Source organism: Gasterosteus aculeatus, chromosome 3 (assembly GCF_964276395.1).
Source record: "Gasterosteus aculeatus chromosome 3, fGasAcu3.hap1.1, whole genome shotgun sequence".
In the NCBI taxonomy this organism is placed as follows: domain Eukaryota; kingdom Metazoa; phylum Chordata; class Actinopteri; order Perciformes; family Gasterosteidae; genus Gasterosteus; species Gasterosteus aculeatus.
In genome coordinates, this window is record NC_135690.1 from 10,987,036 (window position 1) to 11,053,535 (window position 66,500).

The 66,500-nt window shown below is 45.7% G+C and overlaps 6 protein-coding genes across 10 annotated transcripts; 3 read left to right on the forward strand and 3 right to left on the reverse strand.

Annotated features, from left to right (window-relative positions):
• Positions 1-324: 324 nt before the first annotated feature.
• LOC120815715 (transcription factor Jun) lies at positions 325-2,491 on the reverse strand. Its single transcript, XM_078099246.1, has 2 exons — positions 2,250-2,491; positions 325-2,099 (listed from the first exon to the last, which is right to left on the reverse strand). Exons 1-2 carry the CDS (start codon positions 2,300-2,302, stop codon positions 1,100-1,102), a joined length of 1,053 nt encoding a protein of 350 aa, XP_077955372.1. The 5' UTR covers positions 2,303-2,491; the 3' UTR covers positions 325-1,099.
• A 2,847-nt stretch (positions 2,492-5,338) lies between these two features.
• Positions 5,339-14,709, forward strand: fggy (FGGY carbohydrate kinase domain containing). Of its 2 annotated transcripts, none has more exons than XM_040170616.2 (16): positions 5,339-5,509; positions 5,749-5,942; positions 6,569-6,680; positions 7,152-7,303; positions 7,874-7,962; positions 8,281-8,396; positions 8,566-8,694; positions 9,780-9,883; positions 10,309-10,416; positions 10,696-10,757; positions 11,318-11,480; positions 11,894-11,968; positions 12,431-12,551; positions 12,771-12,865; positions 13,961-14,022; positions 14,259-14,709. In XM_040170616.2, exons 2-16 carry the CDS (start codon positions 5,760-5,762, stop codon positions 14,338-14,340), a joined length of 1,653 nt encoding a protein of 550 aa, XP_040026550.1. In that variant the 5' UTR covers positions 5,339-5,509; positions 5,749-5,759; the 3' UTR covers positions 14,341-14,709. The 2 variants fall into 2 exon arrangements, with proteins under 2 accessions (XP_040026550.1, XP_040026551.2); XM_040170617.2 differs by having other exon boundaries at positions 5,389-5,509; positions 12,771-12,830.
• Positions 14,710-14,949: 240 nt separating this feature from the next.
• LOC120815717 (peroxiredoxin-6) lies at positions 14,950-17,310 on the reverse strand. The gene is made up of 5 exons (XM_040170624.2): positions 16,701-17,310; positions 16,157-16,313; positions 15,666-15,815; positions 15,426-15,572; positions 14,950-15,288 (listed from the first exon to the last, which is right to left on the reverse strand). The coding sequence occupies exons 1-5, from the start codon at positions 16,790-16,792 to the stop codon at positions 15,160-15,162; spliced, it is 675 nt and encodes a 224-aa protein (XP_040026558.2). The 5' UTR covers positions 16,793-17,310; the 3' UTR covers positions 14,950-15,159.
• A 1,042-nt stretch (positions 17,311-18,352) lies between these two features.
• Positions 18,353-20,856, reverse strand: myoc (myocilin). Its single transcript, XM_040170620.2, has 3 exons — positions 20,166-20,856; positions 19,595-19,696; positions 18,353-19,472 (listed from the first exon to the last, which is right to left on the reverse strand). Exons 1-3 carry the CDS (start codon positions 20,641-20,643, stop codon positions 18,670-18,672), a joined length of 1,383 nt encoding a protein of 460 aa, XP_040026554.2. The 5' UTR covers positions 20,644-20,856; the 3' UTR covers positions 18,353-18,669.
• Positions 20,857-25,657: 4,801 nt separating this feature from the next.
• dnm3b (dynamin 3b) lies at positions 25,658-43,803 on the forward strand. Its single transcript, XM_040170614.2, has 21 exons — positions 25,658-26,156; positions 26,603-26,958; positions 28,890-28,963; positions 29,169-29,318; positions 29,596-29,799; positions 30,633-30,731; positions 30,916-31,076; positions 31,431-31,573; positions 31,760-31,895; positions 32,505-32,572; positions 33,014-33,152; positions 33,325-33,411; positions 33,834-33,904; positions 34,025-34,079; positions 35,597-35,710; positions 39,484-39,593; positions 40,238-40,352; positions 40,697-40,861; positions 40,994-41,229; positions 41,329-41,502; positions 42,133-43,803. Exons 2-21 carry the CDS (start codon positions 26,798-26,800, stop codon positions 42,173-42,175), a joined length of 2,505 nt encoding a protein of 834 aa, XP_040026548.1. The 5' UTR covers positions 25,658-26,156; positions 26,603-26,797; the 3' UTR covers positions 42,176-43,803.
• Positions 43,804-44,816: 1,013 nt separating this feature from the next.
• Positions 44,817-57,161, forward strand: LOC120815710 (SUN domain-containing ossification factor). Of its 4 annotated transcripts, XR_013467124.1 has the most exons (25): positions 44,817-45,202; positions 47,825-47,939; positions 48,152-48,277; positions 48,467-48,699; positions 48,898-48,993; positions 49,174-49,312; positions 49,398-49,515; positions 49,611-49,735; positions 49,845-49,912; positions 50,029-50,136; positions 50,417-50,522; positions 50,820-50,840; positions 51,779-51,834; positions 51,940-52,022; positions 52,139-52,204; positions 52,302-52,367; positions 52,564-52,654; positions 53,204-54,493; positions 54,573-54,660; positions 55,005-55,109; positions 55,424-55,470; positions 55,541-55,698; positions 56,002-56,081; positions 56,163-56,218; positions 56,328-57,161. XR_013467124.1 is itself a non-coding variant. In XM_040170613.2 (24 exons), exons 1-24 carry the CDS (start codon positions 45,138-45,140, stop codon positions 56,781-56,783), a joined length of 3,915 nt encoding a protein of 1,304 aa, XP_040026547.2. In that variant the 5' UTR covers positions 44,817-45,137; the 3' UTR covers positions 56,784-57,161. The 4 variants fall into 4 exon arrangements, 2 of the variants coding, with proteins under 2 accessions (XP_040026547.2, XP_077955374.1); XR_013467125.1 differs by lacking the exon at positions 50,820-50,840; XM_040170613.2 differs by lacking the exon at positions 55,424-55,470.
• Positions 57,162-66,500: the final 9,339 nt, after the last annotated feature.

Consider the following 66,500-nt stretch of genomic DNA (forward strand, 5'->3'; position numbering starts at 1 on the left):
AACAGATCTGCTGGCGGCTCGCAGGTTTCCCCTGTAGGTTGTCACCAGCTGTAGTGGGAGGACCGTGACTCACGCGCCGTCCCAGTGCGCACTGTGGACCTCGCGCCATATTTGGCCGCCTGCTGCTCACTTCCGACACCTCGCCGTCCAATCAGCGGCCGCGCGGATCCAGCGACCATTACGAGCGCGACACACGTCCACTGGTGACTCACCATCCCGCCCGCCTCCCAGTCCCTCAATAACAAACCCGTGAGCGCTACACGACCGTGTTCGACGATCGATTATTCAGGAGAGAGAAGAGAAAAATAAATACGTACACACAACGCGTGTCCAACATTTTTATTTGATCATATTTACAGTTCGGAAGTGCTCAAAAGACATACAAATATTAAAAAGTGTTACTTCGGGTCTATATCAAAGTTGTATGAACAAAAAGGGGGTTAAGAAAGTAAGGCAGGTTATGTCAGGGAACGCTACGCGCGCGCGCGCACACACACACACCAATAAGAGTCCTCGCGTAAAGGTGTGATTCGTGTTGTTAGTGTCAGTCTGGTCATGCTGTGTAGTCGCTGGTGGGATACTCAGTGCTTGAAGTATTTATGCATAATTGCTACTTGACAACGGGGGGGTGTTGCAGGGAAACGCCTCGTTCACTGTGGTTTTTTTTTGTCAATTTGCAATCTGATCACACACATGCGCTGTCACACAGCAAGGCTTCCTGGGACGACATATTAGCTTTAGGTATAAACACCATGCTACATTTTTTTGAATGAATGCATGTTGTAGTTTTTAGTGGAGGGGGAGGAACATTAAGAACAAAAAGAAATCTTAAGCCACACCAGAGGGGTATATGAAGCGAATGCGGCCCCTGTGCTTTGTCCGTCCGTCGGGTGGCCTCTGCTCTGTAATAATTCATCGCACTGAGCAATTACAAGTATCTCATCAGTGTCCATTCTTGCTATTTGTCTGCAGAAACTTAGTGGATTTCAGTCTGGGCGGACCGTTTGGTGGATAATGTCACAGAGACGCAGGGGCTCCCCTGCATGGCTCAATTTGGTCCACAAGAAATGTCCCTTGTTGTTTGTATACCCATGTTGGTCTAATAAGGTTGGAGCTGCTGCGTCAAAATGAGCTGGCAGCCGCTGTTAACGTGGTCCATGACCTTCTGCTTGAGCAGCGCCAGCTCGTCCCGCAGGACGTTGGCGGAGGAAACCAACTCCGTGTTTTGGCATTTCAGGTTTTTCACCCGGTCCTCCAGCCGGGAGATCCTCTCCAGCTTCCTTTTCCGGCACTTCGACGCGGCCACCCTGTTCCTCATGCGCTTCCTCTCCGCTTTGATTCGCTCCTGCTTCTCCATGTTGATGGGGGAGAGCGGCGGGGTGTCGCCGGACATCTCGGGCACCGTCTGCGGCTCCTCTTTCAGCGCGTGTAGCCGCGAGTGCTGCGCCGCCGCCGCCGCCAGGTGGTCCATGTTGCTGTGGGGCGGCTGCGGGCCGGACGCGTAGCCCATCGGCGGGTTCCTCTCGCCGGCCGGTGCGCACGCGGAACCCGCGGCGCGGCCAAAAGCGCCCAGGTTGGTGTACGCCGGCGGGTCGGTGCGCGCCGTGCAGCTGAAGGGAATCCCGTCGCTCTCGGACGCGGCGGGGCCGGATCCCATGCCGCCGCTCGCGCCCGTCTGTGCGTCACCGTGGGCGGCGGCGGAGGAGGAGGAGGAAGAGGCGGAGGCGGCGGAGGGGGGCTGCTGGTGGTAGTGGAGCTCCGCCAGGGCCCTCACGAAGCCTTCCGCGAAGCCCTCCTGCTCGTCGGTGATGTTCTTGGGGCAGACGAACTGGGTCGGGGTGGGAGTCGTCAGCCCGGTGCAGGACTGGATGATCAGTCGCTCGAGTTCGGGCGAGGCGAGCTTCAGCAAGCCGACGTCTGGGGACGTGAGGATGTCCAGGGCCTTGGCGCTCAGCTGGGGCTTGAAGTGTTTCGGGTCGTTGAGGTTGAGCGTCATGGTCTGCTTGAGGGTTTTGGGGTTGAACCCATACACCGTCGGCCCGTCGTGCTGAGAGCCGGAGCCGTTCACGGCTTCGTCGTAAAACGTCGCTTCCATTTTTCTGGACATAAAAGTTTTTAAATCACCTTGAATGAGCTCTGTTCTCCTTTTCTGTTATTGCGACAAACCAACAAAAACACATGTGCTCTGCGCCTCCCTGGATCGCGACTGTCTTGTGATAGAATCCGCCTATTGTTGAAGTTCAACTCACTTGACAACTTCGCGTCCCGAGAAAACTTTTCTTTTGGTTTGCGGCGTGATCATCAACGAAAACCGCCTTTTCTTCGCCCTTCGCCGGTTCCTCGGTGTTTTTCACGCTTAAAGTTTCCGCTTCGACGGATCCTCCTTCACCCCCCCCAAAAAAAAATCCGAATCCGGGTCCGAACGGGGATAATACTTTCTATCACTTCCAACGTGGAGACGAACTTTATCCACCTCTAAGCTGCAGCTCTACTGAAAATAACAATGATGTCATTTCTACGGCCTCCGATTGGCCGCGAGCGACGAAGTGGGTGGAGTGTGTTAAATGACATGCAGGTTGCCCTGACAACTTGCCATGTCCCCGCCTCCCCGCGATGGCTTCTGGGATTAGGTAATGCAGACGGTGGAGCAATGTACGCCGGGATTACGTAGTGTTTTTGAATATTTAGTTACCCGCTCAATTATTAGTTACCCGTCCTAAAGCCAGGGCTGCTCCAGATGGTCCGAGGGGTTTAACCTTGATCGACACACACGGGGGAAATCAGTGCTCTCTCAGTATGACGTTTTTTAATCAGGAACATGTATAAAAGTACACATAAGAGCACGTTGAAATGATTACTTCCCCATCCAAACGTAGTGTTGGTCAGACCAACAGTGTCTGGTATCGTACGAGCTTGTGTTTCGTCATTCGGGCCACACGTTCGCACAGCGAGTGCCAATTGACAGGTGATGAAGTTAAGGGTTCAAGATATGAGAAGGTAAATTAGGTCACACCTGCATCAGGCATTCTTTAGTTGTAGGAAAGCCACTCTACAAGTGTACATGTTTGAGTCTGCGTTCTAACCACTTTTAGACAGGGAGGGGAGATATCTACTCTGAGAAACCCAATCAACTTTAGTGGCTGAATATGATGGGAAACATAGAAGATATATGACTGGTTTTTGTTAGTTCTCAACAATGTCAAATGTCATTTGTCACATTTATATAACTTAACCAGGTCATATATGTAATAAGGATACACATTGGAACGGAACCAACACATGGAATTAAATTGAATACAAGGATAAATTAACAAGGGAAATCATATCTCATATTTCAAATTTATATCACAAATTTGCCTCATTGGGCTTTAGAATCTGTACACACGCGACGCCTTCTGTCCTGGGATCCCTCACATCAGAATACTTCAGCCGTATAAGTACTTTACACTTATAATTTGCCCCCTTGATCTTTGCTCGTGCACTTAAATAAGTTGCGGGATAATGCAGGAAAAGTATTCATCACATTCTGGGGTCAACTCATAATCCATGCTGGTGACTGCAGGCTCTGCACAGCTGCAGTCCAGTCTGTCTGGCCTCCCCCATTGTATTATTCAACGTGTTCTCCTCAAGTCAACTATAAATAAGTGAACAGCCCCAGACAGCCTGGGAGAACCAGAGCTGCCTCCGGTCAACACTCTTGAGATGACACGTTGTCCTCACAACAACGGCTGTGCAACACCCATTTGGAAGTATGTGACACCCTGGAGTAGAAATGCAGCGCTGGAATGCTTCAGAAACACGTGTGTCTAATACCACTGTGCTAATGAAGTTAAACAAAACCAGTTATTCTTTCATTGTTCGTCCTCTCCTAACATAATATCAGCACTTCCGATGAAACAGCCGCTTTCCCGTCTACTTAACTCTCCTCCGTGTCCCTCTTTGAAACACCTGTGTGAAGCCCCAGCGCGGAGCAGCCTATTTTCCTATCAAAGTACCGCTGTGTCCCCGCCGTGCTTCCTGTTTCTCTGTCAGCTCTTCCCCCTCCGCCGGCCCGATGGGTTCCAATAGATAACAGCGCTTTACTTCTCCCCGGGCCAGGGCCAGCTGTTTCCACTGCATGCAGTTTTTATAAATCAGGAGCTGGTCCCAAAAAGCCTGCTTTTGTTGTACAGAGGAGGGACGGTCCAGGGCCCCGTGGAAACACTTCCCCCACTCATGCGAGCAAAACTCAGAGAAAGACTATATATGTATGTGTTGATGTATCAACAGAGCAGAGTTTTGATTACCGTCAGGGGACCAGGGGGATACACACACATACACACACAAGCTCGACACACAAACACACACACACCAAGCAGGGAGAGAGACGGATGAGATTTCAAACACTGGCCACGTTGTGTTTGTTGAAGCACATCTGTTTCTTCCTGTCCTGCTGCTTGGTTTTTAGCTGTACTTCACCTACGCTCGAACCCGCTGACCACGGCCTGCCCTGTTTCCTTCAGGCATCTGTTGATGTCCTTTGAGAAAAGAACCCATTAGAGGAAAAGGGACCAGGTGGGACGCCGACTACAGCGTTTTGGGACGGCAGGTTATTTGTGACCTTTTGCCAAGCCAACGCTACCCGATTATTATCGGTCGGAGTAAACCATGTCCTTCTGCTTACATAAGACTGCTTCATAGCTAATGTGCACTGTCTTTGCTCACAGCTTTTCACAGACCTTTTAAACGGGAGATGTTTTGAGTGAAATGCACAGGTGGGCATCATCACTGCACAATGCATGTAGCATCTAGTTTAACTCATCGCAGAGCCCTTGCATTGTGCGATCTCGGCACGTTGTCATCCTTTGTCAGGAACCTTGGCATCACTTTCTGAGACACTGGGATACCATGTTAGGTAGTGGGGTAAGTACTTAAAACGTGAACAATGTATAGAAAACCCAGAATTAACGCAACTTAAAATGAATGCAAACCCCGGCCTCCTGTTTGATATTCCTGTTGGTTTGACCCATCTACCTCTACGTCCTCCCTGTGAGTTGGCGTAATAATACATACTAAAATAACACAGCTCCTAAACCTAGATTTCCACACAACTCAGTTTGATAAATACAATATTTTCCATTCAGCCTATTTATAGTTGTTATTATAGTTAGACTGGACTACTTAGAATAGTCAGTGTCATATTCTTCTAATATTTGGCTCCTTTCCATCTCACACTTTCAGCCACTAGGTTTGGAAATTTAGGTCTGTTTTGGACACAATCTTCTTTTAAATATCTGCATAGTACAAAACAAGACGATAACCGACACAGAGAGGGATAATTCATTGCAACAGGTTACCTGCCTTCCTTTCAACCACTCAGAGGGGAAAGAGAAAATAAAATCGACTTACACTTTTTGTCCCTTCTCGCGTTCCGTCGCGGGCACAAAGTCCGTTCGTTCAGCACAAAGTGCGCTCATAAGAAAACTCAAAAGTGATGCTTTGTGCACTGAAATAAGGCTTTGATCAGCTGGTAAGTTCGTGTGTGTTGTCGTAACTTCCGTACACGTGTCTCCTGTGTTTAATAACGCCACTTGTGGAGGGTCACGCGCAGGACGTAGCGTTTGCATTCTGTCCATTTCAATGTGACATGCGCCAACACACATCCGTCCATTACGTGCTTTTGAAAGCGCACCCTGGTTAGTCTTCATGACCCCCCCCCCCCTCTTCCTCTTCCTCCTCCTGCTGCTCCTGCTCCTCCTCTGCATTCAGCGCGTGTCCGCATGGCGGAGGTTTACTACGTCGGGGTGGACGTGGGCTCCGCCAGCGTGCGGGCGGCGCTGGTGACCCGGGCGGGCCTTCTGGAGACCGCAGCGGAGGAGCCCATCAGCATCTGGGAACCGCAGTCCGACCACTATGTCCAGTCCTCCGCTGAGATCTGGGACAAGTGCTGCACGGTGGTGAAGGTGAGGTGGCGTGGTGGGTCGGTTCCAAGTCCAATGCCCCATTATGAACTTAACTCCACATGTTGTGTTCCTAATGTGTTCATTTCAGAGCATTTTTAAGTTTCAGTAGTTTTATCACAACTGGATATTGTTACGTTTTTTTTTCTTCATAAAATTAACTATTGTTTGCTTTTGGTCATGTTTGCATTCCCAAGAGGAGAGGTAAATGCTGCTTGGCCTTAGATAAACATCTGTAATGAAATTTTATATTACTTTTAGCTAAGCTGTTAACAATTTAACAGTTCATTCATTGCCTATAGCTAATGTTCATATATTTGTTGTACCTAAATCATTTAAGCTATTTATGCATTATTTTCACTCTTATCAACAAGTGACTTTTATCCAATTCTTTTCATTTTGTTTTTTTCTCACCGGCAACACGTTGCTCTGAAGTTTTAACCATCTGAAGCTGTTTGGAGGTTTTGAAATAAATCACGGCTCATTCCAATTGTTGTAAATATTTAACTGCAACTCACACTAACTATATTGCAGTGCCTGATTCTAAAGACCTGCTTATAATCTCCCCACAGATCTTACTTATGTATACAAGCATTGATCTGACAACTCGTATGTTACATCTGTTCCAGAGAGTGACCCAAAATGTGGAGAAGAGCCGTGTAAGAGGCATCGGCTTTGATGCTACCTGCTCGCTAGTGGTTTTGGACCAAGACTTCCAACCTGTGCCAGTCAGTCAGGATGGTAAGTGAAATGTTTACACACAGCCTGACCTTTGCACGCTGGGAAAGCGCAATTTACACACACCTAATTATAGTACACTATCAGTTATTGTAGGTGGAATCAGTTGTGATTTTATAAAGCTGATTGTAACATTTGAAAAGAATAGATTTATGTCCATATTGTTTTGGCAGGAATACTTTGAGTTTTTAAAGTGTAGCTTGGATCTAGTCTTTGCTCATTGGATCTAGTCTTAAGCAAAGGCATACGGAACCTTTGGAGTTGGTTGGGCTTCGTTTATGTTATTTTCAATGTAGACAACAGTCAGAACCGGATTAAATGGCTGATAATATGCTCCCTAGATATTACATAAACATCACACTCTTTTTTTAGTTTTATTTATCATCTCCTGGATCGATTCCTGAGCTATTTGGTATATTTACACGTTGCTCTCACCATATCCTGATCTTCCCCTTCTTCTCCTGTCTTTCCCAGGTGACAAACAGAGGAACACGGTGATGTGGATGGACCACCGTGCTGAAGAACAGGCTGCTCGTATAACCAACACCGGCCACAGGGTCTTGAGCAGGGTGGGAGGGGTCATGTCACCAGAGATGCAACCCCCTAAGCTGCTTTGGCTTAAAGAGGTGAGAGGTGACCGAGGTCAACACAGGGCCACTGATCTCTGTGCGTTTTATTGTCGCGCTCTGTTTTGGCTGATGGTCAACATGTGTGCGGCGTTGTTTTTAGTTTTTTCATCCTCATCCACCTTCTCAGAAGGCATCCGATAGATAAAAGCAGTTCAATCCAATAGTAACTATTCAGAATTTCCCTCTTGCCTGTATTGCTATTCATCAGCAAGGGTTGCTTTGGTCTAAGTTGCCACGTTTGAGAGCTAGCGGCCTGAGAGATGTCTGTCTTTGCTCCAGTATAATGGGACTATATGGCAAAAAGTCAACAACAATATGTCTGTCAATAAATCACGAGCCATTAACTCAAGATAACAACAATAATAAATAATAACTGATTTGTCTCAGAACTCTAATTCTTTTGCAGACATCTCTATGGCTGATAGTTTGTATAAAAAATCCAGATGTGTGAATAAGTTTTATTTTGGTGTGAACTGTCTCTTTTAAGGTCTGCCAATACGTGCATGTGCTGTTATTACTCCCCGTTCGTTGGTTCAGTAGCACACATGTCTCTGGTTTTAAAATCAGAATCTGAGAGAAAGCTGCTGGGACAAAGCTGCTCACTTCTTCGACCTTCCCGACTTCCTTTCGTGGAAGGCGACGGGCTCTTTGACACGGTGAGCTGTTTACGAATGATTGGATGATGTTTCAAGCTTCCTCTTTCCCATGATTTACATGTTCATCGTGTGCTTGAGTTATGAATTCCAGGGCTGGATTAAAGGAGTTCACCATTTCAAGTGACCCAGTCGACTACGGTTTCATTATGATAACATGAAGCTCAGCTGCTGAAATAGTATCCTCGTATCAAATGTCTGTTTAGGGTAGAATTGGGTCGTCCTCTGAGGCATGTGTCTTTTATCATGGAACGTATGGGGTTTTTTTTTAATACTTTGGTCTTCACCAGATACTGTTGATCTGTTGGAAACGTTTCACAGGTCTTTATGTACTCTGGTGTGTAAATGGACTTACTGCCCTCCAGATGGATGGGATGCCGGTTTTTGGTCCAGCATCGGACTAGAGGATCTCCTGGAAAACAACTTTTCCAAAATAGGTAAAGACACTAACAAACAATCTTATTATTACGTTCTAAGAGAATTCAGAGAATTCAGAAAATATTTACTTTGTGTTGTGATCTTTTCAAAACACGTCATCTACACGAGAGTGCTTATTTCATTATTTAAGCTGTGCCGTGCTGTGCCGTGCTGTGCCGTGTTTTCCAGGCAGTGCGACTTGTTCCCCTGGCAGCCCGTTGGGAGGCGGCCTCACGCAGGACGCAGCGGCGGATTTGAGTCTGGAGGCGGGAACCGCTGTCGGTGCTTCTCTCATTGATGCTCATGCCGGAGGCCTCGGTATATTATATTAACCTTAGTGTATAAATTAAACTGTAAACCCTTAAAATACAAGATGTATCATCAGTAAGTTGCACAGGGATGATTCATGTTTACCAAACTTCAGAAGACAGGCAGAATATTTCATGTTTATGTCCAAAGATGAAGCTGGGAAGCATAAATACACTTAACTTCATGAATGGTTCAAATGTTTATATTTCCCCTGCGCAATATAAAGGTTAACCTAATTGTGGTGAGGTCAGGGCCTTGTCAGCACTAGAGTTCAGTCTCAGGGGAATGCAAATATTCCCCTGTACGCTCTTGGAATAGTTCTTTGTATCTTGCGGACGAGGTTGAAAAATTTGACCTGGTTTCTAAGCAAAGCCAGTGAAGTGTTCCAGAAGCAAAGAGTTTATCGTCTGTGATAGATAACCGTGCATTTCAAAGGGTTACCGTGCACAAATGTGAATGTTGGCCTGCTGGTGGTGCTAGATGAAAGGCCAGGAGCATTATTATCAAATCGAGTGCTCAGGGCACTCTGAGCCATTGGTTGTAGTAGTGATGAAGCCTTGAAAATAATAATAATGAGTTGGGATTTTTACACAACTGCTTCGGTGCCTCAGTACTGTGTCTGTGAGCACTCTCTAGTTTCAGGGCAGCAGTCGACCACTCCTCCGGTTCACAAATCCCCACCATCTGGTTTTGCTCCGGGAGATAAACTGCTCGTGAACTCTGCCCTCTGACCCCCGGCCGTGACCTCTGCCTATCACGCATTGTCGTACCAGTCAGAGGCTAAAACACTCTGCACTTTTAGTAATCACGCATTTCACAGTGATGTAAAGCCCCCCCCACAAAGATGAACCTTCCACCGTAAACTCGAACCAGCTTGGCAAACATTGTTCCAGCAGTTACTGTCAGGGCGGAATTCCATGTGAAGGTTAAAGAAGTGCTTCAAAGGGTTGAAAGCGTTTCCTCTGCAAATAATTGGGTTTATTCCCTGACTTGGAGTTTTGCAAACCTTTTTTATTAGGGAACTCCAAAAAATGCAAATTATAATTTCTGATTCTTGGAAAAGCTGATTTAAAATGTAATTTTGCTCTTTCCAGGTATGATCGGTGCAGATATAAAAGGCTTTCAGTTGCCCTGTGAGGACCAGCCGATCTCCTCACGCATGGTGATGATCTGTGGAACGTCAACCTGTCACATGGCGGTGAGCTGCGTGCTACTACGTCTCTACCCTTGTGTCACTTAAAAATAATTTAGTGTACGTAAGGTAGGAACTCCATGATGCTTTCACGCCTTTTTATTAATTTGTGGTGTAAAACTAAGCTGATGCTAATATGCAGTTATGCAATCATCGTAGGTATAACAAAATGTAACCTAAAATGGAAACATTCTAGGTTTTACTGTTTTTGTGTTTGCATTAACTGCATCTATACATTCACGTACATATATATTTCTATTTTGTTTTAAAGGGATTGTGTATAGTTCAAAACATAAATGTCACCATTTAATACACCGTAGCAGAGTTTCGCTTTAAGCTAATTTGCATCCTGTATCTTTATATCTCCATAGGGGGTCAGTGTGACACACTATGCAAACTAAAACCTAACGTTTTGTATTCACCTGCGTTAGATCAGCGAGCAGCCTCTGTTCGTGCCCGGAGTGTGGGGGCCCTGCCTGTCTGCCATGGTGCCCGGCATGTGGCTCAACGAGGGAGGACAGAGTGCCACAGGAAGGCTGGTCAGTCCTGGTCCGATTTCATTAACCCGCTTCATGCTGTGCAGCAACAGAAAACTGTTTTCAAGCTCCAGTGACTCAAGGGAATTTTTTTTAAACTGACACTTTGTAGATGAATAGTCTAACAAAAGATTAAAATGAACTGATCACCAGTTCATTATTATTTTAATTAAAGTAATATATCTTTTTTCGTTATAAGCCTGTGGGCCACAGCTGCTGTGTCATCAGCCGTGTCATCATTTAATCCTCTTTGTTAAACTGTTTTTCTCTCTTCCCCCTCAGATCGACCACATGGTGAAGGGCCACGGCGCCTACGCTCAGCTCCAGGAACAGGCCCGCCAGAGGTCAGCTGATGCACCCCCCACTCCCCCCAAACCTCCCCCTCCAAAAAGACCTACTAGCACAGCTGTCGTCCCTGTTTAGCTGACGTACAATAATGTTTAGTCAGCTCTGGGGCGGTTAGAAGCTTAGTAAGGTGGTGTACTCTATACACGCTATTCCCAACTACACCCGAGCGCCATCCTGAGGGCGGAGGGTGTACTGCCAAATGGTTAGATTAAATACAAAACTAATTTACAGTGAATATTTTTTATTTTTAACTATCATAAAAGAAGTTACAAAATGAGAAGGTTAACCCTGATTTATAAAACTCGCAGAAGTTGCCAATTGCATTATTCAATATGTACTTCTATGAGTGTCTTAACATTGACACACTGACAGGCCTTACTGGAACCCTTAATGAGCCTTCATTAATGTCATTACACTCTAAGGTAACAACTACACTTTCCTGGTATTTGAGGTCAAATTGTCTTCAGGCCTCTGGGCCGATTGATAATCGTCCACACAACAACATATTTAATGTTCTCTCTTCTAGCTCTTCATTCCCCTGCTTTTGTTTTTCCAGATTTCCCCACACTGGCGAGAACATCTACAGCTACCTGAACAACCACCTGAGTTTGATGGCTGCTTCTGGTCCTACCGTGGACCTGCTTGGCTCCAGTCTTCACGTGTGGCCTGACTTCCACGGGAACAGGTCCCCCGTGGCGGACCCCACCCTGAAGGGCATGGTGAGGGGACATGGGTCCAGAAATGTGATTGTACCGCACTCGCCTGCGGAGATGGAGAGGCTATTGAAGACCCTGCGACATTTTGTCTTAAGTATGCTTAAGTGAGAAAAGAAATGTTTGGATTCTCCAGGTGACTTTGGTGCGAGCGTAGTGTCAATGTTCTCATACACGTCTGAGCAACTGTTCTTTTACCAATTCTCCAAAACAAATCAATTGATAACACTGTTAGCGATCAGCTAGCTGAAGCAGTTGCCTTTACAAAGCATCAGTCACACTTCGGGTGAATCCAAATAGCAAAACATCTATATTAAGTGTTTTGTAAGCGCAGAGAATTCAAATTGTATTTAAAATGAAAGCTCTCTAGTTACTCTTAACCAGCCGTGAGACATTCTCACATGACCGACTCACTACAGGTGATCGGACTGCCACTCTCCCAAACCTTGGATGACTTGGCCCTGCTCTATTTGGCCACTGTGCAAGCCCTCGCTGTAAGTCCACTCTCATTTGTTTCAAAATGTGCATGATTTTCTCTCGAGCCTCAGCCTGACGACTCGATGTCAAGTGCGGATGCGGGGATTCCCATTCTGTTGCACTCCCGTGTTAGGGGTCCTAATTTCCTGTCATTTTCTATAAGTTACAAAATTGTACTTAGTCAAATTTAGTGTGGTGTTAACATCTGATTACAAAGAACCATTGATATAAGAACAAGACAAAGTGGCATTAACCCAATTTAAAATTGAAATGGTATTCTGTTTTAAAAAAAAGAGTATTAATCGTTCCAGCGGCGTATAAGAGCAGCGATGTTGGTAAGCATGCGCTGCATCGCTGCAAACGTTAACAGCGTGTTTGGTAAAACTTCTCCCTTCAAAACATTGAAATTCCCTGCTTTGAAGTATACGGTCTATCAACTTGTAACCTGACTGCGGCTCAATTTTCTCCACTGGTTTCAGCTCGGTACTCTCCACATTCTGGAGGCCATGAAAGAAGCAGGTCATGACATCAGAACCCTCTTCCTGTGTGGCGGGTTGAGCAAGAACTCCCTGTTTGTTCAGATTCACGCCAACGCTACAGGTGGGAAACGCTGACGAGTCACGATGACAGCTTTGATATCGAGATTGACGCTTAGGCTGAAGAGGCAATTATCCAAAATGTTTTAGTTATTTGTAACCCCAAAAAGCAGCTTCTCTACAATTCCCCCTGAAGCACACGCAACATTTCAAGAAAGCTTTTGTTGAACCTTCTTTTGCTCAATGAATGTCTTTTTTTGTTTGTTCCTGTTGTCCTCTTCAGGACTGCCAGTGGCGTTGCCTGACCAGGTAGAGGCGGTGTTGGTCGGAGCAGCAGTCCTGGGTGCGTGTGCATCACAGGACTACAGCACTGTGCAGGTGGAGTGAAACCACAGTACACAAGCTGAGGTCATAAAAGTGACTTTAATCCTCCGGCTTTAAAGTTGGCGCTGATATTGGGGAATATCCCTGGGACGCACCGTCCACATGCAAATGCAAACCGTCCCAAACGGCTCACTGATGGTGCGTCAGCGCTATAAAAATGCTACTAAATGTAACTCGCTTACAAAAGATTTCACACAAAAATCTCCTTGGTTACTCCTCAAAGAAAACCATCCTGAAAATCTTTTTCTACTTGCACAGTATTAGTTATCTAAAGGAAATACACTGAGACATCATACAAGTTTGCAATAGGAATTTTCATTGATATTTTATGCAAATAGAAGATAATATTATCCATTATACTATTATCCTTGTGTGGATATCGCATGAAATAGATGCTTCTGTAAGTTCTGAATGCCCTTCTTCTGAGTTGTTTCCATTAAACATTTTGGTTCCCAAAATCCTTGAAGGACCTTCTAAATGTCCACTTCTTCCAAGCCACACACCTCCATTTCGTCATTTAGCTTTACTTCTAAACTCCCCTTTTAAAAAGTGTTTATTTTACAATATATTTTGCAGTATGCAATCCAATACTCTTATTTTGTACTCTCATAAAACTGACCTCAAAAGAGTTTAAAGCGCACGGCTCCGCTTGCTTCAGCCACAGAGGAGATTTGTGGAAAAATGTGTTAAAGACATAAAGCCCTGGCTGAATCGTTTGCCTGTCACGCTGCCGTGGCTCCGTGTCTCCGTGCCAGAGCTCGCAGCGCAGGAGAACGGCGAGCCTTTAAGCCAGATATACTAAAAATACGGCGTTATTGTTCGGACAGGGCTGCACCTGTCAACCCATTTTCAGCCGCAATCACTGCAGGCTATTGTTGTGTCTGATCCTCTGAGCTGCACACAGTCAACCGGCTGGATTCTTTTTATTTATTTATTTTTTTTAATTCTCAGCGCAGTGAGGCCCCCGCACCGTATTAGTCACAAACTGTAGTCGGCTCCTCTAGTTACTATAACTGGGTCACGGCTGGAACTGAATGCGCGCCACATGATTTATTGAGGGGTCTTTGTTCTCGCAATTTATGTTTTTAGGAGGCAATGGAGAAGATGGCGAAAGTGGGGCGAGTTGTTCAGCCCGACTTGGAGCTCCGGGGGTAAGACAGAGAGAAGTCTCTTTTAAAAATGGGGGTACATTCGTGCAGCTAAAAATTTCCACTGGGTATCATTGCCATTAAATGTCTTTACAGCAACCCATATTGTCAAAGATTGTTCGATATTGAACGAGTCAAAGTTGGATTGTGAGTCGCGAGGGAACCAGGCAATGTAAGAAGTCTGCATATTCCATCACCTTTTTTGTGTAACTATTTTTCCCATTTTCTTCTTCCCTCAGCTTCTATGAGAGAAAGTACAGAGTGTTCCTGCGACTGTTGGCCCACCAGAGGGAGTACCAGGCGCTCATGAACCAGAGATGACGCCGCCGCCGCCGCCGCCAGGGGGGGGGGGAGGCGGCCGAGCTGGAAGTGACTCTCTCTGTCGTCATAGTGATGATAAATCCACACGCTGGGAAACGAGAAGACAAATCCCGACCTTGCTGCTTTCACTGAAATTAACGACCCAATTGTTTTTTTGTTTTTTTAATCTGGGAAACAACAGCACTTTGAGGTCGGATATCGCTCATCAGGTTTACTCGGTTCTAATCATTACAGCGTAGACTCGGCTCAGGCAGGTTTCTGAAAATACTCTCATGAACAGATGTCTTACACCTCGGCTCTCACCGAAGGTTAAACGCCACCAAGTGCCTCACGCTTCACATGTACTGTTAATAAATAATTCAAACGATAGGTCTGCGCTCATACGTTTGGCATGTACACATGGCCGATCAAATGAATGAAAGGACAAAGCGTTGTTTGTGCAACGAGCACTAGAAACCACTTCAGTACACATTTGATCCATTGATTGTAACCGTAACCTGATTGTTTCTGTGTTACAAAGTTCAAGCTTCAAGCTCCCTTATGTTTTATAATATTGTGTCGTCATCTTCTCTCTATCCTTCCAAAAAAGTATCATTCTGAAAAGCAGACTGAACATCACAGCTTTTATTATTGGAGTTGTAGGTGCTGTAAAAACTGACAAACAGAAAAGTCATACATATTCCTGAAGACGTTGGTTATTATTCAACCCTCAGGTTTTTTTCCGTTTGTTTTTTTCCCCTGGTAGGAGTAAAAAAAACAGCAATGGGAGCTGCTGGATTGAGTGCAACACGAGTAAGTGTTGAACATCTGCGCCGTCTCCTATTGCTGGTGTGTGTAGCGCAGGTACTTCTTGCCAGAGGGCAGGTCTTTGGAGTAGACGCCAGCTGGGAACAAAGAGGCGGCCTCCTCCTCAGACATGCCGGCGGGGACCATCACGCAGTCTCCAGGCTGGAAGAACAAAAAAAAACAAACAAACAGGGTTAATTTACACGGCTGCAGGTCAATTCCTTTCAATTAACCGCTTAAAGTCAGCCCGCCAAAATGATTTGGTGTAACCCGAGGTCACTTTCAAAGGTGTGACACACCCTCCAGTCGGCAGGCGTGGACAGTTGTCTCCCGGCCGTCAGCTGGAGGGAGTCCACCACCCGCAGGATCTCGTCAAAGTTGCGTCCGGTGGTGGCCGGGTAGAGGACAGACAGCTTCAGCTTTTTGTCAGGGCCGATGATAAACACCTGCGCAGAGAAGGAGCCCGTAAGGGTTACTGATCATTCGATACATGTTTGCCGTGCAGATCGATCGAGTCGGGAGTCGGATTGGACTCTTACACAGCGCGCAGTGAGCGGCATGCCGTCTTTGTCCTTCTCGTCTGCGTCCAGCATGCCCAGGGCGACTGCCAGCTCCCGTTTACTGTCCGCTATGATGGGGAAGGGCAGCGAGCAGCAAGCGGACTCCTCACAGTTGTATGCCAGGATGTCCTAGTTAGTACAGAGACACAGACCTATATAAATACGTGATACGTGTGGCGTTAAAATATAAAGAATTTGGTTGAGACATGCAGTCTACCCGCCCAGCAGTCTCTGTTACTTTTGTGGGACTTTGGGACGATGTTGTGGTTGTTCATCTTATTCTTGTGAGCGTAATATCTCAGGATCTGAGCAATTTTCTTTAAATTTGGCTCAAACGTCCACTTTGTCCCAAGATTTAACTGATTGGATTTTATGGGTTAAAGGTCACTGTGACCTCACACAACAGCCCTTTTGAGGTCATAATCCATGAATTCCTTTTCTCCTACGCGTTGATGCCGTCACTATCCCACCTTGGTCCAGCCGTGGTGGTTCTCCAAAGAGTCGATGGACAGCGCGATCATTTTGACTTTGCGCTTGCTGAATTCACTGCTCAGTCTGGCCGCTCGACCCAGCTCTGTGGTGCACACCGGGGTGAAATCTCTGGGGTGGGAGAACAGGATTCCCCAGCTGAAATTTCAAAAATAAAAGAAGTGATCGGTGTGGCCGTGGCAGGTACGCGCAGGGCCTTCTGTAAGTGGGACTTGCAAGCTGAAGTTTCACGAACCACGAGGCATCAAAAACCAAACTGAAACGACGTGACTCTTTGTATTATGTGGTATAAAGTGGTTCTGCCCTATAAAAGGGGCGTTTCATATGGTCATAAACCGCATCTGCAGGCTGCCTGAGATCCGTTTGCCCACCACACAATAGAGCTGTGTTTGAACACCGATGCTTGATGACGTCAAAAGCAGAAGTCAGTAACAGGAACTTTGCTCTCCCGTCGTGAGCTTTTATGTTTTGCCAATCCGATCAATAAACATCCAAGGATATCCAATATTAATGAAGGTTACTTACGAATCGCCGAGAAAGTCGTGCAGTTTCATTCCGCCACAGGTGGTCTCCACCGCGAAGTTTGGCAGCACATCACCCAGCAGCATCCCCGGCATGTTCACAGTGAACTGTCACCTCTGCCGACAGACGCTTAACAAATAGGAGGCGGAAACTTCCTTTTACACACGCTGCTCCTTTTTGCGTGAACGCGCACAGGAGGGAAGCGGCGCATTCGGGTCACATTTGGCACAGTTGTCGCGGTGTTAAATCACTCATTTACGCACACTCCATGGTCCACTTCTTTAAATATATGCTCATACAATCAAACAGAAAACATCCCCGATACATGTACAACTCCACTATGGTTTAATTACGTGCTAATAGGAAAGAGAATATAGCCACGTGACCAGGGCATGGACTTGTGTCGTGAATCATCAGACCGGGTCCGTGTACCTTTGTGTCTCTTTGGCCGAATCTGGTCCTTCGTGAGCGAAGGTGTGTCGAGTGATCAATGGTGACTGACTCCAATGTAACTTAAGGCAAGTTGGGTTTGGCTCCTGTTTTCTGTTCGATGCTTTATGATTAAGTCAATTGGAACAAAAGGTATCCATGTCATTGTTTTTAGCACATGCAGCGTATTATTGACTGCATCCTGTTTTGCATTTGGCAGGGCAGTTTGGTAATATTTGGTCTTAAAATAAATACTTAATTGCGAAAAATCAAGTTCCCTTTACCACTTGGAGGCATGTGCTATGGTGAAATGCTAAAGATGCTAAAAAAAAAGACAATTAAACAAGTGTGGCATTGTTATGTGTTTTTGTATTAATAGCCATAGTTATTCAATGACGCCATGTTTAAAAGGTAATGCCAAGCTAAGGTTTAAAATTATGGGGTTTTATTATTTATTTGTTTTATTTGCGTCAACAGAAACCAATGTTACACCGTCTCTGTCCTCCTCACAGCTCTGCTGTTGGACATGCTGCGGGTCAGATGTTGTGGGCCTGCCCGGAACCGCTCGGGCATCTTCTTCACCTTCTTTGTGGAGTTCTGCTCTTCCCTCACAGGCCACGCTACACGTTCCTCACAGCCCAGTCGGGGAATCCGCATCCATCCAGGTCTCGGCATTGGGTCGGGCCGCTCTAGTGAGCCCGTCCCGGCTGCTGCTCGCCAGACACTGACAGATGTGTCTTGGCTATACTGCCACTTTACCACAGGGGGAAGATCACGCTCTCACTCCCTCTCTAGTTCTGCCTTTTAAACTTTGGTTCCAGTTTAGGCAGGAGATGATGGAAGTAGGATGGACTCCTACCCCCCGGAGCAGGTCGGTGTGTGTGTGTGTGCTACGCAGGGTGCAGATGCAAACTGTTCTCCACAGAGGGCAGTGGATACAAGGAACATGGCTGCAAATGAGAACATGGGCACTTGCGCAAGCTGCTTCGGAAGTACTATAAATATACGGGGTGCTATGTATATATGGGGTGTTGAACTTTCAACGCCAGTTAACGATATGCTGATGGCTCCACTGGTTTTTACTAAAGATACTGTATGGCGTTACTCTCTGAACTGTCTCTGATTTTATGTAGAAATATAATGATTTTTCATCAACCACTCCGGGTAATGAGAAGTTTTTTTAATTACATGGTAAAAGTTGAAAGTATGACACAGACAAGAAAGTGTGTAATTGATTTTCTTTTTTATTGAGACTTAAATAACGTCAACTTTTATAAACAGATTTAAGATTAATTTCAAACCACGATTACCGTTATTAATAATCACCAGGGGGCCCCACTTACATTAATCTGCTTCATGATTATATTTCTGTTGCCGTATCTTATTTACAATAGTAATAGAAAAAATAGATTTTTAATGCTGCAGAACGCATAGACTACCAAGCTTTGGGATTACCTCAGCACAATGCAGATGATTACATGTTTCACCCCCTTGTCTCGCTCTTCGGCCCTGTTGACTGCAGTTCCTCCCTCTCGTCTCCTCTTTAGCTGCGGTCGTCGCTTGCCCTCCCCAGTCTCACGTCATAGGTGACCATGTGGAAGTTGTCCCAAGCGAACAGCTTCCTCTGCGCGTGGTTGTAGTCCACCATGCTGTTGTAGCGATACTTGTTCTTGAAGGGCACGGCGACGGCTCGCCCGGCCCCGGTGGCGGTGTCGAACGAGTAGTTGACGGTGGAGTTTGCCGCGGTGTAGCTGGCCACCGTGTACAGGCGTCCGCACACCATGAAAGCGTTGGCCACTGTGTTCTTCCGGATGTTTGTCTCCCAGCTCTTCCTCACCTCCAGGCTCTCGGGATCCAGCTGGGAAATCACGATCGCGCCCTTTGCCTTGCTGGTGCTGTAGATGGCCCACAGGCCCCGCTCGTCTGCCGCCAGGTCGATGTCGGTGTAGCCGCCCCAGGAGTAAGGGTGCTGGCCGTGGAAGCCCGCGTGAGGCAGGTCTCGCCGCGATGCCAGGCTCTCGGAGGTCAGGTCGTAACGGATCAGGGTGCGGCTGCGCTTGCGCTGGTAGTAAAGGGAGCCGCGGTACATGGCGGCCCCTGTGCTCTCCACAGGCTCTGGCAGCACCAGCACCTTCATAGGGAAGCCTTGGGACAACTGATCCATGTCTTCGTACGCGAAGAGCTGGCGGACGTCTTTACCGACGGTGTCGATACGCCACACGGTCTTGTTGGTGTACTGAGGGCCCTGAGGCTCGGGGTCCTGCAGCCACACTCCATACTTCCCTGTAATGCCGTCGGCCTTCCTGTGCAGCACAGGATCTCCCACCGACTGCAGCTCTCCACAGCCTGGAGGAAAGAAGGGAGTCGCACCGTATTAGTTATGTATTTGCGTCGCTTCCGATAACGTTGACACTTGGGGTGGCCAGTTTGGACAAGCTTCATTAGCATCCGTAAAACCCCAGACGTACCTGTGAAGTTGTGATTTCCCTCAGGAATGAGGTGGGATGCCGGAAGCTCTTTAACCTCGGCCTTCATCTCCTGGTAAGCGCCATTCCCGTTTAATGCCGGGTCTGTGGAGACGAGGTGCAGGTGTATTATAACAGCAAAATGATACTCAGGCTAATTATTAGTAAAAACAAACAATATATGTATATATTAGTAGTAATCTGCAGTTAAACATTTAAACGACTTGCCTCTGAGCACAGCAGGTCACCCACATAGCCTCGCTATTGCTCCTCTAAAATGATAACATGCACTTAAACAGAAATGCAAAGGGGAGCCATAAAAGAAGAGTCTGCGCTGTAAATTCCAATCCCCGCAGTCAACCTGAGACAGTTAACTGCAAAACCTGACCTGCTGCCGCGAGACAATTTTTCATACCCAAAGACAAATATACCTCTAAGAAAAACAAACACCAACACAGAAGAGGAAAAAAAAATCTCTTTTTATATCAGCTTCCCAAAGAAGAAAACTTCTCAAAAAGCTCGAGAAGAGGTCACATGGTGAGTCATGTGTTTTCCTATTTACCGATGTACATACCGCTGGCAGGTCTGCTGTCACGCTGAGTAACCCCTGAGCTGTCTGTCTGCTGGCACGGCCTCTGCCTGAGGCTTTCTGCCTCCTGACTCAGCTCGGCCAGCCTCCTCTGCAGCTCCTGGACCTGTCCGTTCAGACGCTCCTTGTCCTGCTCCAGCTGCTTTCGTTCCCTGGTCACCTGCGAGTAGGCTTCCTGGACGCCGTCCTCGCCGTTAGTCCCGGTCCTGGGGCCTCCATCCACTCCCGTTATCAGACGGCTGACCAAAGCCTCCAGCATGGTGAGTCGGGACGAGACTCCGTCCATCTCTGGTTTCATGCTGGTTCCGGGGCAGCTGGACTCTTCCGGACTGGCCACGGTGAAGGTGTAGTGGCAGAGCCCGCTGTGGTCGTTGGAGCGCCGCAGGGAGGCTCGGTCTTGGCCCTGGCTCTGGCTGGGCAGAGTTAAGCAGGACAGACACAGGAGAGAAACCTGGAGCCACATTCTGGAGGATCAGAGAGTTTAGGATCTGGTTTTATTAGAGATACGGCTCCTTTGGTTGGTAAAGCGTCCCCACTCTTCTCACCTGAGCATCTGTGGTCAGTGCAGGTCAGTGTCTGAATCCCAGCAATGGTGAGAGTACGGTATTTATACAGTTTACTGAGTGGGAGGGGTCGAGGAGTGTGGCGGGGGAGGGAAGTAGGTGGGTGTGTGTCTTCTTTCCACTGATACTGTATAACAATCTCTTATGGTCGGTGAAAAACATGTTGTTTCTTTTCCCCGGTGAGCGTTATTTCTCTGAGTCTCGGCAGGTTGTTTTGACTGGACAGCATCTTTTTTAATGCGTCTAGTCACTCTCTGTCGGGCGCAGAGCTCTTTACTAAGGGTTGTTATTTTTCTAATGAAACACCATGTGAATAACTGCAAAACTCTAGTTTACGGCCCGGGCACGGGGTGAAATTTGGGCTCCAGGCAGTGTAAGAGTCTAGGAATCTGAAGCCATCAGTCGCCAACCAGCCTCGACTGCAAAGCGGACTGGTGCTTCAGAGGAGCTGAGGGCACACCTCTGCACATCTGGCACAGGAATATAGGCTGCTTTCTTCTTAACAAACTCACGGAAACACTCCCTGCCTGAAGTCTCCACATCTTGTTTACTGTCTGCTGTTTTGTTTGCGTGTTCCCAAAATCTTAATATATGCACTATTCATTTCACTCGGTACACTACAGGTAAGTAAGTAGCTCGTATCCATACAATTGCACAGCAACTCATCCAACAGAATCTGTGACATGTCACTCGCAACCAAAGTGTTGGACCGACCTATGAACAGATGGGCCGACATCGGCAACTCTCTAGAGCCCTGCTGCTAGCAAAGCTTAAAACATGGCTTAAAACTAAGCATGAAAGCTGTGGATTTGTATCTGACTGAACACATAATAGTGCAGACTAAAGGTATTCATACTGAAAACTATGCCTCAGCCTTTCCTTCCGCTATCTACAGGTAAATGAGAGCAGCGAATCCTAACATGCGAGCAACCTGTTCCCCAGGGATTCTCTGTTCATGCTAGTCGGATAAGCGAGCCAAGACTCGAAGCTCGTCTGCTGAAGTGCTCAACATGCGCGGCTTGGGCTGAGAATACACTGAGGAAGATAGATACTTTGCGTGATACTAGACCTCCGTGTAGCTATTCATAACCTAACCCTGGTCATAAACATAACAGGAGTAACACATTCAGACGGCAAAACGTCTAAAATAGTTGACATCATTGTTATTGTAGCAGTTATTTCAAAAGACCTTTTTTAAAGCACAATCCCAGAATTCTTGGCAGTTCAGGATTTCCACTGTTTAATTCTATTGGGGAAATTTTTACTACTGGGTTGGTTTTCTGTGTGAGTTCCACAATATTACGCAACAGGAAGCAGGGATGAGGCGGGACATCGCAGAAAAACAAAACTAACGAGAGAAACAGTGGGATTGCTGAGATGGTTTGCCCAGGAGCCACTACAAATAGATCAGTCATTCAAAGGAAGCCAGGCTGAAGACATTTTCTAGAGCGGGAAGGTTGGCTAATGGATATTTAGGTGATGAGTCAGCTCACACTCATTAAGACAGTGGCGTCACAAGTTTCCATTGAAGGACGAATAACAAATTTGGAGAAAACACTCTCACAGAACAATTGTTGGCTTGCCAGATGTGCACTTACGGGTGTGAGGTGTTGCATAACATGCCTTTTCATTAGTGCCAGTGTGGCTTCCTGCTTTTTCGATGCCGTTTAGACACAAAGACTTGGTTCAACGACCTTGAACACAACCTCCCACCTCAATGTTTAATTGACATTTTCACGACGTGCCGCAGTCTCAAACAGAGTAGCTCGAGCCTTGACTGAACTTAACTGCGAGACACAACGTGAAGGAGAGCGAGGCAGCACGTGTTGTGATGCGAGCTGCCGAAGCGCGTGTGAGTCACTGTGTTGGATTCATTCTGAACAATTGATGGTGCAGAATGAAAATGAGGGTTTACTGTTGCGTTAGCTGAGTGGGCCCACGGGGGTTTGGGAGGGTCAGTGGCATGTGTTTCTGAGAAAAGCATTAAAAATGGCGTGCTGCGACTGCGAGGGTATAATCACAGAGGATCGCCAGCCTACACACACACACACACACGAAACCCCCGGGTGCACAGCAGCACAGAGGCTGTTGTTAGGTTTTCGACGGCTCAATACAGGTGTTGCCACCAGAGGTTCTCATTACTCACCCAGACATTTCCTTGTGACATGTGGTTCTTAAATTTCTTATGAAATGGCATCATCGATTCCTTAATGTCAATCATCGTGTGTGATGTGACTTGAGTCCGACATGTCAACTGTTGGTCTATTGGGGTTCTGGAGAATTATTCTGGTTGAACTTTTAGTTGCATCTAGTAGAGCTGCAGGAAATGCATGTTTTTCAACATGCATTTGTACGGAATTGTCAAAATATGTTAAAAGCCAAATGGGATGGTAGGAAGCAGTGGTAGCCACCGCAAATACGGTCCTGCACGTGTGTAGTCATTTGTAGGCTAACCCAGGAAGTTAGCATTGCACGGGTTTCCCTCAACAAAAAGCCAATGGGATTTTCTCCCCAGAGCCACACAACTAGCATGAGTAAAAATTCCATAATAAGTAGGATACTACAGGTACTTAGCGTCATAATGTCGAAAGTAGAAAATGTAAGTCGAATTAATCACCTCTTTAAAACGTCTTTTTAAAGATGCATAATATAATCAACAGTGGATGTTTGGCAGAGAAATGCAATGCTTTATGTTTACCCTTTAAGTGTGGCCTTGTGAATTCTCCACAGTTCGTGTCTGTCTTTTTTGACACGGCGTCATCTAAGTACATAGTGTAAAAATCATGAAAAATGTTTTGTGAGAGCATCACCCAACAGGCCTGCTGTTTTTATAAGTATGGGTTTACCGGATTCTTCTGGTTATAATACCCACATTCGGCAGTGTCAGTAAACTCCTTCTTTCCTACCAAAATGTTATTCCATCGTCGTGTGTGTGTGTGTGTGAGTGTGTGTGTGCAGTGTGTGACTGGACTGTTTAAAGGTGTGGGTTACGTAATGAGGGCCACTGTTTTCTCCCCCCTGATAACAGTCTTAACAAGAGAGTTTTGTCACTGTAGTACAAGTCAGGCTAAGATTTAGCATCTTTGGTGCCCGATTGGCTGCAAGAAAAAAGTGGGTCTGTTCATTGATATTTGCCTCAAACCGTTAAAAACATGAGTAGTCTGAGAACCACGGTGCCTCCTCATCTGGAAATGACAGGAGCTCTCATAATTCTCCTTGGCTTATCTCAGCTGCCCTGTAATCTCATTTGAGAAAGGAAGAAAGCGCAAGGTCACGTGAACGCTTTCCCTGTAAGCAGATTTAAATCTAAGGCTGTATCAAATTTGACAGCTGTGCCTGCAGGACTCTGTGTGACTTCTTGTAGGCCTTCGCTGAAAACAACCGTCACCTTGTTGGCAACTGCAGCACATAAAGAGGATCAGACTCACGCTGGCCACAGCAAGGTCACTTAGTGGGCTCAGACATGGCGAGCGGACAGCGCCGCCCGGTCCGAACGCGGTGCTGCAGTGAAGCAGTGAAGCATGGGTAATGGATGATTCATGCAGTGATGGTACCATGTTGGTAACTAGGGGGTCTCCCTCGACTTTGACCAATTGTTCGTTTTTCACATCACTGCAGCATCTGTCTCGCAAACCCACACACACAATATCCTCTATTTAATTAAGTGGATGTTCTATGTTGTCGGGTTGATACTATACAACACCACATTTCTTGATCATGTTTTGCGTGTAATTGCAGTACATGTGCATGTATTATCTAGTAATAATGTGTGTGTGTGTGTGTCATTGCCATTCTGCTATTCTATATACTATCGGTGCTGCTGTTGCAAGGAACAATAACAATAACAAATTATTGAATAACTAAATTAACTTGATTAAATGCAACTACCTGCTTGAAATGTGGATGAGGGAAATGTTTTAGTTCATCGTGCAGCTTTGAGACCGCTGATCCATCCAAGACGTCATTTTAATGTTGCTCCTGCTGTGTGTAGGTGGACAGGTCCGGAACAGGCCCACCCGTATTTTTAAGTCCTAAACACCTCAAGAAACAGGGTCTTGAGGTGAGGGTTGAGATAGCGAGAGAGGGGGAGAGGAGGAGAGGAGGGGTTGGACGGACGTTGATGTCACTGGATACTTCTGCTCCCGTCCCTGTCAGGTAACGTCACAAGGTACGCATTGTCCTGTCAGACATCCCTGGAAAACTCTATATCCTAAGCTATAGATTAGCTTACATTTTCGTTATTGTGCTTAACGAACAATGTGCTTTTATTTGACTTGATACTGTGTCTCTGTCTCTTACATTACTCAATCATTTTGTAGCGAATTTTTAGCAAATAATGACAGATCAACTGGGTGTAAATCAGGTCCATACGCACAGGTTCTTTGGTTATACTTTTATCGCCATCTAGTGTTACTCCAGCTCACTACAACTGATGTGCCGGCTTGACCCATCTCCAAAGCATAGCAGAAGGATCCCATCAGATCCCTTTTCAACCTCCTTGTACCTCTTTGTAGAGGGGCTCGATGAGCTAATGAGACATAGATCATCTAATGTTCACATACAGCGGATGACAAACTCGTGTCATCTGCAGAGGTTGTCCTTGGAGAGGTTAAGGCAGATTGGCAGTGTCCTTTCTGCCGGATCACCTCTACCAACATCGGTCGGCAGTGACCAAGCATTCCACTTTTTAAAAGCAGAACCCTTCTGGACGTAATGTTTTCAAACGTGGTCAAAGTCACAAAGGGTGCTGGCCGTCATATTATCGTGCGCAAAGTAAGGTGACATAAAATGAGTGCACACGACGTGTATGGGATTTAGGACGGCCGGTTTCTGCACCTACTGCAGGGATCCGCAAGGAAGCACATCCAACTCCTCCGTCTCAGCGATGCGCAGCCGTGCCGCATGACTCACAGCGGCAGAAATGGCACGGATGTAAACAGGAGGCGGGCTCAGGTAAGCCTAACCTGCACCGGTCCGGCCAATGGGGCGCCGCGTCTCTCTGCCTCCGTCTCCGATCCAGAGCTTTTCATTGGTCCTCCGCCTCGTCCATCATGGTGTGAGAGCGAGGCGCAGCTTCGCAATTACACCGCGTAACAGAGGAGAGGTGAGGAGGAGGGGGGGCGAAGAAAGAGAGAGAGAGGGAGAAAAAAAATGATTAATCTGTCAAAGGCAAATTTGTGTTCGGGATGAGACCGCTCTGACGTTCAACCGACCGGAACCGAGTCCACGGGCGAACCCAATCAATGCACAGGAATTTGACAACAGGCTGATGCACTGCCATAGCAGGTGGTGCTTGTATAACCGTCCAGGGTCTCGTCACTCGTCGTTGCTGCGGGATCTGCGCGTCGTTTCAGCACTGGACAGCGACCGGCACCATCGGACACGGAAAACAACCGGAGAATCCTGAGGCGGGGTAGGCTCACTGCAAATCTGTGTGTATTACTGCAATGTACTCTAGGATTGCACCGTTTTCCTGTTTGTGTTTAAACGTCCATCTGCACGCTGCGGTCGACCGGTTGGGTTTTTTTTTTGTTGTTGTTGCCTTTATTGAGTGCTGCTCGTGTGCGATTTGTGGCTTGTGGAGGACACGGACGCCGCGCGGAGCCTCCAAGGCGCCACTCGCCAAATGCCCTTGAAAGTATATGCTTCGTGCTGCTCGCTGTTTATGTGTGTGTGTATGTGTGTTTGTATGTGTGCAAGATGGAGAGTGTGAGAGAGAGAGAGAGATAAAAAAGAGAGCGAGAGAGAGAGAGAGAGATTACGGTGGTAGTGGTGAGCAACTGCGCAATTGTCTGTTCCTGTCTGTTCATATCTCTTTTTTATGCACCTCTCTCTCTCTCTCTCTCTCTGCCTCCATAGTCGTTCCGACCCTCGCTTGGCTCGGGGCAATGCGCGGCTAGATGACTTCACTAGCCTACATCAACAAGCACCGCGATATCCCGGACTAATATAGCAGCGCCACGTTCCCTCCTCTCTCTCTCTCTCCCTCTCTCTGTCTCTCTCTCTATCTCTCTCTCCATTTTCATTCGCTGAGTCCTCCCGTCTAGAGGCACCATGGGAAACCGTGGCATGGAGGATCTGATCCCGCTGGTCAACAAGCTGCAGGATGCCTTCAGCTCCATCGGCCAGGCCTGCAACCTGGACCTGCCGCAGATCGCGGTGGTCGGCGGTCAGAGCGCGGGGAAGAGCTCCGTGCTGGAGAACTTTGTAGGCAGGTAAAATTGACCACCAGAAATAGGATAATCCCTTCTCCTGTTAACCTTGAGGATGACATAAGAGGCCTATGGAGCCAATCTCTGTGCAGAGCTCAAACCATCTCTCTCCCGGCTTTAAGTGACTACTGTTCCATCTTGTGATGATGCCTTCAATTATGTTTCAATATGTGTAGAATTATTGTTATTTTCCACACACACAACCCTGTCCTGTGGCTATAGGGAAGCAGTATTTGGGTTACAGTAGTACCAGAGGGATTTCAGTCCAAGCAGCACCAAATGCAGCCAGGCTACTTCCCGGTACTAGAAATACCCATCTCTCCCGATTTTAGAGGGCATAACAGTGCCGTTTGTCTCCATGAAAATGATCGTATCGTGGTCTTCGTCCAACACAGGATGCAGATTGCGCCAAGAAATATCCCCGCATGTGACCATTTTAAAACACCACCCTGCTGTGCATGTCGGCTCCCACTCCTGAAAACACACACATGAATATTCATCGCCGTGCCCTGGATTCTGGTCACCCACAACAAATAAATTATGAGCAGAGGCATTCAAATTTATATTTTATTTTAAGATAAGGACAAAGTTAACAGCATGGCGATTAAGTGTTCATTTGAGTAAAAAGAAACACAGCCACTTCCAAAAACAAGAACTGCACATAAGCTAGAATGTGATGTGATATCTGCAGCAAGAATCTTTTGCTGCTCAATAATCGGGAACCATTCTGTTTTATAGCCCAATCTATTGCACCTTTTAATTAACGGTTAGTTTAATACCAGAATTTGCAGAAAAACTACGTCTCTAAATTGAATCATTTATTGTAGCATTGTGTTGGTGCCAGTTGATATAATATCACCAGAACTTTGCACCCAATCTGTGAAATCTGCTCTTTAATGTTCCCACTGACTCAGGAGGGATTTTTGCAATGTTTGAGTAGATACCCCACATTGAATCTAGTTTATCTTAGAATAATTGAGTCGATTAAAAAATATAAACATAGGATTATCAAGTTTAAAAGAGAAGAGCAGAGAATTCCCATTGAAAGATGCTTTTGAGTTGAAGTAGGTAGGAGCCATTGTTTTTGAAGCTATATCTTGAATGGCTCAACCACTGTTGCTTCAAAATTGACCAGGGTCTTATTCAATCTGTGCCTCACAACCTCCCTGAATATGTGGAAGTGCATCATCAGCTAGAATGTCTCCAGTGTGACCAAGTAGTTCCTTTCTTGTGCGGTTTCAACGTGCATATTTTCAGTTCTAGATGGATAAATAGATGTTTCCTCTTGCAGCCCTCATTGAGAGGCGTGATGCTGAGTAATGGTCCATCTGTCCAGAACTGGCTCTGCACAGTGGATTCAGTGCTGAATAGACAAGCAGTGGGCTGCATGGTCCTTTTTTCCTTTAACCCATCCTACATGAGGGAGCTCCGAGAGTCGATATGTGATAATAAGGTTTCACGGAACAGACTTTTAGCATAGGAGGCGGTTTTGACGGCTGCCGGGCGGGTGGCATCGTCCCGTGTGCATTTGCAAACGCAAAACAAGTCGGTGTGGAAACCCTCAGGAAATGGTGAAGTCATCGTTTTTTAAACGAGAGCGCTTGTTGTCAGCAGTGCAGCTCTTTCATTTTGACCTATTGTTTATCAGGTCACATTGCTTTGTACTGCTGGAGAAAGCTACAGGAATGGCTGGGCTCCTTAAATGGCTCCTATTGCTCTTAGACTATACGTGACATTGAAAGGTCCACACCATCTTGCACATAGGGTGTAATTATATTATATAATATTTCCCCTTTAAGACTTCTGAGGAAAAAAGCCTCAAGATGAAATGATCACTGTGCCACCAATATCTATGCGTATAGTCTTTGACAAATGTCTACATTGACCACAGTCAAAGCGTTTGATTTGATGAGTTTTGATTGGTCTTTCCTCAGGGACTTTCTGCCCCGTGGATCTGGTATTGTCACCCGCAGGCCCCTGGTTCTGCAGCTTATCAGCGCCACTGCAGGTGGGCGCACACTCATTTACACGCCCACACATGCTAGCGTGCACACATACACACAAACACAGCCTCCCCCTCTCCCCTTTTTAAATGTTTTTTTTTTAATTTCTTGTCTTTTATCCCTCTCACATTGGCATTATTTTTGCTCTAAGGCACATGCGGTGCAGCCGTCACTAATCCCGTATTTATATCTTTATTTCCATCCTCTCAGAATGGGCTGAGTTCCTCCATTGCAAAGGGAAGAAGTTCACCGACTTCGATGAGGTCCGGCAAGAGATAGAGGCCGAGACGGACCGCGTCACAGGGGCCAACAAAGGCATATCTCCCGTCCCCATCAACCTGCGCGTTTACTCCCCTCACGGTGCCAAGCTCTTCTCTCCTCCTTTCACTGTCATCTAACAGCACACAATAACACTTTTCCTTCACTGAATATTGGGTCACTAGAACCAAGAAATTTGGTGTTGCCTGTAAAATAATAATACAATGCATGTATTTATCCATATACCATTGAGGGGTGGAATTAATTTCATTTTTTTGTGCTAAAATCCATAGAAATACCAAGAACTTACTAATAGGCAACAGAAATGTCTCACTGGTAAGGCCGGTTGTTTTTAATTTGCAATCCTGCGTCCGTGCAGTGCTCAACCTGACGCTTATCGACCTGCCGGGGATCACCAAGGTGCCGGTTGGAGACCAGCCGGTAGACATCGAGCAGCAGATCCGGGACATGATCATGCAGTTTATCACCAGAGAGAGCTGCTTGATCCTGGCCGTCACTCCCGCCAACTCCGACCTGGCCAACTCCGATGCTCTTAAACTTGCGAAGGATGTTGATCCGCAGGGTAAGGAAAGGTCACGAGGATGGCTATTGGGAGTGAGGGAATATGTATGAAAGAGGTGAATGGAGGTGAATGGAGCACATAAAAGGTGGCCTTGTGCTTAGTGAAACCGACCTGAACAAGACATCTTACTCCTCCGTCGCTGCATGGATGGTGCTCCGTGTCTGACCTTGTTCTATGACCTCTCCGAATGTGGAAACAGAATTTCCCTATAGGGGTCGATCAAGTGACACATTACTATTGGATACAAGGGGCTGAGGGAAGTGGATAATGGAGAATAAGGACAGCATCAAAAGATGCAGGTAGGAGGAAAAAACGTTTGAAAGAGATGTTTGTAATAATAAAGAAAATCAAGATGAGGGTGACATTAAGGAAATAATAGACATTAGAAGTGGGATAATGAGGTTTAAAGCCCAAGGAATTTGACCTTCAGACAGGAGGACATGGGAGAGAAGGATGAATTAGCTACGAACAGGAGGTCTCGGACAAAGTAACCTCGTGGGAGGGATGAATAATATTAGACAAGAAAAGTGAGATGGAAAAGTGTAGACGATAACAGAGAGATGGGATAATGACAGCCACAGATGCTTGGAAAGAATATTGTGGCCGAAGAAAATGAATTAGGACGGAAGAAATATGAACAGAGGTGGGAAGGAGTAAAGGAAAGGAAATGCTAGATGTGAAGCTGTAAAGTTGATGCTGGCAAGTGTACTTTTACAAAGAAAAGTGACACAAACTATTAGTAATTATTAAAGAAAATTGTTCCTTCAACTTCCAACAAGCAATTTTACATTTCTATTACAATTTTCCTCTTTTCTTTTTGACGCCTTTTCTAGGTCTGAGGACTATTGGAGTTATCACCAAACTGGATTTGATGGACGAGGGCACAGACGCCCGGGAAATACTGGAGAACAAGCTGCTGCCGCTGCGAAGAGGTGTTTGTCTGTTTTACAGTATAGTGAACCACGCCAGCCAGAACCCCCCAGGCTCGCGTACTTGCTATTCCTCTCGTAACCTTTCGCTCTTGTTTATCTCGCTCCGTGATAATGCTGCCTTCATCTCCTGGGGGTTCGTATTCATTATGTCTCTCCATTTGTGTCCACGTTTATTGATTCCCAGGTTATATCGGAGTGGTGAATCGCAGTCAGAAGGACATCGATGGGAGGAAAGACATCAAGGCCGCGCTGGAGGCCGAGAGGAAGTTCTTCTTGTCCCACTCATCATACAGGCACATGGCTGAAAAAATGGGCACCCCCCGACTGCAGAGAGTGCTCAACGAGGTGATCATAGATCTGCTCCCTGCGCTTTTCCACATGCACATCATTAATAAGATGGTGGCCGTGTTTTTTATTTTTTCTCCCTCTTCCATTGTGTGTGGCACATCAGCGTGGGTGTCAGTAGGTGGAAAACGCACTCACTCTTTCTAGTTCGGCTCCTAATAATTTATAATTTCACTCGGAAAGGCATTCCTCATTATCTCTGCTGTGTCATACATTATCTACGATTACACTGAAATGGACAGTCTTTTTTTTGGGTGAATCACTGAACAGCCAAGATGCCAATAACATACATCTGCTTATTGACTCCCATGTGATTATAATGTGTTTCATTTCGCTGGCTTCGTGTGTCCACAGCAATTGACCAACCACATCCGGGACACACTGCCGTCTTTCCGCAGCAAGCTGCAGTCCCAGCTGTTGGATCTGGACAAGGAGGCCGAGGAATACCGGGGATACCGACCTGATGACCCGTCCCGCAAAACCAAGCAGCTGTTGCAGTCAGTGCATTTTTCCCACAACAAGAGCAGTTACATAGGACATAGTTGATAAAAGCCAAGTGTCTGACATCCGGGAGAGATTACCGTTCTCCGGTGGCCCCCATTGCTTATCCACTCTTATTTTAGATGTTAGAAGTCACTACTAACTCTATTATTTAACTATTTTTCTAATGTTGTGTTTGACAGAATGGTGCAGCAGTTCTCTGTGGACTTTGAGAAAAGGATCGAGGGCTCAGGGGATCAGGTGGACACAGTGGAGCTGTCTGGTGGAGCAAAAATCAACCGCATCTTCCATGAGCGTTTCCCCTTTGAGCTGGTCAAGGTGATACAGAGAAGAAGATGGCACTGAAAGTTATACAAGGGAAATAATCAACTAGGGTGGAATTACATGAGCTCTTTCGAATACATAAATCTATTTTTGTTCAAAATGTACAATTTGAAGATTTGATGACTCAAATATATTGATATTTCTTAAATATAGAATAATAATTCCCACGTTGCTGCAACTGCCAAATTACCAGAAACATATAAAGCTTTGACCTCATTGCCTGCAAAGACTTTCTTCTTCTATACAGACTGTGACACTTATCTCCAGGTATTTCCTTAAGTGAAGCAGCTGAAATCCAGTCTTTTTACAGTCTCATTTCAATACAATCAGGTCTTAAAGGCTCAATATAAATCTAAATTACAAATTTTGCAATCTACATATTTCTATACGCACGTTATAAAGTCCTCACTTGTGATTTTCTGTTGAATGAGCCCTCAATAGCTTTGCTATTATCAATACATTTTAAAACGCATCATATAAATACAGCTTTTTGTGGTGAAAGGTTAAAAAAGGTTAAAAAAGAAAATGTCTTTAATGTTTTACAATTACATAACTATTTTTGTCTGTATCAGTGTGTAAAATGCTGCTCTCTGTTCCCTTCAGATGGAGTGTGATGAGAAGGAGATGCGTCGTGAGATCAGTTATGCCATCAAAAACATCCACGGTATCAGGTACAAATTGATCTAAAAAATATTTTTTTATTTTCTACACTCTATGCTGCTGTACCTCATCAGTTTTCACCTAAAAGGCACAAAATTCCTCCAAATGATTTAGATTTACCTACCAGTGATGCTACCAATGCCCACTATCATTATACAAGAATAAGACAGTAGTAGAAATGAATTTTCCACTCTTTTTTATGTTTGGTCAAGCCTCTCTGTGTGATTCTATATTGGTTCAGCAGCGGTTAGCTATCATAGCCAAAAAAATTGCCACCCAAGCGAGAGATCTGACATTTAAAGAAACATCACATCTTAGCCTGAAGTCCCTTCAACAACAATCGCTTGTCCAATAACCATCCACTTTTTACCCCTCAGCCCATTATTACTGCAACCACCACATGACATTATATTAAATTACACCCCGTTTCTTCTCCCCTTGGTGGGTGTCAGGACTGGACTTTTCACTCCGGACATGGCGTTTGAGGCCATTGTGAAGAAGCAGGTCATAAAGCTGAAAGGACCCTGTGTAAAGTGCGTGGACATGGTCATCCAGGAACTGATCAACACTGTGCGCCAGTGCTCCAACAAGGTAACTCACAAGGTTTTATGGGGGATCCGGAAGTTTAAAGGTGAAGATGGAAGGAAAGATGAAATTTAGAAATGAGCTCACTGTTTTTTCGTGTGTGTTTGTTTTGTAGTATTTGTTATTCCACATTTGTCCTTGCATGGAGTGAGTGATAATCTGTGACATGTGTTTTCAGCTGGAGTGCTTCCCCATGCTGCGCGAGGAAACTGAGAGAATTGTGACTTCTCATATCCGGGACAGAGAGAGTCGGGCCAAGGACCAGGTAACACTCATTACCGACATTAGCACACACCACTCTGGAACTATGGCACATATACACATTAGCTTATGACGGAAGGTATGTGACAGGTTTGGAATATCTGTCGTAGTAATATTATAGAATTAGAAAAATGTCACGAATTAATGAAATAGGTGGCTGTTAATACGCATACTGTATAACAATACATGTAAAAAATAACCATCTTGTCTACAAAGGATACATTAAAGCTTCCACCTGCAGCTAATTAGCTTAGGTTAGCTTAGTGCAAATACACTCCAAATACCAGCATCTCAAAATGCTCACAAATGTATGTTTTATTGTTTAATCTGTTCAACATTGCTAGTTGTAAAAACCACAAAATTGTCTAACTACTATTTACCTTCAAGAATGACCCGCTTCATGTTAAATGTTTTGTGTTGTTGCAGGTTCTGCTGTTGATAGACATCCAGCTCTCATACATCAACACTAACCACGAAGACTTCATTGGCTTTGCTAAGTAAAAACCACGATCGATCGTTGTCAACACTTGTCAATGTGTAATGTTTTTACCCCGTTTTTCTCTCTCTCTACATTCATCCCGTCTCTCCAACTCTGTTTTGTTGTTCCTCCGCCGCAGTGCGCAGCAGCGGAGCAGTCAGACTAATAAGAGCCAGAGTTCAGCAGGGAATCAGGTGAGCATTTGTCACGTCTTGCGTGTGTCACACACAAACAACAGAGCACAGGGTCAAGGGAGTGCGGCAGGATGGCCATTGCAGACAGGGATGCTGAAATTAAAGAAATCCAATCCAAGATATTTGTTCATTTGAGAAAATCCTTTGCATTGCACATGTTACTTTTTACACATTTTAGCCTTATGTTCTCTATAATTTTACTATCATTATTCTATTATTTTAGCCATGCATGGTGTATTGTATTTTGTGGAGCACCAGTTTGGTTCAGTGGTTTGTTTTGCTTTTTTTGGTTTTCATGATTCTATCCCATTGAAAGAATTACATTGGGTTCTATTACTTTATGCCACCATGATCACTGGTGTTGTTGTTGAGACATTTCCCTTTCTTTGAACCCTTCCTGTGTCATCAAGGTGCCACTTTGCATTTCATCCCCATCCCTTAGTGAGAATCTCAGCTACCCTCTTATGGGTGTCTGTTGGTGAGTATCGCTCATTGTGGGTTATGGTTTGCTTTGTCATTTCTGCCTGCAATAACACTTATGCCCATTGGGTGGTGCTCTCCTCTCCTCTCTTCTTTTTTTTTTTTTTTTCCCGCTTATGACGGGTTCAAGAATTTCAAATTATCTGTGTGAGTTTCCGCTGGGCAGGGACCTTTTCTTAAACACAAGTTGCGCTGGAAAAGTTCACATCTTTTAGTGCCGCAAGGTTTCTAAATCCCCCACATTCTGTTGCAGGCTTCCTCTCCTCCAGCTTCAGGCCTGATTGTAAGGGTTTACTCTCTAGCCGTTAACTTTCTAACACCTCCACCCACCAGCGCCCGAAGACTACGAGGGGTTGCCAAGAATAAAAAAAATAGAAACCAAAAATCTCCTTGGTTTGGCAGTTAAAAAAACGACAGAACGACAAAAAGTGTTGGAAAGATTTCTTTCAGATCCAAGCACTAAACAGCCCGCTAACGTTTGCTTATGACAGAAAGGCTTTGTCGTGATTTGTGTAACCTCCTTAGTGAGTCTTAAGTGGTGCAAGTCTGACAATAATCAAACCTAATAATCACTCGGCACTGTGCCCACCGGCCCGTTTATGTTCGCTTGTAGGTGCGACACGCCTAACACGGTTGACCGACACGTGCTTTATTGTGTGCTTGAAGCACTTACACAACGGTCACTTAACAAGCTAACACCGGCCTCTGCTTGAAGCGTCGTCAACACAGTTCCTTGAATGACACGGCACTGATACACAATCACATGCTAGGCTCCGAGTGACCCACAATGACACAATGACACACCTAACCCGATCCCCACATTTCATTGCAATTCATGCATTGATTAGCTGCACATTTTCATTTTGGCCAGCTTTGGCCAGGATGTGCTGAATGAAGCTATTGCTTTAGAAGCGAGTGAGTTGATTGGCTGAAATCCAAATGACTACGACTTCCTGTCGTGTTTTTAAGGTTTTCCTTTACGGTTTCTACTTTGCTTTTCTGCCATTTCTAACTTTCTGACGTTGCCCTCCACTCAGGTCATTCGCAAAGGCTGGCTGACCATCAACAACATCAGCATCATGAAGGGAGGGGCCAAGGAGTACTGGTTTGTGCTGACAGCCGAGAGCTTCTCCTGGTTTAAGGATGACGAGGTGAGCAGAGCAGCAATTTTTCTATTTTTTTCATCACGACGATAAAGGTTGCTCGCAATAACAAATACCTCGAGGATTTGCACTGACTGTAATCCCACCCCGGCGCTACAGAGCGTTTTAATGTCTTTGGGCTCAGGGTGTTTTGCAGCTAAAGAGACTGATATTTCTCTCAGGAGTTAAAGAGCTTGTGGTCTTGTTAACTTATGTTTATGACTTTGATGCTTAGACCAGGATGAGGGTACTATAAGAGATGAAATAATGTGTCCCAGTTGCACGTTTCATATGAACGTGTCCTGGGGGGTACTGAAGTTACTTTAGGGTGTAAAAACTTATTGAGAAAATGTGCAAAATATTCTTTGTGGAATGCTCTTTATATATTTAACAAAAAACAACTCAAACAAATCAATAACATTCTGATTCATTGCCAAATGGAACAATTAATTAAATGAATAGACATAGTTTATAAACGACTTGGATCTCATGCATGAATTTGATCATCTTTATTTCCATTATCAATGATAATACACCATAAAGACCCTAAACAGCAGACTGGTTCTGGAGAAACGCACACCGATTGCGTCGTTGTGCAGCGTTGGTTCCGTCCTGCTGGCTCATGGGGCAGGCTGACGTCTATCTGCCTGTCTGTGCCTGCTGTACAGGTTGGAGGTTATTCTGCACAGCAAGTGTAGATAGGCAGACACACTGCAACTCCTTCAGCCAGTTGGTGTTTGGTGTTTTCATTATTCCACCTTTTCTCAGTATCTTGCCAGGGTGCACTTCCCAAGAGAAATACACAGAGTAGAATTTGCATTTGCGAAAAATAGATTGAGAAAACACACTCTCAAACAATGGTTATAAGTGGTTCCACCTACATGTTGTGCAATCTACTCACTCTCTGTGAGCATTGAGCCTTTGTTGAAGAGTCACTCTTGTGAGTTTGACCATCAAACTCACAATCATTCACCCAGTCTTTCCATTTATCTTTCTTTGTCTCTAAGTTTCCCTTCTCTTCTTTTTTTTTTCTTCTCTTTCTTTCTCTTTCCACTTGGGGTTCAGGCGTTCACTTCTCTGCCAATTTGGAACAGCCCTAAAGCCCAAATCCCAACCAAATGTTCACTAAGGGACACCCGAAAATATATTACCGCACACACAGCCCTCAGAATGTCATCCGATACGTTACTGTGGTAACGCAGGAAATGATAGACTCGACTGGCTTCGCCTTGTTATATTTCTGTTTTACACCCCGTGAACTTTCTTTAGTCACATACGAACTCGCACACCCTCCTTCCTCACTCCTGCGGTTGGCAGTTACTTTGGAACTGCTCGCATTCTTGGCAGTTTTAAATCCAAACAGCAGCCTCCAATGTTTTGGCAGAGAGAAACGCCGGTATCAAATATCAATATCCCCCGACCTTCAATCTTCATCAGCAGCCATCACTCGAGGACACTCACTCTCTGTTTTGTCCCTATTTAATGTGTAATTGTGCGCATGCAACAGTTAGGACGCTTTCATCTCCACTCTTTGAGTTCCCTCACCGACCAACATCACAAGAGCAAACCGCAATACAACCGACCAATTCAAACTCAACGCACACTTTTTCTAGCGGCCCATTTGCCGTTATTTGACACCACAGCATCTATTTTACATCTCTGCCCTTTGCTATACATTGTCCAACTCCATTTTGGCCGCCCGCTGAAATAACTTCGCTAGAAGTGTCTGACTGTATTTTCAAACTCCACTTGATTGATGGTCCCTCATTCCTTCGGCCTGCTTAGATGCTATGCAGCCGCACTCACTCCTCCCCCTTCCGTCCACATCTTCATCGGAGCACCAGATTTGCAGCCTGCACACTCACTCATTCATACTATAAATTATGTGAGCTTGCCGTCTTGTGAGTTTCGACTGTGAATATTTTAACGTTTTTACTGAAAATGTGCAAATCTCAAATCTGCAGTTATTGTTGAAAATTTGTGATGCACGTTTATTCCAAAAAGAGGTGAAATGAAAGTGGCGAGTGTTAGAATGCACTTAGAATAAAATACAGATGAATATAAATCACATTCAGATTACGAAATAAAGAGGGAAAAAAGCAAATGGTGAGACAGATGCAAAAAAAACAACCCCACACATCTTGAGATACAGACTTGAAATACCAACGGAAAGACAGAGAGAGCAACACAGAGAGACAGACTGGCAGAAGACGGTCCATGCCCAGTCTAACCAATGTGCAGACTACTGTACACCAGTATGATAATGAACAGGTAGTCTGAACACTGGGTGGACGGAGCCGGAGTTGCGAGCCGGGGGCCCCGCGCGCTGTTTTTCTGCCATTCCAGATGCTGGCGGGCGGCTCTGTCGTCTGTGCCCTCCCTTCGGCCCTCTCCTTTTTGGCAGCATCGGATCCCGTACTATTGAAGAAACTGCCATTGGCCTCATCCATGTTTGTCGCCTTCCCCCCCCCGGGGCCCTCTCGCGGCACGTTCTCTTGGGCTTGTTTATTTGTTTTGGTAGATGTTGGAGCTCTGGTTCCCCCCGCGGTCCGTGTTGGTCACGCCGGCCATGAAGAGTATCCAGCCTTGACGTGGCACATTCGCTCAGGCGACTGGGACAGACTGGCTGCACGTTCAGGGAGGGGAAATTACAAAAAAGAGGGAAAGAGAAAGACTGGGAGGGGGTTGGTGGGGGGGTTAGTGAGAAAGGGAGAGGGAGAGGAAGGGAAAAGGGAGGAGACCCGTGTGACCATATATGGGATGTAGTGACCCCGTGGGGAATACAACACAGAAGAGTCTGCAGAGTTTCCTTGTCTTTTCGTATCCTCTTTTCATCCTATTTAAGTCTCACCTGCGGCCACCTACCACCTCTTCCCGGACCTTCGGACCAGATGTGGGCTTTCTTCTAGCAAATCTTTTGCAAATCCACTCATGTGTTTCTTGCTTCCTCCTCCTTCAGCCGGCCGTCTCTTAAACGTCTCCCTCCTTCCCTGGGTCTCTCCGTGCTGCTAAGCACTACCAGATGTTGAATTTTAACGCCAGGCTGTCATTTAATCTCTCCCTCTCTCGCGCTCTCTCCCTCCTTCTTCTTCTTTTTCCAAAAAAAAAAAAAAAAATCAGGCAGGAAGTGGGCCCCTCTGGAATGGAAAGAAAAAATATTGAGAAAATTTAGAGGGGGGAGGAATAAAAGGAAAAAAGACAGAGCAATTTAAGAAAGATGGGAGTTTAGGATGAAGTGTAAAAACAAAGAGCAGAGTTTTGTCAACCTAAACATCCGTCGCAGGCCGTCTGTGAATGTGATGCAGCTGTGCTTCGGCTTCTACCTCCGAGCGGGGGCCTTATTTTTGCAGCAGTGGCCCTCCGGCGCGTGCATGTGTCTGCATTTCCCCCCCCCGTCTTACTCCGTTTACTCAGCCTGCAGCGACCAGCTCGCCCTGGCAAAACGCACCGCGAAGAACGACGGTGCCTCGAACCAACACTGTAACGACTTCCACATGTGTTCCCCTTCTCTGTTTCTGCTTCCCCCTTCTCCACTCGCTCTCCCCCTGCCTCCCACTCGCATGTCTCCCCCATTCCTCCTCCCTCGTTTCACCCATTTTGTTTTGGCTCACCCCCTCTCCCCTTTTTAAAAACCTGATTTCACCTTTTTCCTAGGGACATATTCTTGCGCAACAGGCGATCATTTAATTGCAGGAATTCATGGAAATAAGAAACAGGGTGAATAGCTATTGTTCTTGTGCTGGTGCTGGTGATCCATACCTTCTGTCTTTCTTCATTCACAGGAGAAAGAGAAGAAGTACATGCTCCCTCTGGACAACCTAAAGGTCCGCGATGTGGAGAAGAGCTTTATGTCCAGCAAGCACATATTCTGCATTTTCAATACAGAGTCAAGGTCAGTGGGGAGATCGTGACATTGTTCCGTTAACTTTTCATGTGGCTGCAAATAAATTAAGACTTTTTACAGCAATCGCATGCAGTAGATGCAGTTAGAGAGTCCAAGGCCGGCGCGCTGGTGTGCCAGCTGAAATATGTTTCGTATTACGCATTTGGCTCAGTTTGTATGCATGAACGTGTGCGTGATCTCAGGCTCGGGCAAAATGGAGCTATTTCTTTCAGACCTACATGTCAGTTTATGAAGCTCTTTTTTCATATTGTTCAAGAAGTTTAAAGAAGTATAAAATATGTGTATACAATACCAAACATTTTATGGTGATTTATTGATGGAGGACGATTATAAAAACAAGTTACTTGAGGGCCTTCATGTTATGATGGTAGGTTGAAGACCAAAACACAGGAAAAAGCCCCTACAGTACTGTAATCTATCCATGACACAATACATCTGTTTAAAACGTGTATCAGGGCTGCGTGTTTACTAATGGCGCTGAACGTCCCGTAAAGTAACATATGGTAACGCAGTTATTTCATCCCTCTTGGTTCAAAACCCCCCAAAAATTGTACATGTTTTGAAATAGTTCATCGTACTAATGACACGGTTGTGCAACATAAAGAATACTTTCCTATGTTGCGGGTGTTTAGGAATGTGTACAAGGACAATCGCACCCTGGAGTTGGCCTGTGACTCTCAGGAAGATGTGGAAAGCTGGAAATCTTCTCTCCTGCGTGCCGGGGTCTATCCTGAGAAAGTCATGGCGGTGAGCAAACGCATTCATATTCTGCGCTCAGTTGGTCCTTTTGTCTATCTGTGTCTCAGTTTCTTAGACTTTATTGTTACTATTGTTATTCGATTTTAAAATACTTGACATTTTCCACATTTCAAAATATTAAGTATATGAATACGGATAATAAATAATAAACACATTTGGCAAATGGAAAAACGTTTTTTTATTTACTGTATTAACATTTAAACTGCTCTTGCTATTATTTCAGTAAAACACAGCAGCCAATATGTTTTGTAGATTTAATCCCATACTCGCATAAACTTCCCCCTTTTTCTCTCCCTTTGTTTAAAAATTCATTTTCCTTTCTCCTTCTACAGGTTGAGAGTGAGACCACCACCGCTGCAGATAACTTTTCCATGGACCCTCAGCTGGAGCGTAAAGTGGAAACCATTCGTAACCTGGTGGACTCCTACATGGCTATCGTCAACAAGTGCATCCGAGACCTCATGCCCAAGACCATCATGCATCTCATGATCAACAATGTAAGAGAGCGTCAGTCACATTTTCATTTGTTACTGTATTAAGCTACTGCTATAGCGACAGGACCTCCACTGAGTGAAAGGCCAGTGCTCTTCCTTCGTTGTCACAATTCTGAATGATCATCCTGCCACTAGGTCAAGGACTTCATCAATGCTGAGCTGTTGGCCCAGCTGTACTCTGCTGGTGACCAGAACGCCTTGATGGACGAGTCCCAGGAGCAGGCTCAGAGGAGGGATGAGGTGCTGAAGACTCACCAGGCCCTGAAGGAGGCCCTGGCCATAATCGGTGACATCTCCACCACCACCATCACCGTCCCCGTGCCTCCGCCTGTTGACAGCTCCTGGGTGGGAGGTCCAGGTGGTGCTCGCAGGTAAAGTTACTGGAAACCAAACTGACCCTGCATGCACATCCCTTCTGCGCTCTTTCGTTCCTCAACATTAATCAATGCCTATCATCTCCGCTGCTCCAGGTCTCCTCCATCCAGCCCCACTGCCTCCAGGAGGATGTCCTCAGGCCAGCGGCCGAGCCCCCGAGGGGCCCCGCCACCACCAAACCGCCCAGGACCCCTGGGGCCCTTCAATAACAGTGCTGACAGCCCTCAGGCTCCCAGCCGCCCCAACAGGGCCCCTCCTAGCATCCCCAGGTAAATACCACACGTCTTTGAGGGTATATGAATTATCAGTACCGTAATATTGATGGTAGTATTTGTCACTGGAATGAATCATACTTTATCTTCGTCTATCTCTACAAAATGTAGCTTTAGGATACTTTTTTTTGTTAAAAAGTGAAATCCATTTACGTGGAACTGGACAATAGGATTATTTAAAATCTAATATGCTGCTAAATGAAGAGCGTATTTCTTTCCTGTGCTGTGTTTTTTTAGTAAGTGAGTAAAATGTTCAAGAAATTGTTTCAGAGAGTTCTTTCCAGGAAAAGTCTTTTCCCCATCCAGTCGTAAAGACGGCTCGTGGCAGAAGCTTCACATTTTTTAGCCTCTTATGTACCTCTGCAATTTTGTTTCCAACAATCTTTACATCGGTAGTTTTGACTCTTTGACTCTTTGACTCTGCGAGTGGTTGAAGATGTTTCTACTTCTACTATTTTACTTTGAAACCAAACATCACATCTCTTAAACCTGCGTGACGACTAAACCCGTCTCTTTTCTTGTCTCCTTTTCTCTTATTTACTACCTTCTTCTCATGTGTCTCATCTCCTTTCCGTCCCATTCTCTGACACTTCTCCATGCACATTATCACTCGTTTTCACACCCAAGCCGGCGGCCCCCGCCATCTCCCACAAGACAAGCCCCGCCATAAACCTCTGAAAGGGTTCCTCGTACACTTATCTTCCTCACTCATCCATCCCATCACTCCTCTATTAGCCATTCCTCTGCAGTCCCGGACCCTCCTCCTTAGTCTCCTCCTTAGTGCAGACAATGAAGTCTTTGACCCCTTGACCCTCAATTCCCTGCCAGGTGACGACGTCCATATATGTATGTACAGTATGGTACTTGTATTGTGGTGTATGTGTATGTGCGCTTGTTAATCGCCTGTGGTCCAGGTTTGCTTAGCAGATCCACCACCCAGTATCAGTCCCTGGTCCTCAACCCCTCTCTTGCAAACCCCTCACCAAGTCAACCACTGCCCCCACTTGCTGCTTCTACACAAAAATATGCTCAGCAGCCGCACTGCCCTACTCATTCCAAAATGCAGCATGGCACATAAGCTGCTTTTATTGCATGGGAGTGTGTGTACTGTATGTAGAGTGTGTGTGCACGTGTTTTGTGTGTATGTATACGGGGGAGGGACTAATTTGCCTATATGTAGGCGGGGTTTGATTTAGTATTGTATGAATTTATTGTATAATGCCCCCTTAAGTGTTAATTATCAGCTTAATGTTCTCTTAGGAACAGGAGTTGTATCTTAGTATGTGGGCGTGTACGTGCGTGTTTGTGTGAGAGTAACTCTGTGTACTTGCGTGCGAGTGTGCGAGGACACGTGTGCATGTGCCGTCCGTCTGCACGTTTGTTGCCGTTTCATTTGTATTTGTTTTCATGGTCAAAGCTGTTAATGGTGAATCATAAAACCCCTTTGGGGTAAATTTAATGTTGGACTTTTGTGAGTTGTTCCTGTGTTGTAGTAGCAGCCACACACACATAGCAAGGCTGAGGAGCACTGTCAGTATTCTCTATATGGAAACAGCCTCAATAACACATTTAACCTTCTCATAGGTGTCCACCTGTGCTGTATCAATGGTCAAGTTGTGACCCTTGCAGCCTTAAACTCCGCTTCAGATGCTGACCTGTGAGATGGAGAAAAAAACAACAAAAAAACGTTACCCGAGTTCCCTATTGAACGAACAAAGAACATGCATTTACATGTTTCCATCTAGACTTTTTCTCAGGTTTGAAACTTGCAACCCCTTGGCCATCCCAAACTAGCGCTCCCTTCTCAACTCTATAGTCTCTCGTATTTCCCTCACAACCATCCGGGCTAGTTGGTCAGCATCTCCATCAGAGCTTAAGGCGGTATTGTCAATGTTCAAGTGCTTCTCTGTCAGTTTGTTATTGTGTATGTGGGCCTAAACTGTTTTTCTGATGTATATAGGCAATGATAAGGAGATACTGTACCTGTGGACTATTAAGACCTCATCGAGGATCCTAGCGCTTTAATCGTTCTCTGTGTCTCTATTCACTAAATGCTCTCTTCTCTCTGATTTAGACTGCCTTACTGGCATGAGTTACACTTCTGTATTGCCAAAGCTAAATGTAGAAAGAGAATTGGAAAGTTGAAAATAATTCATCAAATCAACAAGGAAATGGTTCTAGTTGTAGTGAGATGGCATTGTTTAGCAGAGGGCATAATATTAAACCGGGGAATTGCATCGGTTGTTATTTTTTTGTGTCTCTGTATCGCTCCTCAATAAACTTCTTCCTCATAATGTCTCACTTTGTCAACACAGTCTTTACTGTAGAAGCCGGTAGGTTTAATAACCTAGTAAAACAAGTACACGCTAAATTATTTAAATTAAAAATAAGGATTGTCTCCTCCTAAAAGTCTGAATATGAAGTTAAACATACTTTGCTATTTTGCAAGCACAATGTTCCTCACCCTATCAAACACCATTAATGTATTCGATATAAGGGATGCAATACAATAGTAAATTTTCAATATATGTTAGTGGCTTTCTTTGTGGCTGATGCGTACTATGCAAACTGCGTACTTTGAAAGACCAAACCAACTCATTTAATATTACATCTATAGGATTACCGAGGAATCTTAGCCCGCTATGGCTGGGAAGCCACATGATGGCAGCAGAGACCTTACTGAGTGTACAGTTGTTCCAGTGGTTAAGGGATTTAAAAAATGGACAAACTATTTCAGTTCAATGTTGCTTGATTGGGATAAACGGGCACTGCAATGATCAACAGCAACAGCTGGCATGTTGGATGCTGATCAAGTTATTATATCCGTCCTATATGTCCTAATACGTCTTATAAGGTGAATGCTCGTATGCTGTGTGGTTACAGTAATTGAAATGATCACATAGTAGATAGTGTGAGGGTGTGAGATTTTTCATGTAGGAGGTGCACCCTTTCACTGGGCGTTAGACTAGTAGTTAGTTTCGTGGCCCTCACCGAGGGGATTAAAAGAATTGCTTTGAATGTTGCTCTGTTGGCTCCATCTAGTGACCTCAACGTAAACATGCAATTTGTAAGACAGCCTGGATTCAATATCAGGTTACTGCAGTATATATTTTTTGGTGAAAACATGAGGAAATAAAGTCCCACTACCAGATCAGACCTTGTGACCTTTTTGGATTGACCCGGATGAACAATAAAGTTATGACATGCTATTTGGACATCGTGATTGTAATCATCGCAACCGTGGTGACTTGTAAAAGGAGTCGTCGACACAAAACACGTCACTAAAAGCAGCGCCGCCCACGCAGGCGACCGTTCCCATCGAAACAAACGCCCCTTCCACATGCTCAGTTTAAACTGCGCACCCGCCTCTCTGTCTTCTGATTGGACGGTTGAGTCGCCCGCTGATACGCACCGACAATCGGCATAGGCAACAGCAGGTTGTGTGTATGTGTGACAGTTGTTAGCATCACACTTCACCGGAGAAGCGGCTAGCGTTATCTAAGTTAAGTCAACAGGAAGTGGCGGGTGAATTTATATCCTACACAACTCCGGAGTGCGCTCGCCCGCAGCGGGAGACAAACCCCATTTCCGAGTAACGTCACAGCGAGGATGTCCGTCCCGGCCGGAGAGGGATGAAGATGAAACCGCAGTTGTGGCGAGTTGTGTCAGTGTGGCTGTGTGTGACTGTACTCTGTTGGTGAGTTCACTTCATTCGAGCCGAGTCGCATTGTCACGTCAGTGACTGTAAAACGCATTCAACTCAAGGGGGTTACAAAGTGTTTCGTTAGCTGGCTAAGCTAACGAGACGCTGCGATGTGGCGCCTGGCTGACTTCTGACTTGCGTTTAGCTCGAGTTGCTGATCAGCGGTGTCGTTACTTTTACTCGTTGACGTCAGCTAGGATTAACACGGCTAGCGTTAGCCTTGTAGCAAATGCAACGTGTACAACGTCAAAGATGGTGAACCGTCGAACGGGTGTAACTTCCTCCACGTGAAAGTGCATCGTACTTAAGTTACGGGGCGATTAACGCTAGTTAACTATTAAGCTAACGTTAGCTAACACAAGTCGTAGCCGCCACTGGAGACTTTAAGTTAAGTCACTGTCATTCGGTTGTTCAGCTCCTGTCAGGGTGGTGGTGGGGGGGCTCCACTGTCCACTGTCCTCTTGACAGCTGGAGGTCATCACGTTACAGGCAGCACACAGGGACATTATGTAGGGTGATTTTGAGGGTCGCTGCAGCACACGCGGACTGCTGTGCTTGAGATGGAGAGGAGAGGGACGGCGTGTTATTGTGGGTGTTAAGATCCATGTTGTTGACCTGACCTACTTTCACCAGCACAGCTTCTCGTTAAAGCTGTGGTAATCATAAGGATCTTTTTGAAGTCTGCCTCTGCCGATGGTTCAATTGTGGGCTGAACAAGTTTTGAAAAAACAAAATCAATAATCTAATTGCAATTTCTTTTTGTCTTATTATTGTGTATGAACGACATAATCATTCTCACTTTTAAGGGTGCGATGTCGTAGTTTCTTCTGTGATCTGTATTGAACACCGATGTTTCCATGTGTCAGTAGAAGCCAGGACATTTCTGCACCACGACAGTATTTAATGTTGACTTGTATGTTGACGTACATTTTGTTCTTAACAATTATTGGGCCTAATGCGATTTAAAAGTTGCCTCAGGCCATATTGCAATTTTGATTAACTGTGCAGCCCTGGCATCATTCAGTAAGATGAGAAAGAAGAAGCTGAGCAATTCTGTCAGTTTATTGATGTTAACTTACTGTTTGTAGGGTAAAACACCGCTATACTTGTTGACATTGATTATGGCCCCTGTTCCATTTAGGTGGCCCGTGGTATTGTGAAGGCTGACTCAATGGACGGTCAGTGACATTAAATAGAATGGTTCTATATTTAATTCAATTTAATTTACCCTGCTGTTGTATGTGAAACAGCTGCTTTAAAAATGGGGCTGAAGTGCTTGTTGATCACCTGGAATAGCAAACTGGGACACTTCATTCAGAAAAGGAAGCAATGGTGGAACTGACTGTTAATTATTTTCTTGACTGGATAATTTTCTTAAAAATTAACTAAAGTCGATCTCAAATAGGATTGGCCTGTTTTTACTGTGAGAGTGGCGACCACCCGAGATTTTACTAAATTCGAGACTTATGCCTTTTTAATATTTGGTTATATTTAACCATTTAGGGTTATTTTTTACAGAAATTAATTATGTACTATTATCGTGATCCAGACATGCAATATGCTGGTGCCTTCATGTCAAGAGAAAACGATATCATGAATCACTGTCGCAATATAGATGAATTGTTCTGTCTCTAATATGAATTCCTTTCCTTCGTCAGCTTTAAAGTCCTTATTAGGATTGTGACCAGTGTCATTTTTTCATCTTTGAAACAGAGCTTCGGTTAGACCGTTTCTTGATTGTATGAAAGGTGCGTAGTGCATGAAAAAAATTATTGCCATATACGTGACGGCATAGTGCCACGTACTAAATCATCTTATCACGTTATTACACAAGTTGAAAATGGGAGTAATCAGTGATGCATCGCGTCATGTGACACGTGAGTTGAGACACTCGGGTCACTCAGAGATGTGCCACATACACATGATCTTTGTATCTTTTGTTAAACTCCACTGTAAGTACAGTGCAGTGGGCTCGCCCACAGAGGAATATCCATGTCAACATGAAGGGAACACCTAGAAAACATTCCCGTTTTTTTTCTAGCATCTTCTCTCTAAAGTCTCTGCTTTCACTCTGCCTGTTTTATTATTGAGAAAATGATGCCTTAACACCATCCATGCTGCTTTTAGGGGTTTTTCAGTTAGAAAACAATGTCTCTGTTGTTTGCTGAAATGTCTCTCGCCAGTCTGGCCCCTAAAGTCCGATCAACAAAGCAGTTGCACCAGCCGGCTGGTGACGTGGCCGTGGGCCAAGTTGAGCGCTTGACCTGGAAACAAGGATCAAATCCAGATAATTCCACGGATTGTTGACAAGTTTGCCATCTCTGTCGAAGTGGGGCCTTTGAGACGGTTCAACGAGGATCTTTTCCCCGCAGGAATTTCCATTATTATTGCAGACATTTAAAGCCTTGTTCCTGCTAATTGTTGTTGTTGTTTTCCTGTCAGCAGTGAGCACAGTTCCAGTGAACCTGAGCATTATTTCTGTCACATCACAGCATGAGAACTGTGGTGTTTGAAACAAACAGACACGTTTGATATCTCTACAGTTAAACCTAAATAATTGGCCTATGGCCTCGCATGTTACCGTGACACTGATTTTCTTTCTCCTTCGTCTCGCAGGTGCTTTTGTTGTTATGTCGGTTGCACAGAGTCGCTCCAAGAGGCCCAGAGGACAGTGTCCTCACAGGACGTCGGTTCGGAGGAAGAGTCGGGGGAAAAGAGTCGTCATCACAAGGTAGCATCAGCTGCATGTTATCATCTAACTACCCACAGGTGTATAATAAACTCATGTGACCATACAGCACACAGTAAACCTGCTGTAATACTAGACCCGAATGGGATTTCTAGTAGTAACATAATGGCATCACTAGGATTATTTTTCTCCTGTGACTGAACCGTCCCCTTTCATGGCGTCAACGTAATCTATTTGTATGGGTTAATCTTTAGGTTGAGGAAAACGGTGTCCTAGCGGCCCACGCCTTATCTGAAAATGAGCAGTTCATTGAGAGGCATTGGCAAGTAGAGGAGCAGAAAACACAAGAAGTGGATGAGGATAAAAATCAATACATAGAGGTACAGTATTATTTAAGTTTGTAAATTCCCCAAAGCACTTTTCTGCTGTGACATTTGTTTAATATGAATGAATGATCATTTCAAAGACGACACTTTAAGGGTCTGGTTGGTGAATCCAACTCTGGCTAATGGGCCAACGGTTTTAATATTTCTTTGCACAGTTCCAGTTTCTCTATGTTTATCCATCAGGCCTTTGAAGTAGAGGAGCCAGCTGGAGAGGAAGAGTTGGAGACAGACAAAGACATTTCACAACCTGAGCCGGAACATGAGCAAAGCTCTGAAAATCAACATCCTGAGACCTCCATCACTGCAGACGAGGACTCTGCCTCCCTGCTGCCTTCCTCCCACCCGGCATCTGAATTTGTTGCTGTGCTTGAAGACGACTCAAACCCCCATAATCCTCAAGACAACATCCCTGATAGGCAAGATATTTCTACCTCCAGGCTTTTAAAAAATATGTCTGTTCCGCTGAATCTCATTGTGGTGTTTCAGGAAATGTACACTGCCTCGGGTAACCGCACTGCATGAAAGCGAGTTCCTTTTAAAAATAGGTGTTTTTTTCCCCCCGCAAATATATAATGGCTGCAAAAGTCGTAACACGGATTGTTGTTTCATTTCAGAGTTTCATATGATGCAGCTGAACCCGAGGTCATCGACTCCGACCTGCCTCCAGCACACTGTGAAGAAGAAGAGAATAACCCATATGACGTTGACAGGTGGGTACGGTGGGAACTTAATGAGCTAAAAATATCATAACAGTAATAGTTCTCTAGTATTTCTGTCAAGTTGGCTTTCATTGTAAGCAGCTGAATCAGGTTACAGTTCATCTCAAATAAATTAAACTGGAGTCTTGCGCTCTCAAACAAGACCTCGATGTTTTTTCTTTATTCTTACAGTCCTCCAATTGTTCTGGAGAACACGTCCAATGTTCACACTGCAGGCACCAAAACCGAGAGTGACCCAACTCCGACTTCTCCGACTGGTCACAGCACAAAACATCTAGAGGCCAACGCATCATACGCGCCACAAGAGAAGGTAAGGAGCTTGGATACCGTGTGAACTATTTTCCTCTCTAACAGAGGAGGTGCCCCAGCTCTCATTTTCTCATTAACTCTGACAGGACACCAGGTCCCTCGTCACCAAAGGCCCAGATACCAGTGTGAGCACCAAAGACCCCGAGGACATCCCCACTTTTGATGAGTGGACGCGGAAGATGATGGAGGTCGAGAATGAGAAGAGTAAGATTAAGAGTTTGTCCTTTTTTAATTTCTCATTAAGATGATTCATAGCAAAACGTCCTGGTAATTCAGTTGTTTGTTTTTTCTCTCAACAGCTCAGTCAACTCACACTTCTAACAATGTGGCTCCTCCCTTGGTGAAGAAGGTACAGAAGAACTTCAATAACTACGCTTCAGTGGAGTGCGGAGCCAAGATCCTTGGTTCTAACCCAGAGGCGAAGGTACTGTATGTGATACGAATGCCTATAGAGTAATCTGCTTACTCTAATGGAGGCTGACATAATACTAATGCAGCAAGCGAGTATTGATCACTGAATTTGTTCCCTACAGAGCACTTCGGCCATTTTGATGGAGAACATGGACATGTACATGCTAAACCCCTGCAGTAATAAAATCTGGTATGTATTTGCCTGTTTCCTGCTTTCTACCTAACGAACGGACGCTTCTTTTAACCTCCACCTGAGGCCAGCGTTGTTTTTAAAGGCCTTTTTGTTTTTTTCTCGTTCTCATCCAGGTTCATCATCGAGCTCTGTGAGCCCATCCAGGTGAAGCAGCTGGACATCGCTAACTTTGAGCTTTTCTCCTCCACCCCCAAAGACTTTCTCGTCTCCATCAGTGACAGGTATGAGGCGCAGATACCATACATGCAATATCCACAAGGATAACACCAATGCTGGTATTCCTTCAGTTTTTGTATTTTGGTAGAAAAGTATTTGACTTGAAAACAAATGGTTGAGTTCTCAAAGAATGAATTCACACATACAAAACATCTTTTTAACAACAAAATCAAAATGTCTTTTTTATCCCAGTAACATGATTTTTAATGAAGTTGAAGTGTGAAGTTCTAGCCCTAAAACACAGAGACATTCATATACCTACGTTGTGCAAATCCTCTGCTCTAGATACCCGACAAACAAGTGGCTAAAGCTGGGAACCTTTCACGGCCGGGATGAACGCACAGTCCAGAGCTTCCCATTGGATGAGCATCTTTATGCTAAATATGTGAAGGTAAGTTTTTCTCAACACAGCACTGTGTCTGTCTCGATTCTATGCTAATGTCGTGCAGAGGAATCGCTGTCCAGCTATTTTCTCTCTGAATTTCTTTTCAATGGCCTGTAGAAAAGTAGGTCTTGACCCTTTTGTGAATAACAGTTTCAATGTTTCAATTGGACGTACAGATCTTTTTGAAGTAAAATGATGATGTTGTTGTTTGTTTGGCTTTTTTATAATTACTCAAATGAAAACCTGTTTAAATGCATGTGTACATCTCTTTTAATTCTTCTTTTTCTGTCTCTCTTGCTTCAGATGTTCACCAAGTACATAAAGGTTAGCATGCTTTTCTTGTAGAGGTCTGTGGTTGTGTGAGCTGAATTGCAAACAGGGAGAGGGATGTATTTTGGGTCTTTTTTTCACAGTGGTGTGATCAACTCTAAACACAGTAATTTAAGTTGCTACGCTAGTTGCTAACCCATTAAAACCACAATAAATACTTACAGAGGATGAACGTGTGATTACTCCTGGACTAATATAATGTCAAATGATCTAACCATGACTGAGATGTTCCTCAGGTGTTTTGTTAATCAGTCTCTCAATGTTTCATTTCAACCCATTGTGTTAATTTGACAACTAAACAAAAGCATGACTGTGCTGTTTGTAAATGAAATAAAAACGAGTAGAGTGCTGCGGGAGAGAGTCCTGACGCATAGGAGTGAGTCAGCATTTTTGCATTTCAGTTTCTCTCCTCTTCAAGTCATGATGTTTGGATTCCATGCCTGAAATAAAGTCTGTCATTGACACAAGTTCAGGGGATTTTAACGCTTTGTTATACAATATCAAGTACGTCAGTAGCTACCAGTATTGTGAATTTTAAAGCTTTTATGTGTCTTAAAAAGGCTTTTGCTTTCAAGTGTCAACATCATCATGCTAACTTGATCGATTGTACAGCCACGTTGTATATACTCGGGGTCACGTCACTGGTAGTTCTTTTATAGCCCAACGGTAGCTTTTTACCTTTTACCTCTGCTTCAAAAATCACAAAAGTATTCTTCAATTGTGAAGATTACTGTGCTCAACAACTGTGGATATTCAAAACTTGGGTTAAATAGACACACAGCTTATTTTCTGCAATAATCCAATGGAAAGTCCCAATGGCTGGATGGAGTGAACCTGTGCGGTCTACAGAAACACATCCTCCCTGCAGCACTCTATACGTCATTCTCTCATTAATATCTGAATATCTGTTTCTTTTTTTCCTCTTTTACTAGGTGGAGCTGCTCTCTCACTTTGGCTCTGAACATTTCTGTCCCCTGAGTCTCATAAGGTACTTAATGTTAAAGCAATGTTAAGCCTTCCTAACATCCTCGGGGACAGTGTGTGTTTTGACATAACCTTAACTGGCTCAAAGAACGTTTTTCTTTTTCGCCAGGGTGTTCGGCACAAGCATGGTCGAAGAGTACGAGGAGATCGCTGATCCCGCAGAAAGACCAGATGATCAGGACGATGACTTGGGTAAGAACGTGGATGGTCACAAATAAATACACACAAACCAATTGGGATTATCGTCACTTGCACCAAAATCACAGAGTGGTCTGACAGTCGTAGTTGTCATGCACTGCTCGCTCCAGATTATCCTCCTGGATACGCACCCGGTGAGGACCGGTTATCCAACAACCTGATTGGATCAGCAAAAGGCAAGTAGAGTTAAAATGGGTTTCTGCTGCATAAAGTTGATTTTACCAGTATCCCAAACCTGGAAAAATTGTATTTACTTGTTTTTCTCCCCTTCAGATGTGATTCTGAACATGGTCAATAACATCGCTGTCAATGTTCTCGGTGGAGGCTCAGAGATCCCAGGTATGACCTGCACAGGTTCCCGCCCGCTGCCTCCGGTCTCCAGTTATCGCTCACAACCTTTCTTTGTTTTTGAAGGAGATAGTCTGTATTTGCAACGATTAATTAGTTGACTACAAGTGTTGCCGATGATTTGAGTAACTTATATTTGTTTGTGTGTTTTTTTTTTTTTTTTTTTTCCCCATTTCCTTTTTTGTAGGTAACCTTTCGTCACCGGGCGTGAACGTCACTGAGCCATCAGCCCAACTTGAAACCAGCTCTCCAGCTTCCAATAGAGACCTCACCTCGGGGTGAGTACATGTCACGAGTCTTATGATAGCTTTTGTAATTGTGAATTCACCTTCACCAAACCGTAACTGGCATCGTTTTCAGAGTAAAACAAAAGTAATTTCATTCTACTGACTGATTAAAATGTTATTGCTTCTGTAGATGATGGTCCAATGCACTCTATGCTAATAGAGATACGAGCGGGATCACTGTTCCCACTTAAAGAATTGGGCCACAACTTAATACGTCATTTCAGTCCCTAAGCAAAAGAAGACTTTATGGCCGCAGCCATAGCGAAGTGAATGCCTATCATATTTAATCTACACTAAAAGCTATGTAAAGCTACCTGTATGATTACACATGCTTATTTTTCCTATAAAATCTTGTAAATGAATGTATAATATTACAAAGACCCTAAAACCTAATGCTACATTGGCTTTTCCTTAAGCCGATGGCTTGTGAAATAATAGATGACAGTAGCCCCACGTGCTCTCTAAATGTTATATTGTGCCCTTCCTTCAGTGTACTACTGCGTTTACCCAGTGTACTATGTTGTCCTTCTCCCTCTGTAGTTCAGACTCCGAAGTTGAAGAGGTTTTTCCAGACCCCAGTACCCTCACAACTGAAGTCCGATCCTTAGAGACCTCTGTGTCAGAGACCTCCACAGCCGATACGAGCAAACAAGAGCTCCCCCGAGTGAAAGGAGACATTGTCATTCCTCTAGACAGAGAGGAGGAAGAATCAATCGGCTCTACAATCACCCTTTTGGAAAAGGAGGAGTTTGATGGAGAGAAAGAGACCCGGGATCAGCATGAGCAACGACTACAAATCCAGAAGTACTGTCCACAGCTCTCTTCCCTTTCTTGCTGTTGCGCCGCTTCCCTCCAGGAGTATCTCCATCAGCAGTGTTCGACCCTGCTGTCCAAAAAAAGGAAATGCCAAGCCATGAAGGGAAAGCAAGTCATTATTCCCATTCTAACCCCCACGTGCCATATATCCCTGTCTCCCTCTGCCTGCACTGCACCTCGGCAGCATTACAGCGAGGTACATCGGCCCCGTGATCAAGAGCAAGCCTCTGAACAGGAAACAAAGAGTGAAGCCAGACCGTCGGAAACACCTCCTCCTCCTCCAGGGGGCCCGGTACAATCTCACACAGAGTCTCCGTCTGAACCTCCTCTGCTGGAGCCCAGTCAAACCTCGAACCTCCCCCGACCCAGTGCCACCGACTCATCCTCTGCCAAACCCGCCGCTATTGTGGAGACACCACAGCTGTCTGCTGAGGAGCCACAGCCGGAAAAGAGCCAGGACGTGCTGGCAGAGGACGCGCACGTGGAGCCCTCAGCCTCCCTCAGTAGCTCCGTAAATGTTAACCCCGAGGTCAGTGCAGCCGTGGACGATGCCGCCGTGGCACAGAAAGAGAACTCCGACACAGACGCCTCTAAACAAGAGACAAAAGCCTCAATCCACAGCCCAGATAAAACGGATGAATACCCAGTCCTCCATCCCACCGCCTCCCCCCAATCAGAACCTCACCCTGACCCGCCAGCCGTACCCGAAAGCAGCACTCCCTCCCCCGACGTGTCCCACCCCGATGCAGACACCCCCACAGAGCTTGAGCCCTCGCCCGTCACGGAAACTAAAACAGATTTTGCGGAAGACGGCTCTACGTCGGCGGGCGGCAAGCCCTCCTCGTCCCTGTCGGACGTCTACGCGGAGGCCCCCAACGGCACGGAGCCCAACGGGAACATGGTGCACGGCTCCAGCCAAAAGGAGTCGGTGTTCATGAGACTCAACAACCGCATCAAGGCGCTGGAGATGAACATGTCACTCAGCGGACGCTACCTGGAGCAGCTAAGCCAGAGGTGAGGAAGACGGACTCGGATCAGTGCTGCTCTGTTAGTAGACTGAGTAGAGGCTTAATGGTGCGTTGTGTGATTCAAGGTATCGAAAGCAGATGGAGGAGATGCAGAAGGCGTTCAACAAAACCATCATTAAACTCCAGAACACGTCCACGATAGCAGAGGAACAGGTGAGCAATGACAGGGCGCAGATGTTCGTCCAGCCAGCTGAAAGTCATAGATATTTATAGCTTTTTGTGTGACTTTTAGTGAATTGTCCCAAAACCACATTGTTCTATTGTACTCAATGCATTTAGTCGCTGGGCGGAGAAACACCCTCAGATTTGTTCTTCCAAGAGCTTTTTGCTGTGGGTTTCAAGCAGCGCTAATTAATGTCTTAGTTCTAGCAATTAATAAAATGACTGCATATAATGTTAAAAGGGTCACTCTCAGTGACAATCAGAAAAAAAACAATAAATACCTTCACACAATAATTTCACTGTGTGTGTAATTGGTTGTCCCTTTCCTCCCGTAGGACCAGCGTCAGACGGAGTCCATTCAGTTGCTGCAGGGCCAGCTGCAGAACTTGACCCAGCTGGTTGTCAACCTGTCGGTCAGAGTCAGCCAGCTGCAGGATGAGGTAGACGCAACGCTCCGGGCACAAAGCCATCATTTGTAATTAGGGGGTTTCTTCTCTCCAGCGGGACAGTAAATGTACTACTTTTCCTGGAACGAGTGCTTAGGAGGGAGAGTGACGGTGCTGCGTAGTGAGGCTATTTTAATTTAACCCTAACCCTAAAATACGAACACGTTACACACAATGGCTTCTATTGCCAATGAAAGAATAATGCTTCCATGCTGTCACCGGTTGGATATTTTGCCGTTATGTTGAATGTAAGTTATTGCAAAGCAGGATGATTATTCTTTTCACTGAGTGGCACCTCTGCGTTTTAGGAAATGAGCAAGCAGTCACAGGACACGACAAACTGGGACATTTGCATGTAGGTTATTTGAATTTAACGTGTATCGCCACTGTTTTGCTAACGACGTAATCAACGGTGTGTCTCCTAGGTGTCCGACAGGCAGAATTACCTGCTGCTGTCTCTGGCGCTGTGTCTGTGTCTCGGCCTGCTGCTCTGTGCAAACCACCGCCGCGTCCCCACCGGTCCCCCAACCACCGAACCGGAGCCGCCCACACCCAAGAGCTACACCTACTGCTGTCCTGAAAGGTAGCGAGACAATCTGCCCAAAAAATATGCATAATGACGACTACTGTGCTCAAAAAGAAAGAAAAGATCTGAAGAAGAGTGGTGAAAGAGGGGGGGGGAAGTGTGAGAAGACACTGAGTGGCGTCTCCAAATGGGCTCTAACCTCTAATGTGCCGACGTTACTACGCCTCCAACGGCTTCTGCTCATTAAGCCAGTTTATTGATACAATTAATCGTAGCGAGTCGCAGGCGGAGACGAGTCGCGTCTCAGTCAAGGTGCTCCACGCGGCCTTTTTCCTCACCCATTACTGTTACCTTTAATAGGCACTTCACTTCCTGTGATGAGACGGGCCTGAAGAGGAGTGCATCCTACCCACTCATACACTCACTTGGCACCAGCGAAGGTACAGTTCTGCTACACGAGTGATGGAGTTTTAACCATTTGCTATCTTGGTGGAAAATTAACATCAGTCTTTGGCTCACAGGCCCAGAAATGCTGCAGGCCGAGGAGACGCAGAGTCTCTGTCCGGCTAACAGAAAGGTGTGTCCAAATGAAATTCTTTCCACTGCAGAATATCCTCCTCAGATGGTCGGTTTAAAAATACTGGCTGTAACTGATTAACAGTCAAGTCTCACTTTCCCCCCCACAGAGGAGACGGCGTAAGATGAAAGCCAATGAGAAAGTGGAGACTCTGAAACCCTCTTTTCATGGCGCTGCAGAGCTGTGTAACGGAGCGGCTTTATGTAACGGTGTACCTGTCACCACAAACCCCGCCCCCTTCGCCAAACGGTTGCTTCAGCCTCTGTTAAGAGACTCGCCGTCGGAGGGCAGCTCCGAGGGGTCCTCGCATTCAGACGACCCTTCTTTCTGTGGCATCGCCACAGCGTGCAACCGAATCTGTGATGGGCTCCCTCGACCAAAGACCCGGGCGGAGAAACGGGCGTTTAGACGCAGGCGTCCAGAGCCCAGTTACGTGGGGTTGGACTTGCTTCAGGTCCCGCGAAGGGACAGGAGAGAGCAAATACGCATCTCCAGCATACAGGACATCATGAACAGAAAGAATGAGCCGGGCTCTGGGACGTTTGGGGTAAACGTTGCCCTCTAAGGTCCTGTTTGACAGGACCTTTTTCCCTCCTCACTGACTGCTTAACTCTTTCCCAAAAGAGATGGATGTTATTTCTGTGGCCACTGGCAGTTTTAGGCTTTGATATGAGACAATCCCTTCACTCTCACTTTTATGTTTTGTTTGTGTTCTCAGTTTATATTTGTCATACTTTAAATCAAAGAAATGTCTTCCCAGCTTTCCATTAAATATTTAAAGTTTTGTTTTTGAAAGATTTACTGTGACTATTGAGTCTACACGTGAACAATATTGTTGAATCAAGTTATGTGGTCGACACACTGAACATCCAGCTTTAACGGCACACCTTTTTATTTAATAAAATTCCAGGTCTGACTTGCTGTCGGGACATATTGTCTCAAACAATCTCAGGATGTTTTCTCACCTTCAAAGTAAAAGCACATGGTGTAAAGCTCAGAAAACACATCGTCCTTTTGGGGATTTTCAATATTGAAATGTGAGTTTGGAAAAATACAGCGACGAAAGAAAATGCGACACGGTATGTTTCATTGCTGGTTTTTCCTCCAGTGAACCTGAAAGAGAAGAAGGACTTTTCCTCACAGCGTGAAGACTTTCGGTGAAAAAGTAAACGTCTTTAGTGATCCACAGCTGAAGTGCTTCTGGAGTGACCAAAGGGCCCAAATCAAATATTCCTAGAGCAGCTTAATCAATCATCGGCTGCGCTCCGGTCCAGTCATGGAGCGAATAACCACACAAATTAGTGGAATATTGTGTTCTATCCAAGTCAAATATTCAATAAGACAAGGGAGCAAGTGTAGCAAAGCCTCCCCTCTGCAAGTGGCAACATTTTTAATGGTACGAAGTCATTTACAAATTAGAACTATTTTGCATTTATACATAGCTTTAAAAACTCGTATTAATCTCTACTTTTCACAGCTGAAGATCGCTTGACTGGCTGGAACAGGTAGAATAGGGAATAGCCCTGACGCGTGGAGTTCGCGGAGCGTGGGAAACCACAGCACTTACGCACAATACACACCGATCGCCCACGTGTGGAGCTGAAGACCCCTCTGCGCTTTGATTGGATGGCTAGTTAGCTTAGCACGTAGCGACACACCTCTCTGTTATGCTCTGCTGTAAAAGTTAAGTGTTTCGTAGATGGATACCACCACCGATGTGTATCATGTACATGTACGTTTGAAAAGTCTTCACTCTGATGGAAACTCCTCGATGTTCACCAGCTGCAAGGTGAGAAAACAAACCGCTGTTAAACATATTCGTTCAATATTCACACACAGTTTATTTATAAATAAATAAAACCGTATGACGCAATGACTTCAGCCAGGTGTGAGTGGCCCCTCTAAGTGTAGTGTCGCCCCGTCCAGCAGGGGGCAGTGTCCTCCTTAGATAGACCTTCACAGTAGCATTATTTCCACATCCATGAGTCATTACTCAGGATGGAAGTAAATTAGTTCAAGGGCTATTACTGCTCTCCACCCATGCATATTAACTTGCTCTTGTCTTTACCACCACGGAGCCGCTCAGACGGCTCTCCTTATTATCATATTTGGGTTCTTTTTTATTAAAATGCTCTAGTTAGATTCTGAAGCGAGGAATTATTCCGTCCAAACATGCTCCCTGTTTAGTAGCGTTCATTTGAAAGTGGTTCATGGAAACTAGAACACTGGCTGAGATTGCGTTTGAAGACGGCATTGTTTGATGTGCAGCCTCGACCGAAGGCATTTATCACGTGGCTCCAGCTGTGTATTTCAAGTCAGAAGAGCTGGGATTAATTCCATTACTTCCACACGCTGTCTGTCTCTTTCTCGGCCTCGCTGCGGTCAGCAGTGGTTCAGAACGGTGGAGCATGTGAGAAATGAGGTTAAAACCTCTTTATTCATCTGACCTGGTTGGATTGCAGGAGCCTTTCAGAGATAAGCGGGCCTGATGCTCTTCCCCCCCCTCTGTCATTTTGTTAACAGAATTCCTAGGTTTCTCTTTGCCCTGCCTCCTTTCCAAAGATTATCTGAAAATGCAGGGCTGCAATCCTCTTTTCCCAGGGCGCTCTATCCGAGGTCCGTCATGGACTGAATATTCTCACTGTGCTGTTGTATCTGCACGTTTCTATTCTGATACACAGGCGTCCGCTTGGATATTTCGTTAGTTAGCTCACCCTTCTGCCCGAGTCCTGGCAACACAGAGGAAATTAAGGCCTGGTCAAAATATGTACTAAAGTGGCATTCCACCAACTTTACCCCGTGAAGGTTGGTTCAATGTCATAACATCTTCTTTTTTTTTTTTTTTTAACCACCTCGGCAATGACAAAGACTGATCACTGCATTCCTGGTGCGAATATTTGTATCACGTGAAGGCCGAAGACGTGTTTTTCTCCTGTTGTTTGCTTGAATTTCCCCCCTTTCTGCAGTTTATTAACCCCAAATTGCTACATATCACCAGGAACTTTGGTTATTTTTCTCGGTCTTCTATTTCCTGTGGTCTCAATGAGTAATGCCCAAGGATAAGTGCATCAACTTTCAACTGGCACTAACACATCTTTGCTTGAATTCGCACCTCTGGAGGCAAATCGCACCTTCCCTCGTGTCCGCCGAGTCCACGCGCTGCAGCGCGGCCTCGGAGTCGTGGCTGCAGCACATCGGGAGAAGACTGCACCCGCCGATGTCATCGGGCCTCAGCTTGTTTAGGCTCGAAGACCGAACCTTCATACAACAAACTGGCAGCATGGGGACATGGGAACATGTGTGTGCGTGTAGCGATCACCGGAGGGGGGGACCAAAAAGGGTGCTGTTAGTTGCATTGTGGGACATTTAAGGGTATTTGAAGCTTGACACGCTTTTCAGGAGGAGATACCTGCATCCGTTGTCTTTGCGTGTGTAGATGGTTAAGGGTTTCTCGACGTCCTCTTTAAAAAGCAGACCTTCACTTTTCATTTTCTTTTTCTCAAACATATCTTTCCATCTCTTCATGGCTTGACGCACACATTTGTATGGATTTATTTTAATGTATATGTGTGTATCCTCTTTTTAAAGCTTTTCCTTTCTCTCAGTGTGGGTGGGGGGTGGTGGGCTGTTAGTGAGGGGGGGGGATCTCGTCCTTGTGAACGCATGCGATTGGAAGAGAATAATCCTTTGAGTGCTTGGATTTTTTTTTTTTTTAGGGAGGCGGGGGGCTTCTTTGATGTTCTGCTGGATACCATTTGAGAGCGCGGTATTAAACGCGGATTTCCAACTTCTGTCATGGATTCTCCCCCCACCTCCCCCTCCCTCCCACCCTCCCACCGCTGTCTCCGCGAGTGTCATTGCTCATTTCCTTCTCCTTCTTTAAATGACCTCGCTCATTATATTTCCTCGACCCAATTTCCCTCACTTTCCTCCCCGGCGGCGGACGTCACAATAAGCGCACTTGTAGTTGTGATTTAGCAGCGGTTAAATCTCCTTCCTGGTTGCGCTACGGTGGCATTCTGACAGGCCCGTTTAGCAGGGTGCTTAGCAAGAGGCCGATAAGACCTTGGCAGCCACTTGGAATCAATTGGGCCGTGCCTTACCCGCTCGGTAAGCCCACTGTCGCAGAAGGCCCCCCCCCATTCCCATGTGCGCCTGTGATTAAGCCGGGTGTGAAGGGCTGAAGTAGACACTCAAAACAGAAAAAGAGAGGAGAGAAAACCCCAGAAACCGCTGCAGATGCGCCACATCGCATGAGCCTTTGGTAGAAGACGCACGCGTATGAATAACAGTGTCCTCCAGGGAAGCTGCTGCTTAACGTTTCATGGACTTATTTCCTCCTCTGCCATCCCGGCTCGACTGACCCGGGATGTGGATACACGTCACATGTCACTCACACGTCCTGCGTCCGTGTGACACGAGCACAGCTGTACGGACGCACAACGTGGAGTCCACAAGCGCCGGGTCTCACCGGGCCGCCGTGCGGGGTCCACATGGGGCGGGAGAGAGACACCACTGGAGACGCGTGCACACACACACAGATGAGATGTGACATGTTGACTAAATACAGGGTAGGATGCACATCATTCAGCCCGCAGTAAAGAATGATCATGCATGACGTGCTCTTTCACAGAAGCGCGTAGCCTAACCTTTCCCCCCCTCTGATGAATGAGTCACAACTCAGACGCCAAAGGTGACCTTACTCGCTGTTTGTTTCCGAGCGAAGCCCAAAACACACCTGATATTACAATGTAGAGGTAGTCAAATTAATTTACTTTTTTATTGTACATATTGGAGCATATTACATATTTGAGCGCACACGTATTCATGATCTTAATCCCTGACACACATCCAGTGCAAATGCTTTCACGAATTATATAACACCCACTAGGTTGAATATTAATGTTAATGGCTTATGTCATTTGAAAATTAATAGTGGACTCCTAGTTAAAAATGAGATACGGCTCTACTTAACACGACGGGACACAAAAACCACCGTGAAATAAACTCACTATTGCTCACTATCGAAAATGTCAGCTTAGCCGAAAGGGAAGCAAAACACGTGTTCTCATACTTATCCTGACATATTGAGCACATAAAGTGAACAGGAGGAAAATCTTCAACATTATTGGTCAACTAGCAGCTGATTCAGAGTTGATTAAAAAGTGATGTGGGAACTAATTGTACAGTTACTGGTTTATCGATAAAATAAACCGCATCAACATCGTGAGGCTTGTTTCATATAGTTCAGGAACCACAGGTTTGAGGAGGAGGAGGAGGAGGAGGAGGAGGAGGAGAGGTACACACTGGAACAAAAAAACATGCAAACACACACACGCATCTTTGATCCCAACCGCACACCTGTAAACGCTCATGACAAAACCTATCCGGAGACAAACACCTGGCAAAGTGCTCCACGCTGCTGCCTTGCTACTGTTCCCCGATCACGGTCGACGTCTGGAGGACGACGACTCCCACTCAGACTCACGAGGTGAAAGCAACACCAGCCACACTGGTGACAATACTCCACAATATGAGAGCCCCGTAGTAAATGCCATTTTAGTGAAGCTCTAATCCTTGTTCTCTGTTGAAACTGAACTAATTTGATTACCATTCTTGAGAATTGCCTTGTTGCTAGGCAAACCTAATTTGCCGGAAATCTAGTCGATGACTGCGTGCTCTCATGCGCCTCTGTAATGTGCTAATTAGTATTTAAATTAACATGAATATCTTGTGTTGCTGCCTTTTTTTTGTAATTGTGATTCATAGTGCTTCGAACAAACATCGCAGTATTATGTAACGCGGCTGGGCGAGAAATAAAAAGACTCAAATGGCCCACACAAAAGCCCCAGTTTCTTGAACGCCGTTCGACCTCAGTCTTCGACTGGTGATTCATTCCACGTGTGGCTTAATAATCTCCCCTGCGAGGCGGAGGTGAAAGAACATGTTCAGCGTCTGGTCCGTTTTCCCTTTTCTAAACAAAGAATTCTTCCCCTTCGCGACGTGGAGAGGCGGTCTGGAGGCCGCCGCGCTGACCCCGGCTCTAAAAAGAACCTCGAGGGCCCGCGGGGGGCCCTCGAGAGGCCCTCCCCTCTCTCTATCTGGTTCAGATTGTCGCCATGGTTACACTTAATGGCGGCCCGAGCGACGAGGTTTACGCTGATGGTTTAGTCGCAGTTGGTTCCCGGGGCGCCTGCTTTCGCATCTGGCCCTCCATCCTCCGCATGGCGACCTCTGTCACCTCCCCCCCGGGGGAGACACTCGCCAGGTGAGAAAAGCACGCAGCGGGAATTAGAAGGACGGGGTCGACTGCACCGCCCCCCCCCCCCCCCCCCCCCCCCTCAAGCAAGGTTGGATTCGGCGGACAGGTCTGTCCTTTTTCGCTCATTTCATGTACACGGGGCAGCTTATTTTCCTCGCTCTGAAGCAGGAAATGAAGTTAATTTACAGCACAAGCAGCAGGATGGGGACTTTATAATGTCAGCAGTTTAAGTTCAGTTCAACTGTGACACCATTTTATTGTGTTTAAACATCTAAAAGTGTCTTCTGTGTGATGGATTTCTATCTTTGTTTTCTTTGGTGATTCAAAGTGAACGCGGCTCGGTTGTGAACAGATTGTGTCACATGCTCTCGTGCCTGAGTCAGGTTTTTACCAACATGGGAAACAAATATTTTATTGCAATGCTAACAGGTTTAAAACCAGAAAACGTACCAAGCAAGTCCCCTTGAAGTACGACGACGCTGCGTGTTGGCAGCCTGCCATGTCAGTGGAACAGCGCCAAGCCTCCCCCCGCGGGGGGCGCCGCCGTTATTGGCCATCGCCGTTCCCGCCTTTTGAGCGAAACATGTTAACGTTCACGTAGCGAAAGCCAACTTTTACAGGATCACAAAACCCGACAATCCTTTTTCTCTTGAAGGTGGCTATGGAGGAAAAGTGTTTTGAGCAGCAACCAGACTATGAATACCTCACTTCAAATGTATCCCCAGTGAAACCCCCCCCCCCCCCCCCCCCCCGGTGCTTGCTGAGACCCTCCTAATTAAAGTCCCTCTGTGCCTCTTTAGTTTTAGGGTATGCAGAAGGATGTTGTTACTCAGCTTCCTTTTCACGAGTCTCATTGGATCCTGTTGAAGGCATATTGGCCCCCGGCTCACACACACTGTAATGAAGCGGGTTACTTGGTTAAAGGCTTGATGGGGGCAGAGGAGAATTAGTTTGTGCTTCCTCCCAACTTTGGTCCGGAATGATAAAGCTCAACAAAATCTTTCCTGGTCCCCAGTGGATGAATCCTGCCAGGCGTCCTGAAACTCACGTGGACCCGTTTTACAGCCAAACGAAAAAAGAGTCATTTTAGTGCCACACACAATTGAATTAAAGTTGTCGCATGTTTGGTCCCCCAGGATTGATATTTCAACGGCGTCAGAAACGATTGACAGCAAAATAAAATGTTCAATTTAACAAGTGACCTTCAGCCAAAGTGCCCGTGGTTGCTCGTAGTAACTTGGTCAGCGTGGATAATAAACTCAGTTTAGTATGTAATCAAAATGATTTTGAAGGGTTTTTTTTCCGTGGAAGGTCACCGCTTAACAAAGTCACTCGTTAAACTAAAAACACCACAGGTAAAAATGTTCATTACTATGAGACTGATAACAAGACTAACAATTCTTGTGTTTGCAGCGTCTCAGTATCGGACTGTACGTCACCACAGATAACGTACTCGTCAGCATGTGTTTTCTGTATGCTTGTGATTCTAAATGTTACACGCCAGGTTTTTATATGTACATATGTGACGCTGAATACTTGGCCACTTGCTAATGTTTGCTACATCCTCACGAATAAGCACACAAATCTGGGAGTCCATGTGTTTATGCTGCATTCGTGGTCTTTAATGATGCGATGTGCTAACGCACTCCCCCGCAACACACTTGCGTCCGCATTGTTTACAAGCTATTAAAGGGTATGAAGTTCCATCACAAGGGCAAAACAACCACTCTAGTCCGTGTAAACAATCAACAATTCTAAATGATTTTTCTATTGCTTTTGGGAAATTAACAATTATATTTTCATTAATATAAAACAAATCTTGTCATTAGTAGATGTAATTATGTACAATTAGCTAATTAGAGCAATAGTGTAAACAGGTCACAATATATTTATTTATATATTTATAAATAAGAGTGGGCTCCCACAGAGACATTCAAGTACTTTTCCCTGTCCGACAATCGGTGTCCACGCCAGCTGCTTTCACAGAGACACATTGATGCTGTACAATCGCTTTAAGAAGACAAAAGTCCGTCGGGTAATCTTCCTCCTGCCAGAATTATTAATTGTCTTTCGCCTTCGGGTCGGACTTCATTAAGAACGCTGTTTGAATCTCCTCCTGGGTGGGGCTTATCAGAAATAGGCCTATGACTTTATTTCAGATTTGGACTCTTTGGGCTATGGCTAATTACTGAGTGATCAGTGACTGCGATCAGTAGCACGAGGCCGTGTCCCTGCGTCCTACGGGGAAGTGTCTTGTTTCACAGGCAGGTCATTCACAGAGCTTGTGCGGGGTCGAGGTGCCATGCAACTGAAGTAAAAGGCTCGAGACGAGAGCCCTGATGCATCGTGGGTAGTTAAGACTGCACAGAGCAGGGTTGCTCCGCGTCGGGGCGGTTAATGTGCTCGCGTTCCGACATACACCATAAGCAACTTGATTCCTCCAGAGTTACTTTGTACTACAATCTTATCCACTTGAGAGCCTCGACATCATTAATCCATTAAATTTTAAATTCCAGAGGATTTTTTAGATCTCCCGCTCCCAGATTAGCCGTTCAGTGCGTTTCTGTGTCAGTTCACTGGGTTGAAATTAATTTCTCGACTAATTTGGTAATTGCACGGCAAAGCTTGTGTGTCTGTGCGGAGGACAGTTGCGTCACTGTGGGCAGGTTACATGTTGGGGAAAACTACATGTTCACTCCGCAGCACAGGCTTTTTCATACAGGTTTGTCACTAATACAACAGCAGTCTCCTCCCGACGCCTCACACAATGGCCAATATCTGACTCCCCAGATCAAAAGCCTTCTCTATTCAACATGTGAAATCCAAATTGTAAAATGTATCAAGCTGTGACCGCGAGAAAGCGCCAGTCGTGTGTCGACCGAAACATGATAATTTGCAGCTTTTAACCATTTTCTGTGAATGTCTACTCTAATTGTGAGCACTGTATTATACAGGAGGGCTTCTCTGAATAAGTGCTTGATTCACTGCTGCAGCCTGCCTTGCCCATTATGGATAAGCCTCTCTGACACACTGATGTGGAGGCTACCTCTTTCATATGCTGCCATGTGTGTGTGTGTGTGTTCTCTGTGTGAATGCGCTCTTTAGTTTCTGTGGGTGGTGTGGGCTGTAATGACGGAGGGGGATGATGTGGGCACTTTCCCTCTGTCCCTCACTCCCCTTCTCTCCCACAGCGTGAGTCACTGCGACTCCCTTGGCGCCTCCTCCGCTCTCCAGAGAGGACGTAGACGCGCACCCACAAATGACAGTTCTATGCTGGCGTGAAGCGGCTGGACAACGTAACCGCACTGATCACCCGCCGCGTCTGACATCTCAGCCCTACTTGAGTTCACGGGAGGGGGGGGGTCGGCGGTGTCACACGAGCACATCACCCCAAAAAACATGGTGTTTCCTCAGCTGTGGATCCGCCAGTTTGAAGCCTCTGGAACGAAAAAGAAAAAGAAATGACAGCGCTTGAAATGCACATCGCCGCTGTTGTGACACTGACTAGAATTACAGTAAATTGCCAGTTTATTGTGAGGTGTAACAACAGCACCGCTCGCCGTGGTTCCCATGGCGCCGGCTTCGCTCGCACGAGGCCCGTCTGCCTGGCGGAGGCGTGCAGCTCCGTCTCACAAGTGAACATGAGGTGCACCCTGTCGTCACGCTTCACAAACACACACACACACACAAGCTCGCACAAGCGTTCTTGCCTGAGGTGTGAGAGTCGTGATAATGGCGCGTCTTGCAAACCCAGTCATCTCGTGTCACTTCTGACAGTCACTGCTCGCCTCCCTCCTCCGATGGCGCACACACAGACATATGCACAGATATGTGATTGTTGTCACAGACGTAACAGAAAGGAGAAGGCTGGCAGGTTGTGATGTGCAAATGGTTTGTCCATGTTTGGATGTTTAGGAATATTGTAAAAGTATTGAAGCCGCTTTGGTTCAGACGCTTTCCTTTTATAGGAAACATCTCCTCCAGAAACGGGCACGATGTTACGGTTCGAGATACAATACT

What these genes read in the sequence shown, in the direction of transcription:
- LOC120815715 (XM_078099246.1), bottom strand. Translation starts at nt 2,302, where the DNA reads ATGATCACGCCGCAAACCAAAAGAAAAGTTTTCTCGGGACGCGAAGTT. An exon ending in TCGGGACGCGAAGTTGTCAA is followed by an intron (nt 2,100 to 2,249) that starts GTGAGTTGAACT and finishes TTTTATGTCCAG; the next exon opens with AAAAATGGAAGCGACGTTTT.
- fggy (XM_040170616.2), top strand. Translation starts at nt 5,760, where the DNA reads ATGGCGGAGGTTTACTACGTCGGGGTGGACGTGGGCTCCGCCAGCGTG. An exon ending in AAACAACTTTTCCAAAATAG is followed by an intron (nt 8,397 to 8,565) that starts GTAAAGACACTA and finishes CGTGTTTTCCAG; the next exon opens with GCAGTGCGACTTGTTCCCCT. An exon ending in AGAGTGCCACAGGAAGGCTG is followed by an intron (nt 10,417 to 10,695) that starts GTCAGTCCTGGT and finishes CTTCCCCCTCAG; the next exon opens with ATCGACCACATGGTGAAGGG.
- LOC120815717 (XM_040170624.2), bottom strand. Translation starts at nt 16,792, where the DNA reads ATGCCGGGGATGCTGCTGGGTGATGTGCTGCCAAACTTCGCGGTGGAG. An exon ending in ACCACCACGGCTGGACCAAG is followed by an intron (nt 15,816 to 16,156) that starts GTGGGATAGTGA and finishes TGTACTAACTAG; the next exon opens with GACATCCTGGCATACAACTG. An exon ending in TGCCGCTCACTGCGCGCTGT is followed by an intron (nt 15,573 to 15,665) that starts GTAAGAGTCCAA and finishes TTCTCTGCGCAG; the next exon opens with GTGTTTATCATCGGCCCTGA.
- myoc (XM_040170620.2), bottom strand. Translation starts at nt 20,643, where the DNA reads ATGTGGCTCCAGGTTTCTCTCCTGTGTCTGTCCTGCTTAACTCTGCCC. An exon ending in TGACAGCAGACCTGCCAGCG is followed by an intron (nt 19,697 to 20,165) that starts GTATGTACATCG and finishes TCGTCTCCACAG; the next exon opens with ACCCGGCATTAAACGGGAAT. An exon ending in GGGAAATCACAACTTCACAG is followed by an intron (nt 19,473 to 19,594) that starts GTACGTCTGGGG and finishes TCTTTCCTCCAG; the next exon opens with GCTGTGGAGAGCTGCAGTCG.
- dnm3b (XM_040170614.2), top strand. Translation starts at nt 26,798, where the DNA reads ATGGGAAACCGTGGCATGGAGGATCTGATCCCGCTGGTCAACAAGCTG. An exon ending in CTGGAGAACTTTGTAGGCAG is followed by an intron (nt 26,959 to 28,889) that starts GTAAAATTGACC and finishes GTCTTTCCTCAG; the next exon opens with GGACTTTCTGCCCCGTGGAT. An exon ending in ATTTTCAATACAGAGTCAAG is followed by an intron (nt 39,594 to 40,237) that starts GTCAGTGGGGAG and finishes GCGGGTGTTTAG; the next exon opens with GAATGTGTACAAGGACAATC.
- LOC120815710 (XM_040170613.2), top strand. Translation starts at nt 45,138, where the DNA reads ATGAAGATGAAACCGCAGTTGTGGCGAGTTGTGTCAGTGTGGCTGTGT. An exon ending in ATAAAAATCAATACATAGAG is followed by an intron (nt 48,278 to 48,466) that starts GTACAGTATTAT and finishes TTTATCCATCAG; the next exon opens with GCCTTTGAAGTAGAGGAGCC. An exon ending in TCTGTCCGGCTAACAGAAAG is followed by an intron (nt 56,219 to 56,327) that starts GTGTGTCCAAAT and finishes TCCCCCCCACAG; the next exon opens with AGGAGACGGCGTAAGATGAA.